Consider the following 65,347-nt stretch of genomic DNA (forward strand, 5'->3'; position numbering starts at 1 on the left):
ATAGCTGCTGCCACTAGGAGGCCGACACTAAGCACAAAAATGTGAACTGCTCCCTTCAGCTATACCCTTCCTACAGGGACTAAGCTAAAACAGTTTTAGCTTAGTGTCCACAGTAGGCAGACCACCCTGCTTTGCGGGTCTGCTGATCTTTTTTGATTATTTCTTTTTTTCTCTTTTCCTTTTTTCTAGCTGGGTTACAGGCAGCCTTAGCTGTCACTCCGGTCATCACATGGTCCGTCACATGATCTTTTACCATTGTGATGGATCATGTGATGACCAGAGTGACGTCACCACAGGTCCTTTTCCTGCACACAGCAAAGAAGAAGACAGAAGAGAAGCCGGGCTGCGCGATCAAGTAGATTAAGGTGAGTTACATTATTATTATTATTTTTTTAACCCCTCCAGCGCTATTGTGCTATGCATTCTGTATTCAGAATGCTATTATTTTCCCTTATAACCATGTAATAAGGGAAAATAATAATGATCGGGTCTACATATGGGGCCTGCGTTGCGTGGAAAACGCACAATATAGAGCATGCTGCGATTTTCACGCAACGCAAAAGTGATGCGTGAAAATCACTGCTCGTGTGCACAGCCCCATAGAAATGAATGGATCCAGATTCAGTGCGGGTGCAATGCGTTCACCTCACGCATTGCACCCGCGCGGAATACTCACCCGTGTTAAAGGGTGCTTTGCCAAAACACCTAGACGTCTTATACCCCTTTCTGGAGGGTTTGACAAAGAATTGGTAGTCCACTCCTATGGTTGACCATCCAGTATCACGCCTGGCTAAACATACCACCTTGACTTTGGCGGATGGGGTTTCTTTTTCCAACCATAGGGATACAAAATTAGAATCTTTTGCAAAGTCATCCTTTGAAGCAGTGGGTACAGCACTGCGTCCAGTTTTTGCCTCTACAACGGTAAGCAAAGCTATGGGTGAGTGGGCAAACAAACTACGTTAGGGCCTCTCCTCTGGGGATCACTTGGAGGAACTTTCTGTTATTGCCCTGCAGTTCTCCTAGGCCAGTTCTTACGTTTGTGAAGCCTCTCTAGACACAGCCAGACTTATGCTTCGTGGCTATTCGCTGTACCCTATGGCTCTCCTGCTGGGCGGCAGATAATGCTTCTAAACAGTCCTTGACGGCCCTCTCCTTCACTGGAAGCAGACTTTTTGACAAACGCCTGGATGAGATCATCTCGGATGTTACAGGTAGTAAGAGCACTCATTTACCACAGAACACAATGCACTTCAACAGGTCAAAAAAGCGTAGGCCTCTTTTTCGCCCCTTTCAAAGTTTTTCCAGCCCTAAGCTGCCAGCCAACAAGGCTATCCCGGATAAGAAGTGCAAGCCTCCCTTCAAAATTCGCCCTTCCTGGTGTCCCCGCCAAAAGGGGCTCTAAGTCTTATACCTCCAAGACCTCCTCTGCATTACATGCGGTTTTCAGCACCCTCCAACGTGTGGGAGGCTTCTTTCATCTGTTCCACTGGCTGGCTCATGTCTCGGATGCCTGGGTGAGAGAGAGGTAATCTCCGAGGGTTAGGCTACTCTTACACTCGCGTTTTGGCTTTCTGGTTGTGAGATCCGTCATGGGCTCTCACAAGCGGTCCAAAACTGATCAGTTTTGCCCTAATGCATTCTGAATTGAAAAGGATCCGCTTAGAATGCATCAGTTTGCCTCCATCAGTCTCCATTCCGCTCTGGAGGTGGACACCAAAACACTGCCTGCAGCGCTTTGCTGTCCACTTGACGATACTGAGCAAAACGGATCCGTCCTGGCACACAATGTAAGTCAATTGGGGGCTGGATCCGTTTTCTCTGACACAATCTGGCACAATAGAAAACGGATCCGTCTCCTATTGACTTTCAATGGAGTTCATGACGGATCCGCCCAAAACTCAAGTGTGAAAGTAGCCTTACAAGCTCGAGTTCAGACCCCCCCCTCAGCCCCGTGTTTTTTCACTCGTCCCCCCCTCACCTCTCCCTCCGCCACACATTCCTTTTTTCAGGCTATTCTCAACCTTCTGCGGCTGGGAGTGATCGTCCCAGTTCCTTTGCAAGTCCGTTTTCACAGGTTCAACTCCAATCCAAAAAGGAGGGTACATTCCTTCCCGTCATTGACCTCTGGATAGAGTCCTTGAGATTGGTCATTGCATCCACGGAACTGGGGGAGTACTTGTTCTCGATAGATATCAAGGACGCTTACCTCCCTATCCCCATTTGCGTCAGTCACCAAAAATTTCTCCGGTTCGCAGTGGGTCCTTTTCACTACCAGTTTGTGGCTCTCCAAACTTCGTTGTACGGTCCAAGGATGCCCTGGCGCACGACACCCTTGTGATTTCGTGGAGTCAGTTCACGTTTCCTTACTTGTTCCTTCCTCTTCCACTTCTTCGGTATCTTCTCCGAAAAATCAGGTCCGAAGGTCTGCCCGTCATTCTCATGGCCATGGATTGGCCACACCAAGCGTGGCACGCATCCCTAGTTGCCCTCCTCACAGACGAACCCTGGCGTCTTCCCCTTTGGGATGACCTCTTGTCGCAGGGACGATCTTCCACCCAAATTTAAGGTCTTCACATTTAACAGCATGGCCGTTGAAGCCACCGTACTAACCATGATTCGTGTCAGGAAACAGTCATCCTCTCGGATCTATCACGGAACCTGGAAGTCCTACTTTAGTTGTTGCGAATCCCATCAGCTGTCTCCCATTCGTTTCTCGTTGCCGCGGCTCTTGTCTTTCTGCAGTTGTGCGTGGACTTAGGGCTGGCTCTCAGTTCTCTCGAAGGGCAAGTTTCGGCTCTTTCCATTCTATTTTAGCGGAACTTGGCTTTGCTTTCTGCAATTTGGCCCTTTCTGCAGGAGGTTGCGCACGCAGCGCCCCTTTACCGCCCTCCAATGAATCCTTGAGACCTTAATCTGGTGCTCAATGCTCTCCAGCCATCACCGTTTGAGCCTTTGCAGCATGTGCCTCTTTGCTTTCTTACCTACAAGGTAGCCAATGGCAATCATTTCCATCCATAGGGTGTCGGAACTCATGGCTCTTTCCTGTCAGTCGCCCTTCCTGATCCTCCGTCAAGACAAAGTAGTCCTTCGCCCTGTTCAGTCCTTCCTTACGAAGGTTGTGTCGGCATTCCATCTCAATGAAGAGATTATTCTACCTTCCTTTTGTCCTGCCCCGTCTCATCCTCGTGAGCAGTTGCTTCACACTCTGGATTTGATATGAGCCGTTCGCATCTACAGTATGTGTCTCAGACTTCCTCTTTCCGACGAACAAATTCCCTGTTCATCATTCCAGAGGGGCCGAGACGAGGGTTGGCTGTGTCCAAAGCTTCCATTCCCCAATGGATTCGTTTGGCCATTGTGGAAGCGACTGGGCTTCACCCTTCCGGGTTACTGCTCATTCTGCTCAGGCTGTAGGGGCCTCTTGGGCATGCAAGGCAGCTACTTGGTTGCACACCTTTTCTGAATTTTACAGAGTGCACACCTTTGCATCTTCTGACGCTTCTATGGGGCATAGAGTTTTGAAGACGACGGTTCTCTGATTGGCCGGGGGGTTTCTTTGTTTATGACCCACCCTTCAACTGCTCTGTAAGATCCCATGGTCCAGCCTGTGTCCCCCAATCATACAGTTGAGAAAACTAGATTTTTTTACTTACCCAAAAATCTGTTTCTCTTCCGTTCATTGGGGGATACAGCTCCCACCTGTTCGTTCTTTCTACAGGCCTCTTTGTCGCCTACTTGGTTCTGGGTTTGTACATTAATCGGTTTTCCTGTTTTTTCTTGCTTCTCCTACTGCTTTTGCACTAACTGTTTTAGCTTAGTCCCTGTAGGAATGGTATAGCTGAAGGGAGGAGCTCACACTTTTGTGCTTAGTGTCCGCCTCCTAGTGGCAGCAGCAATACCCATGGTAAAGCCTGTGTCCCCCCCAATGAACAGAAGAGAAACAGATTTTACGGTAAGTACAAAAATCTAGTTTTTCCACCACACATAGTGATTTGCATTTAAGCCAAAAAGTTCAACTTTGGTCTCATCTGACCAGTACACCGTCTTTCACCTGTTTGCTGTGTCCCCTACATGGCTTTTGGCAAATTGGACTGGATTGGAAATGGCTTTCTTCTTGCCACGCTTCCATAAAGGCCAGATTTGTGAAGTACACGACTAATAGTTGTCCTGTGGACAGATTCTCCCACCTGAGCTGTGGATCTCTGCAGCTCTCCAGAGTGACTATTGCCCTCTTGGATGCGTCTGTAATTAGTGCTCTTCTTGCCTGGGCTGTCAGTTTAGGTGGATGGCCAGGTTTTTGTAGGTTTGCAGTTGTGCCATATTCCTTCCATTTTCAGGTGATGGATTGAACATTGTTTCGTGAGATGTTGAATCTTGGAATATTTTTTTTATAACCTAATCCCACTTCTCTACAACTTTATCTCTGACCTGTCTGATGTGTTCCTTGGTTTCCATGATGCTGTTTGGTCACTAATGTTCGCTAACAAACTGCTGAGGCCTTCACAGAACAGCTGCAGTTATACTAAGAATAAATTGCACACAGGTGGACTCTATTTACTGATTAGGAAACTTCTGAAGTCACCTATCAGAGTACAGGGAGCTGAATACAACTGCACGCTACACTTTTCAGATTTTTATTTAATAAAATTTTTGAAAACCATGTATTTTCTTTTCACTTCACACATACTTGTTACTTTGTGTTGGTCTATCACATAAAATAAATTTAGGTTTGTAGGTGTAACGTGAAAAAAATGTGGAAAAGTTCAAGTGGTAAAAATACTTTTGAAGGCACTGTATGTGCACCCCTGTGGTCCCAGCCACCAGAGAGGTCAGTACCTTTTCCTTTAGCATACAAGCACAGCCACTGCTGCTCGATTACATGGTGGTCATAACCTCTGGATACAAGCAGTGTATAATTTAATGGAAAAATGAATCCAGTCAGTAAAGAATATGGACAATCACAATACATTAATAAGTGCCTTGTATTCATTTGTTCTCCATGGTAAATGCCATTTGCTATAGTGAGACAACCCTTTTAATACAAGAAAGTTTCTGATATGCCTTGGTTATTTATACTTGAAATTAATGGAGCAAACACATTCAGATGCATCTAATATCTGGGTACTTTGTTCATTTTCTACAGCACATAACAGACAAAAAAAAAAATCCAGTGAGGCTGAGCTGCAATACCAAACACCGTCCAAAGAGGTAAGTGAGGTGGATTCTAGCAGAAAAAAAAAATCTTTTTTCCAATCTTAGACACTCTGTTATGTTGGATTAAAGAAAACATTGCTTCACATCACATTTTGAGATTGAATGCTGTCACAAACCTTCCTTGGAACCCCTTTAAACTGTTATTTTTCTTCTTCCTTGTCCATATAAGTATATGATAAAATACTACTTTGGTAGGCCACACATTTTATTTGTGTTTCCATTGTAAAAACATTTAGCAAAAATACAAAACTAGATAATTATAATATAGGGAAATAACACTTGATATGTTTATTAATAAATACACTTGGAAAATACATGTAAATCTGCAGTCTCTGAGGTCCTTAAAAGACAGCTTTCCAGTTCACTAGTCATGATTTTTTTTTTACTGTAGGACAACTGCAGCCATGGCCTACTAAATACTGCAGGTATGAAGACTCTTAATTTTGCAACAATCCAGAAAAGAATAGTCTTGAACATTTGAAATATCAGTTATAGAGTTCATTTCATGTTCGCCTAAGGACTTTCACACTCGCGGTAGCCTTTTCCTGAAGGCTGTTCCGGCGGGGGAACAGACTGCCGGATCCGTGCTACTGCAAGTTCTCCGTGCTGCCAGAAGTTCGCTCCGGCCCCATTCACTATTCAGCATGCTTGCCATGCTGCAGCCGGACCTCCGGCCTGCCCCATTGTAGTAAAAAGGCTACCGCAAGTGTGAAAGTTGCCTTAGTAAAATTAGTTTAAAAAAACTTGACACAATATTAATATTTTGTAGTAGATTCCCCACATACAAGATTAGAAAAAAGTCCCAGTTTTCTTGATAAATTAAACACAATTTTAGGAAAAGAGCAAATCCACCACTTTCTTCAGGTATCCATAGGAGCTATACTGATTTTCTGGACCTCTTCCATCACTTGGGGCCTATTTCCTCCTGAAGACACAGAAAAATATAGTGTATGGAAAAACATCAGGATCTACATTTAATTATTTAAATGAATTTCCAGGCTCCTGATGTTAATGACCTATCTTTTGAATAGCTCATTAATATCAGGTCGGTGAAGTCCGATCAGATGTTCCCTGCAGCCTCTGGCACTGGAACTAGCAGTCGGAAAGGAACAGGAATCATGGCTCCGTTCATAGTGTAGTGGCTCAGTTGGGTTACAGTAGGCTATCTGCCATTGCAGTGAATGGGAGCTGAGCTGTAGAAATCTAGCACAGCCGCTACCCTTTAAAAGGAAGACGTGCTTCCTGTTCCTTTCAAACTGCTAGTTCCAGGGGCTGCAGGGAACAGCGACGGGGGTGCAAGCTGTCAGAGCCTCAACGTTCTGATATTAATGACCTATCCTGGGGAGCTTGGAAAACTCCTTTAATAGAATAAAGAACATATCAAAGTAAGAATAAGCCTTCTAGTGAATATTGGAAATGTTATGACCTACACAACCAAAAACTCTTAGCAAGCATAATCAGTTAATATATTTAGCATGTTTCATTAATTCTAAGTATACATATTCTACAATGACCCACTTGTTTGACTACTAAAAACAAATGCCACCACAGTTTTTAGGTAAGTCAGTAGTCTGTACCATACATATATGAGTTCTTTTGAAACCTTTACTAAATTGTAATCATTCTAGAGATCACATGTTACAGTCTGCTTGTCGTTGAGAGGAAGTGTAACATCTGTGTTTGTTTCAGTGGTATTTCTGGAAAACTTACGAGTTCCTCGCATGCTCTGGATTCGGTCAGATAGGTGCCTCCTGAATTTCTTGGTAAGAAAGCAGTAGATGATTGGGTCAAGCATGCAGTTGGTGCTCATAATGCATAGAGTGATTTGATGGGCATCATTCAAGGCTTGCCGAAATTCACAGTCTCTCTCATGCCACAACCTTAAGACGGTAAGGGTCCAGGGTCCATGAACAATGTGATGTGGGACAAAGCATATCACAAAAACACCTAGAACAGTGGCAACCATGTTCAAAGCACGGCGCTTCATTTCTGCACTCTGCCTGGCTTGCACTGACTGGATGACTAAAGTCTTAAAAATCACTACATTGCAAACTAAAATAAGGAGGAAAACGAGAAAGAAGGCAGCAATTAAAACAAAATGAATGGCTGCCACGGGATCTCTGTTGTCAGTATCGTATCCTTCAAAGCATCTAGTGTAGTTGTGACCAGTGGCCTGCACTTGGTTGGTACCAGGAAAAATAAGAAAATACAACGAGCTAAAAAACACAACTACCCATACACATGTTGAGATACATATTGCTTTACATCTGGCAGAAGACTGGGCAGTCTCTACAGGTCTTGTAACAGCCTGAAATCTGTTGTAACTGATGACTCCAAGAAAGGCGACAGAGCAGTATGTGTTGATAAAAAAGAAACAACCTGCCACGTTGCAGAGAAATTCCGGCATGATCCAGTCCCCTCTATAGTTGTAATATACAATCCACAGAGGCAGTGTCACCAAAAATAGAAGGTCAGCAACCGTTAGATTTATCATGAATATTTTAATTTCGCTCAGCCTCTTAGCTGGATAAACTTTAACAAAAACCCATAAGACATAGCTGTTTGCAAGGAATCCAATGACAAAAATAATGCTATATGACACTGTAAAGAGGGAGTATCTGAATTCTGAATCCACCATGCATGGGTCCTCTCTACTGATGTTTGCTTGTGGAGACATGTTCACTACATGTAGATTCCAAGACGTCTTCAAGAAACTTATGTATGTACCTTAAAGAAATAGAGGATAAATAATGATTATTAACAGGATTATTGTGGTGTATGCAGACATATTAAAATAATTAATAGCAATATATACAGATACATTTGATTGTTGAACATTTTATGTCCCATCTATCTGTACTGATTTCTATTACAGTTAAAGGGGTTGTCCAGACAGAAAAAGTATTCTGAAAACAGCTTATTGTAAAATAACAAAATAAGTCATACTCACCTTACTGATTCCCCTTCACTTCAATTCTGACAATTTCCATGTCCCCCATCGGTCTCTATTTCCTGTTCCCCTTTGAAACGGTCATGTGACCACTGCAGACAATAATTGTATGTTGTTGTTGTTTTACTAAAATGTATATATTTGTACCTGAAAATGTTTTTGGGAATGGGCTTTTCTTAAGAATTTTTGCTTCATTAGGCTTCTGTGACTCCTATTTTTCACAGTAAATAGCAGCTGCAGAATGTCCATTCTGTGATAAATCTGTCAAACCTCCAGTTGTGCTTGATCTCAAGCCCATCTCTCTGCTCTGCTGAATGATCCTCTAAGCTGATTGGCTAAATCAAAGTTCATTTGTAATCACTCAAGAGAGGACAGAGAGGGACCCGAGACAGAGCCATTCTAACATTTATTTATTTTTGTACTGTGAACAGCATTCTCCAGTTTGCTATATACTGGGAAGCACAGAATCCAAACAACGCAAAACTTGGGGGACAAACAATGGGGACAAAACGTAACTGAGCAGAACGGAATTCTCCAAAACGCATTCCGTTCTGTTTGGTTGCGTTCCCATACCGGAGAGCAAACCGCAGCTCCGGGATGCGGAGCAAGACTGATCTGTCATGACCCACAATGCAAGTTAATGGGGATGGATCAGTTTTCTCTGACACAATAGAAAACAGATCCATCCCCCATTGACTTTCAGTGGAGTCCATGACGGATCCGTCTTGGCTATGTTAAAGATAATACAACTGGATCCGATTCATAACGGATGCAGATGGTTGTGTTATCAGTAACGGAAGTGTTTTTTGCTAGTGTGAAAGTAGCCTTAAATGCATGGATTTTAGTAAAGAAAAAATATACTGCTATAGGTGTCCATAGCCTTTATTCTATTCATGACTGAAGTTACTTTAGTTTTTTTTGTACAAACTTTTTGTTTGGTTAATTAAATATTTTTGTGTCTTTTTTTTTGTGATACATGGGTTTTTATCTTATGGCATTTTTATTTTATTTTTTGAAAGTTTTTAAAATATAGAACAACGTGTAACTAAAAAATGAATTTTTAAATGTCCCCTTTCCATTAGTTTTTGTTCATATAGCGAATATATAGTTTAGGGTTCTGGGGGATAGCTGTAAGCCTGCAGTATGGGCATATTTTTATCTTTATTTATTTAATTTTACAGTTCATGCTCCGCACAAGGTCATAAAAGACATATAGAAGTTGCATTTTAATATCCTGTTTTATTGCGGTTTTCACCTGTAATTGGGGCTGACGTGTTAACCTCAGTTACACGGGGACACCATCCTCCTAATATGCACTGTAGAGAAGCAGCTTGCGCAGTTGCTTGGCACCCAACAATCACATGAGGCAGGAGGCAGCATTGCCGCTTCTTAATCTGTACTGTGATGCACTTCTCTTATTGAGCACTGTGTATAAAGCGCAGGGAAGACAACTCTTTGGAGAGCCTGGCTGTCTCTGTATCTGCATGCAACTGCTATCTCTACAAAGAAAGAAATGTGTTTACAGAAATAGATGTGGGCGGCCTGGCCATGTAACTTGGATGGGTGTTTTTTTGAGATTTTGATACTGATGATCTATCCTCTAGATAGGTCATCAGTAGAGATGAGCGAATTTCATATTTTGAAATTCGTTCACACTTTATTTGGTGGTAAAAGGTGAATTGCGTTATGGATTCCGTTACCCCGGACCATAATGCAATTCTATGATGGAATGCCTTTAGAGGCATTCCGTTATTCATTCCATCATAATAGAAGTCTATGGGCTGTAAGAAAGGATCCGTCCTCTGCATAACGGAAATGGGACGGATCCGTTTTGCAGCCTATAAACTTCTATTATGACGGAATGAATAACGGAATGCCTCTAAAGGCATTCCGTTATGCATTGCGTCATAGAATTGCGTTATGGTCTATGGTAACAGAATCCATAACGCAATTCCCCTTTTACCACCAAAGAAGTGTGATCGAATTTCTAAATATGAAATTCGCTCATCTCTAGTCATCAGTATCTGATCTGTGGTGGCCCAATACCCGGGACCCCCGCCGATCAGCTGGTTGAGAAGGCATCGGTGCTCCTGTGAGCACCGCGGCCTTCTCTGCACTTACCAAGTATAGCAGCGTACATTGTATAGTGAATGCAGTGAAGTGAATGGGGCTGAGTGCAATACCAAGCACAGCCGCTATACAATGTATGCCACTATGCTTGGTAAGCTGCAAGAAGGCTGCAGCGCTGACAGGAGCGCCATTGCCTTCTCTAAACAGCTGCTTGGTGGTGTCCTGGGTGTCAGACCCCCACCGATCAGATACTGATGACCTATCCTCAGGATAGGTCTTCAGTATCAAAATCTCAGAAAACCCCTTTAACTGGTAAAGAAAAAACTATTGAAAGTATAAAAAGAAAGACTGCTTCAGACACTAGGGCAGCATAGGGACCCCAGTAGAACTGCTACAGACAGGAAGTAGGGACCAGCAGGGAAGCTTTGTAATTGACCTAACTAGGAATTCAGTAAGGTGCGTATGGCTTCTTTTTGCTATTTTAGAACATCATAAGTTGTTTTCCACATACTTTCTCCTGGCCAGACAACACCCTTAGGGCCTATTCACACAACCATCTTTTTTCTTTTGGCATCGGTTCCACAATTTTGTGGATTGTATGCAGACCCATTAATTTCAATGGGGCAGCAAAAGATACAGACAGCACACCATATGCTGTCTGCATCTGTACTTCTGTTCCGTGGCCCTGCAAAAAACATGTCCTATTCTTGAAAACAATGTTGAGTTTTGGAGTACCGCACACCTGTATAGTTCACTGGTGCCTGCAAGGACTTATTCAGTCACATATAATAGTAAAGAAGTTGCAGCACACAGCTTTTCTTGTTGCTATTAAGGTTTAATTTCACATTTTTTCTTCAAAGAAATTAAACCTTAATAGCAACAAGAAAAGCTGTGTGCTGCAACTTCTTTACTACTATTCTTGAAAACGACAGCAAATCTAGATGCAGAACAGCAATTTGAAGTAAAGTGCAAGCCTTTCCTGCAGCCGCTAACACAAGTGTGATAGCACCCTATGTCAGGGCTGGCCAACCTGAGGCTCTCCAGCTGTTGCGAAACTACAACTCCCAGCATGCCCAGGCTGCCTACAGGTATCAGCCTACAGCAAAGCATGGTGGGAGTTGTAGTTTTACAACAGCTGGAGAGCCACAGGTTGGCCAGCCCTGCCCTATGTGATAGCACCCTAAGAACATATTCTTGTGAAAATATGAGCCCTTCTGTTGATTAGAAGAATCTATTTTTTGCCCCTTCATAGCAGGTTCTCTCTGCCAGGGTAGGTCTGATGAAGACTTTGATATGATCATGTGGATAAGTAACAAAAGGCACAGTGGAACATCTTCAAAAGACTACTTTATTTCAGAAGATCACCCAGGATGTAGACAAGATTATTTTGTGGTAGAATTATATTTTTCCTATATTAAATGTTCAATGTAAAATGTGCTCAAAAGACAAGGGGACACTGCCTCCGACTGAAGAAGAAAAAGTTCAGTCTCCAGAAGCAGTCAAAGCTTCTTTACTGTAAGAACTGTGAATCTGTGTAATAGATTTCCTCAGGCACGTGGTCACAGCAGGAACAGTGGACAGTTTCAAAAAGAGTTTAGACTGAATTCTTAAAAGTAAAAAATATAACTGCTTATGAAAACGAGTAGAAATCTGAGTCTCACTTCCTTCTGTGATTCGCGTCCCCACCTATCCCTTGGTTGAACTTGATGGACGTTTGTCTTTTTTCAACCGTATTAACTATGTAACTATCTATGAAAGCCAGGACAAGAAGTAGTATAAAAGCAGATCTATCAACATATAGGGGAAGTTCTATTTGTAATAGTAGAACAACTCCTATATGGCGTAATATGGAGAGACAAAATTAGATGGGTAAATAGTTGAAGAAAACTCACTTCTCTCAGTCTCAGATTGCTATAATAAATTCTAGAAACATCATAGCAAGCAAAAAAAAATAAAAAGCTATTAGAAGGATTTTGAGCTTTATTCACTATATATATATATATATATATATATATATATATATACACACACATATATACACACATATATACACAGTACAGACCAAAAGTTTGGACACACCTTCTCATTCAAAGAGTTTTCTTTATTTTATGACTATGAAAATTGTAGATTCACACTGAAGGCATCAAAACTATGAATTAACACATGTAGAATTATATACATAACAAAAAAGTGTGAAACAACTGAAAATATGTCATATTCTAGGTTCTTCAAAGTAGCCACCTTTTGCTTTGATTACTGCTTTGCACACTCTTGGCATTCTCTTGATGAGCTTCAAGAGGTAGTCACTTGAAATAGTCTTCCAACAGTCTTGAAGGAGTTCCCAGAGATGCTTAGCACTTGTTGGCCCTTTTGCCTTCACTCTGCGGTTCAGCTCACCCCAAACCATCTCGATTGGGTTCAGGTCCGGTGACTGTGGAGGCCAGGTCATCTGGCGCAGCACTCCATCACTCTCCTTCATGGTCAAATAGCCCTTACACAGCCTGGAGGTGTGTTTGGGGTCATTGTCCTGTTGAAAAATAAATGATGGTCCAACTAAACGCAAACTGGATGGAATAGCATGCCGCTGCAAGATGCTGTGGTAGCCATGCTGGTTCAGTATGCCTTCAATTTTGAATAAATCCCCAACAGTGTCACCAGCAAAGCACCCCCACACCATCACACCTCCTCCTCCATGCTTCACGGTGGGAACTAGGCATGTAGAGTCCATCCGTTCACCTTTTCTGCGTCACAAAAAGACACGGTGGTTGGAACCAAAGATCTCAAATTTGGACTCATCAGACCAAAGCACAGATTTCCACTGGTCTAATGCCCATTCCTTGTGTTCTTTAGCCCAAACAAGTCTCTTCTGCTTGTTGCCTGTCCTTAGCAGTGGTTTCCTGGCAGATATTCTACCATGAAGGCCTGATTCACACAGTCTCCTCTTAACAGTTGTTCTAGAGATGTGTCTGCTGCTAGAACTCTGTGTAGCATTGACCTGGTCTCTAATCTGAGCTGCTGTTAACCTGCGATTTCTGAGGCCGGTGACTCGGATGAACTTATCCTCCGCAGCAGAGGTGACTTATGGTCTTCCTTTCCTGGGGCGGTCCGCATTTGAGCCAGTTTCTTTGTAGCGCTTGATGCTTTTTGTGACTGCACTTGGGGACACTTTCTAAGTTTTCCCAATTTTTCGGACTGACCGACCTTCATTTCTTAAAGTAATGATGTCCACTCGTTTTTCTTTACTTAGCTGCTTTTTTCTTGCCATAATACAAATTCTAGCAGTCTATTCAGTAGGACTATCAGCTGTGTATCCACCTGACTTCTCCACAACTCAACTGATGGTCCCAACCCCATTTATAAGGCAAGAAATCCCACTTATTAAACCTGACAGGGCACACCTATGAAGTGAAAACCATTTCAGGTGACTACCTCTTGAAGCTCATCAAGAGAATGCCAAGAGTGTGCAAAGCAGTAATCAAAGCAAAAGGTGGCTACGTTGAAGAACCTAGAATATGACATATTTTCAGTTGTTTCACACATTTTTGTTATGTATACAATTCCACATGTGTTAATTCATAGTTTTGATGCCTTCAGTGTGAATCTACAATTTTCATTGTCATGAAAATAAAGAAAACTCTTTGAATGAGAAGGTGTGTCCAAACTTTTGGTCTGTACTGTATATATATATATATATATATATATATATATATATAGTGAATAAAGCTCAAAATCATTCTAATAGCTTTCATTTCTATACACACAAATGCATTGGGAACAATACACATTCAATTCCAAATCAAAACATGAAGAAAAATATATCAAATTTGTGTTGTTCTTCTAAAAAAAAATGGAAGAAAAGTGAATATTAGACTGTTCAAAAAGAATAGCAGTGTTTGTATTCTTCTTTACAAACTCAAACATTCACTATATAAACTGAAAAATGTTAAGATTTTGCTTTCCTTTAAATCGCTTAACTAATATTTACTTGTATAACCACTGTTTCTGAGAACTGTTGTACATCTGTGATGCATGGAGTCAACCAACTTCTGGCACCTGTGAACAGGTATTCCAGCCTAGGATGATTGGTCTACATTCCACAGTTCTTCTCTATTTCTTGGTTTTGCCTCAAAAACTGAATTTTTGATGTCACCCCACAAGTTTTCTATTTGATTAAGATCCGGAAATTGAGCTGACAACTCCATAACGTCAATCTTGTTGGTCTGGAATCAATATGTTGCACGTTTACTGGTGTGTTTGGGGTCGTTGTCTTGTTGGAACACCCATTTCAAGGGAATTTCCTCTTCAGCATAAGGCAGCATGACCTCTTCAAGTATTCTGCTCTATTCAAACTGATCCATGATCCCTGGTATGCGATAAATAGGCCCAACACTGTAGTATGAGAAACATCCCCATATCATGATGCTTGCGCCACCATGCTTCACTGTCTTCACAGTGTACTGTGGCTTGAATTCAGTGTTTGAGGGTCATCTGACAAACTGTCTCCGGCCACTAGACCCAAAAAGAACAATCTTACTTTCATCAGTCCACAAAATGTTGCACCATTTCTCTTTAGGCCAGTCAATGTGCTCTTTGGCAAATTGTAACCTCTTCAGCACATGTCTTTTTTTCAACAGTGGGACTTTGCGGGAACTTCCTTGCAGATAGCTTGGCTTCACATAGGCGCCTTCTAATTGTAACAGTACTCACAGGTAACTTTAGACCTTCTTTGATCTTCCTGATTGTTGGCTGAGTCCTTGCCATTTTGGCTATTCTTCTATCCATTTGAATGGTAGTTTTTCACTTTCTTCCACGTCTTTCAGGTTTTTATTGCTATTTTAAAGCATTTGCGATCATTTTAGCTGAGCAGCCTATCATTTTCTGCACTTCTTTATATGTTTTCCCCTCTCCAATCAACTTTTTAATCAAGGTAGCTATTCTTCTGAACAATGTCTGGAACAACCTATTTTCCTCAAAATTTCTGAGAGAAATGCATTGTAACCAGTATGTACAACATTTGCTGCCTTCCTCCAATAATTGCCACCAGTTTTTCAAATAATGAATGACCTCACTAATTTAAGTCCACACTGCTATTATTTTGAACATGCCCCTTTCAATTAGTGATTCAATTACACATAATCAGCAGCATGCATGTCATGACTGTTGGGTCTGTTGGGTTTCTATTACTCTACTACACCTGCTAGTAAATTATTTGCCATGTAGAAATATCATTTCTACCAAAAACAGTGATTGATCAGGTTAGTGATGTCAGGCTGCTATTATTGTGAACACAAGTGTGTATGTATATATATATATATATATATATATATATATATATATATATATATAAAATTTCATACATTTTATCACCAGCATGTAAAATTATAATAATGTATTAATATATTATACGAATAAATGTATTATGTCATAATTTGTAGTACGACAACTACACATATAATCCTATTCTTTCCCAGTCAGATCTAGGAAGGTGCAGTGATGCCAGTGAAAGCATTAACTTACCTGTGTCCTCTCATGTAAAGCTTTTGGCTCCACTGTACTGAAGTGATCTGCGTCTGTTATTCAATTTCTAATCATGCCGCTACTCATTGTCCTCAGGCATCTGAGAATACAATGTTAAATGTATTAGGAAATGGCAGTGAAGAGGAAGCTTGCAATTTCTAGAAAAAAAAAAAACAGAAGTGGAGAGATGAAATAAGTATTTCATAAATGTGGGTTTTCACAGTAGTGAGCTGGAACGAAGCACTCTCACCATGAACAGGTTTATCACATAAATGCCCAGAAGAGTTATATATTCAACCAGTGGAAAATACACTTTTGAAAATGATGGAGCCCCTTGGGGCTTTCTGGGTGAATTCCAGGTCCCATCCCACACTTTTACAGAGGATTTGAACTCGCAGAATGATACCACATCCTCAGGAGTGACCCACGCCCCTAAGGCATTCAACTAGGAACATAGTGAGCGCTTTCAGTCCACATTTTGGTCCAGGAAGTAATGCAAAGCTGATGTGAAAGTGTAAATTTAAAGGGAACTTGTCAGATTGAACATGCAATCCGGTCTGCTCGCAGCATGACCTAAACAGGTTGAGATACAATTTTGTGCAACAAGATTTAGGTATCTCCTGTTCCCCTGTTTCAGTGGTGGGCAACCTTTTTTTTCAACTGAGCCAAATATCGCCAAAACCACGATTGAAATTTATTTCGAGAGCCACATTTTTAAAACCTAAAATATTGCGTCAACAGTACCAGTGAGGACTATTAGGGCTCATGCACACGACCGTGTGCCCGCCGTTGCCATATTGCAGGCCGCATATGGCGGGTCTGCAATACACGGGCACTGGCCGTGTGCAGCCCGCATCAAGGACCCATTCACTTCAATGGGTCCAGGATCCGGGATATGAGTGCTACAGTGCGCTTCCATGGTGCTTCTGGCTGTGCCTACGCCCCGCAAAAAAGTAGCGCATGCACTACTTTTTTGCGGTGCGGAGGCACAGCCAGAAGCACCACGGAAGCACACTGTAGCACTCATATCCCGGATCCTGGACCCATTGAAGTGAATGGGTCCATGATGCGGGCTGCACACGACCGTGTGCAGCCCGCATCATGGACCCATTCACTTCAGCATGCGCTACTTTTTTTGCGGTGCGGGCAGTCGGATGCGGATCGCGAACCCCATTTAAGTGAATGGGTCCGCGATCCTCATGCAGCTGCCCCATGGTCTGTGTCCGTGCATTGCGGACCGCTATTTGCGGTCCGCAGCACAGGCACGGCGCCCTTACATTCGTGGGCATGAGCCCAGAGTGTGTTTTTACATACTTTTATATGTACTTTCTTTTATTTGGATCTTGATTATTATTTCATTTTATCTTTATCATTTTTTTACTTTTATTAAACTTGTCTGCAGATGTGGATGTAATGTGGATGACGCACTTATGGGGGATATCTGTGGATGACGCACTTATGGGGGATATCTGTGGATGACGCACTTATGGGGGATATCTGTGGATGACGCACTTATGGGGGATATCTGTGGATGACGCACTTATGGGGGATATCTGTGGATGACGCACTTATGGGGGATATCTGTGGATGACGCACTTATGGGGGATATCTGTGGATGACGCACTTATGGGGGATATCTGTGGATGACGCACTTATGGGGGATATCTGTGGATGACACATATATAGCATAAGATGCTATATAAGTGCCCTCCACAGATATCCCCCATAAGTGCCCTCCACAGATATCCCCCATAAGTGCCCTCCACAGATATCCCCCATAAGTGCCCTCCACAGATATCCCCCATAAGTGCCCTCCACAGATATCCCCCATAAGTGCCCTCCACAGATATCCCCCATAAGTGCCCTCCAGTAAGTAAAGTAATGTATTAGTGGGGGGTAAGGGAGGAGGCAGGGACACTTGCGGTGGGGCCGGTGCACACACCGGGGGCAGCTCCTACCTTTCTGCTGCAGGACATTTCGCTCCTCCTGGACCTGAGCGGCGGCCTCTTCACCACTCCTCACATGGCCGGTGTTCTGCTGAAAGTCCGCCGCTGCCCGCCCTTCTGCTGCTGTGCGCAGCGTGACATCTCACCCTCCGTCATGCGCCTCCTGCCCCGCATGCCTGCTTCATTCATAAAGTGGAAGGAGCAGACAGACGGGGCAGGAGGCGCATGACGGACATTTTGAAAGCTTGACATTTTGCAAGAAAGGCCGCCCACCCGCCAGCCCGAACCAAAGAGCCGCATCTAAGGATCAAAAGAGCCGCATGTGGCTCGCGAGCCGCGGGTTGCCGACCACTGCCCTGTTTGAATGTCGCAGAGGTCTTACATGTGCAGTATTACTCTTTTTAAAGTCCTCTGGATACGTCATAAGTATCTGATCGGTGGGGGTTTAACACATGGTACCTCGCCAATCAGCTGTTTTAGAAGGCACTGGTGCTCCTGTGCTTACCAAGCACAGCACCGTACATTGTATAGTGGCTGTGCTTGGTATCGCACGCAGCCTCTTTCACTTTTTTGAATGTGCTTAGGCCACGTGACAAATGAACGTGTTGTCACTTGGCCTAGGCAAAGCTGTGAGAAGGCAGCGGCGCTACTGCGAGCGCTGCTGCCTTCTCAAATAACTAACTGATCAGTATTTAAATCTCAGAAAACCCCTATAATATATATTATCAGAATTGTCACTTTTACAAGTGAGGTTGATCACACATATTTACCAATAAATAATTCTGCTGATCAGTATACAGTATATTAATGAATATTCCTAATATTAAAGAAAACTGAGTTTAAAACTAAGAATCTTTCTTAAAGGTGTTGTTTCACTTCAGCAAATGGAATTAATATTATTATAATATCATCCAGACAAAGTTAATACAAGGCATTTACTAATATATTGTGATTGTCCATATTGCCTCCTTTGCTGGCGTAAAAGGTATGTGAGGCTGTATCAGGCACCATTCACACAACCTCATCTGATCCGCATTTTGTTTGGCCCCCTTTCAATGGGTCCGGGGGGAAAAATGCCGGACAGCACACTGTGTGCTATCTGCATCCGTATGTCCGTTCCAAAGCCCTGCAAAAAAGATAGAACATGTCCTATTCTTGTCTGTTTTGTGGACAAGGATAGGCATTGTTACAACGGATCTGCAAAAAAAAAATACAGATGCAACATGGATGTTACATATGGTCCTGTGAATGCACACTTACCCTGTATGTTTTGTAGTGCTGTATGTAATGTTTAACAAGTATGTCCTTAACAGAAGAGCTGGAAGGAAAAGGGTTAAGTAGAGAATTTGGGGTCGGGGGAGGGCGGGGCAGATTTCAATATTCACCTCAGGCTGCAAAAAGGCCAGGTGCACTGCTGCACATGCCTCACCACATATTCTTAAAGGGAACCTGTCACCGGGATTGTGGGTATAGAGCTGAGGACATGGGTTGCTAGATCGCCGCTAGCACATCCGCAATACCCAGTCCCCATAGCTCTGTGTGCTTTTATTGTGTAAAAAAGGCGATTTGATACATATGCAAATTAACCTGAGATGAGTCCTGTATGTGACTCATCTCAGGGACAGGACTCATCTCAGGTTAATTTGCATATGTATCAAATCGGTTTTTTTCCATAATGAAAGCACACAGAGCTATGGGGACTGGGTATTGTGGATGTGCTAGCTGCCATCTAGCAACCCATGCCCTCAGCTCTATACACAAAATCCTGGTGACAGGTTCCCTTTAACTTGAGTTAATGGGGCCTTAGGCTACTTTCACACTGCCGTTTCTGGGTCCGCCTGTGAGATCTGTTTCAAGGCTCTCACAAGCGGCCCCAAACAGATCAGTTCAGCCTCAATGCATTCTGAATGGATAAGGATCCGTTCAGAATGCATCAGTTTGCCTCCGTTTAGCCTCCATTCCGCTCTGGAGGCGGACACCAAAACGCAGCTTGCAGTGTTTTGATGTCCGTCTGACGAAACTGAGCCAAACGGATCCGTCCTGACTTACAATGTAAGTCAATGGGGACGGATCCGTTTTTACTGACACAATATGGTGCAACTGAAAACGGATCTGTCCTCCCATTGACTTTCAATCTAAGTCAAAACGCATTCTTTTTTTTTGTTCATGGTATGCAGACGGATCCGTTTTGAACGGATACAAGCGTTTGCATTATAGATGCGGATCCATCTGTGCAGATACCAGACGGATCCGCACGTAACGCAGGTGTGAAAGTAGCCTTATCAAGGAGTTGAGCATGTTGTCCTAGTCAGCCATCTTATCTCCCTACCTCAAAGAACTTTGTTTATTAGCATATAAATTCTAATGTGTTGTGTTCTTGGTAGAAAAAAGAACTGTCAAGTAGTCAATTGTAGGATATGTCTTTTCAATAGGTGTAGCTAAGTGGTAATGTTAACCTATTGGAAAGGGAGAGACTTGTAGTGGCGTTCCGTGATAGATTGATGTACTCAATTGACCGATTCTAGTAAAGGATGTTCATATATTTATGATTGTGCATAATTTGGGCAAGTGCTAGTGACAACGTTTGTAATAGGTTTCAATGTTTTAGGACCAATTTGTTATTGTTACATGACCCCTAAGAGAAAATAGAAGGTATGCATTTACTGGACGGTCATCGAATCAAGAGTTACTATATCAAGAGGTGTAGCTTCCCTTATGAATATGAATGTATTGATGTTGTCATGTATATGAATGATCATTTATGGATGTCATGTATCTGAAACATTGAATCGAATGTACTGCAGCAGACTATAGCATTTTAAGCTATGATAATGATATTCCTTTGATAATGATATTCTATAGTTTGAGAAAAACATTATCATCCAACCACTCCATTCTACCATTTTACACTTTGTATTCTGTTCTTACATGGAGAAGGTATGATGTACTGATTCACACCTGTTCTGTGGTTTTGACCCGCACCTAGTTTTGGCTCACAATAACTGATGGAAATAACGGACCAAAAAACTGAAGTGTGAACTCAGTTCCACGTCTGAAAATCAGTTCCATTTATCTAAATGGGGCTTGCAGAAATCCAAGTGCTTGCTGCCCCATTTAGGCTACTTTCACACTCACGTTTTGTGCAGATCCGTCATGGACGGATCCGTTCAGATAATACAACCGTCTGCATCCGTTCAGAACGGATCAGTTTGTATTATCTTTAACATAGCCAAGACGGATCAGTCTTGAACACCATTGAAAGTCAATGGAGGACGGATCCGTTTTCTGTTGTGTCAGATTGTGTCAGTGAAAACGTATCCATCCCCATTGATTTACATTGTGTGTCAGGACGGATCCATTTGGCTCAGTTTCATCAGACGGACACACTGCAAGCAGCGTTTTGGTGTCCGTCTCCAAAGCGGAATGGAGACAGAATGGAGGCAAACTGTTGCATTCTGAGCGGATCCTTTTCCATTCAGAATGCAAATTGATCCGTTTTGGACTGCTTGTAAGAACGGATCTTACAAACGGAAAGCAAAAACGCCACTGTGAATTTTAATTTGTGGAATTTTCTATCACTAAATCTGCCACGTTTGAAGGCACCCTTAGGCCTCGTTCACACTTCAGTGTTTGGTCAGTGATTTCCATCAGTGATTTGTGAGCCAAAACCAGGTGCAGCTCTAAACATAGAACAGGAGCAGATCTTTCCCTTCTACCTAATGTCTATGGAGGCTCCACTTCTGGTTTTGGCTCACAAATCACTGATGGAAATCACTGACCAAACACTGAAGTGTGAACGAGGCCTTAGTCATCTGGTATTACCCACAGATCTGTTTGCAAAAATGGTAAGTCTGATTATTTTCTTTATATCACATACAGTTTGTGTTATATGTCCTTCCTGCATTGCTCTGCATTTCAGCTTTGATATTTTTATTATATTTTTTTACATTGGCACACTGTCCAAAAAGGTTGCCTACTCCTGATCTACAAGATGCTAATAGTTTAGCATGCCGTTACAACCAGAATGAATGTGAATGGCTTTTTAATAGAAACAATCCATGAAACATTTTCTTTGAAATAATCTATATTTGCCAATCTTAAAGGGAACCTGTCATGTTTAAGCTGGTATCTGATCCGCAAGCAGTATATTATATTATTAGAGCTGAGCAGATTGGTATATACGAGTAGTTTTGTGGGAAAAGATTTAGTATAATTTGCTATTCATTCATTTAACCCCCTGCAGCTATTTTCCATTTTTGCCTTTTTTTTTTATTTACTGCCTGCCTTCTAAAAGTCATAACTATTTAATTTTATGAAATTTTGCCTTTTTTTTACGTGTTTTGTTTTTGTGGGGTTCAGTGCATGGTAAAACGGATTATTACCTTTATTCTGCGAGTCAGTAGGGTTAGAGTGGTCGCAATTGACCATGGCATCTAAGGGATTAAGGGGGAGATTTACTATGTGTCTGCGCCAGAAAAATGACAGGAAAAAGTTGCAAACCGTGTATTTGTGACTTTTTGAATGCCACTTGCGACAAATGTTGTTGCAAGTGCTGTTTCTGTGCTGCCCTCGCCACTTCCTGAAAATAGGGTAGAAAAGAGGATGATCGCCACATTATTTCCGCCTATTTTCAGGTGCAAATTTCACTCTGGCGCACAACCAGCCGGGGATGCACATAGTTTATGATGAAGCCTCCTCCTTGTCATAAATTAGATGCATCTTCTGGCAGTGCAATAAATCTCAAAGGCTGCATCTGTATGTCCATTCCACAGCCCCACAAAAAGATAGACCATGTCCTATGCATCTGCACTAAACTCCTAACAGAACGTAAATGGCAGGTGCAGTGTATTTGAAGTGTATTCGAGGAGACATTACATGTTACAGATTTGCCTGGTCATATGACCATCCACCAGCAGCCATCTTATGGAGAGGACCTTTTTGTGGACAACACAAAATTCTTTGTAAACAAGAGGGCACATGTTATGAAATACAGAGAATTCTACAGAATTTCAACAAACACTATATTAGTAAGTGCCATATAATCGTCTTGCAAACACCTTTTTCAACAAAAACCAAAAAGTGGCCAACCCATTTAACTCTAGACTGTTAAAGGGGTTTTCCGGGAGTTTTATACTGACTTATTGATGGGGGTTTGGGCCAATCAGCTGTTTGAGAAGGCACTGGTGCTCCTGTGAGCGCCGGTGAACCCCCACCTATCAGATACTGATGACCTCCTGGGAAATTACTGTTGAAGAGCTGCAAGCAGTATCAGCCAGCATAATCCAATGTGCCCAAAGATGTATAGACATAAACAGGGACCATTTTCAGCATTTTTTGGGACTTGTGGGTAATTAAAAAACCAAACAAAAAAAAAAAAACAGTCCACTTGCTTGTTCATCTTTTCATACTATTGCTGGTGGTGGGCTACTTTTTCGTGGGCCACCTTGTACTTCAGTATACCATAGAAACATATGACAAAAAGATTGAAAAACACTAACGCTGGGTTCACACCTCTGTATGCGCGATTGTACCAGCGTTTGCAATCGCGCATACAGAGACAAGTGAACGCCCATTGTCGCGCGTTCCCGAAAGTCTATGTACAGGAACGCGCGACAAGACGCCCCAAAGAAGCTCATGTACTTTTTGGGGCGTCGGGCGTTTTACAGCGCGATCGTACGCGCTGTAAAACGTCCAGGTGAGAACCATGCCGATAGGGAAGCATTGGTTTCTCCTTGTTGAGCGTTTTACAGCAAGTAGGAACGCGCTGTAAAATGCTCAGGTGTGAACCCAGCCTGAAACATCAAACTTTGGGAAAAAACACAAAAACCTTTAGCCATAACTCTACTGAAACAATTTACACCAAACTATAGCTTAACCTGTTTAGCTTCTCCTGCTCTTTAATTTAGTGCTTGCAGCTCAAACACTGTTTGACATGACAGGTTCCCTTTAGCATCTTGGGGAAACAAAACATCATCCAGATATACAGTAAATGTCAAGATCTTTGACATATATAATGCTGGAATATAAGGAACGGAAACCATTGTAGAGTCATGGAATGCATTTCTTTAGAGTAACTGTCAATCATGGAGATTTTCCAAGCAACATTTACCTATTTTTAAAGCAGTTCTCTGGTAAGTATTATTAATGGCTTCAAGCAACACTTCCTAGAATGGGTTGCCTCCAATTGCAGAGCTGCATGAAGGACTGTGAAAAAATAATAATAATTACAGGTTTCCAATAATATTGTTAAGCAGTTGCCCAAGTTCAAGAAAACCTTCGGCAGGCTATGTAAATATGCTAAAACAACGGGGGCGTGGCCGGAAGCTGGCATGAGCAGACGTGGTTAGCGGTAGCTCCGGACCTCATACCCTAACTTTCCGTTTATCCTGAACTTACCGAACGCCAACATTTCCACACCGAGAGGTAGGAGATCGGGTAGATCCCGTGCACCGAAAATGTCCCGAAACAAGGCTCTGACCGCCGCAGAAAAACTCAAAGAGTTTGCCCGTCTGGATAATCAAGATGGCGGCGGAGCGGGAGCACAGTCACGCGCATCATCGGCCTCTGGGGAATCGCTAGTGGAAGCGGAGGAAGCGACTCAGAGTGAGCCCTCACTTAAACAAGTGACAGAACAGCTATTGCTGGCCATCACCTCCTGCCAGTCCTCTCTGTCCGGAAAGATGGAAGAGGTGAAAGTGGACATAGGCCTGTTGAGGGCCGATATGCAGAACATGCGCGAGCGCATTAAGGAGTCGGAGCAGAGAATCTCTGCGGTGGAGGACAGAGTGGATCCGATACCGGCGCAAATTTCAGACCTGGAGAGAAAGGTTGAATTTTGGCAGCAGAAATGCGATGACTATGAGAACCGCACTCGCCGGAATAATCTGCGCATAGTCGGACTTCCAGAAAGAGCAGAAGGTACTGACCCCGGTGCTTTTGTTACATCATGGCTGAAGTCCACCTTTCCTGACGCCGCTTTTTCCAGCGCGTTTATTGTGGAGAGAGCTCATAGAGTTCCCGCCAAGGCACCACCGCCGGGGGCACCTCCACGCCCGTTACTGGCGCGACTACTGAACTCTAATGACCGTGATCACGTTCTTCAACTGGCAAGGCGTAAACAGAATATCTGCTTTGAAAATGCCACGGTCATGATCTTCCCGGATTTTTCCGCAGAGCTACAGAAACGCAGGGCCACATTTGTGGCAGTGAAGAAGCGTCTCCGGGAGTTAGATATACCATACTCTATGGCATACCCAGCCCGCCTGAGGATCACCGACGGAGAGAGGAGCCGTTTCTTTGGTTCACCGACCGAGGTGGTCGCTTGGCTTGAAAGCAGACCCCGTCCTGCCAGGGAACAAAGATAACTCTGTCCATGGGACATGTGTGATGTGCTACAGTGACGGGAGGAGGACGTAATACCGATGGGTTGTATATCTGTAATGCTGGGCTGAAATATCCCTTTACACATGCTTTGTTGCCATGGGTAGTGACCTGTATGGGGGTGGTGTTTATGGTTCGCCCAGTGGGTTCGTTTACTAGTTCATGGGAAAGGTTGGGATGCTGAAAGTGAAGGGTCCTGTTGGGTGTAACGGGAGGCCTCCCTTCTCCAGTTGTTGGAGTTTTATGCTCCTCCGGTATAGGTCCACGCCGTGCCTGATGAAGGGTGCACATGTGGATAGATGGAGTGGGGATGCCTCGACGGGATCTAGAAGTTAATAATGATGACGTGCTCTTATTACTGATATGTAGAATTTAGGTTGCGCGTATATGCATATTATATATACCTGAGGGAAAGTTGGGGTATGTGTTTTCTGTACATGTTGCAGCTACCAACATCAGTGCGATTGGTAAAGTTATACCATTAGTACTCCCCGTTTAAGAGTTGCCAGGGGGTGTTTGACCTTACTCATTTAATCATCACAGGGTTTATAAATGCCTGTTCGGAATGCAACGTATTCCAAGCCCTGTTTTTGGGTACTGTTTTGTGTAGTTTTTTATCTGTTCATTGGTCCGTACTATGTTAATAATGCGTCAACAAGTCCACCAAGACACACCATTGCTAGGATGCTTGATAGGGAGGATGGGATTTGTGGGGATATGTGTTGTATCCGAATCATTATGTTATACGTGCTTGAATGGCGGACATAAGAATAATGTCGTGGAACATCAGAGGTCTAGGGAGCACTAGGAAAAGAGCTATGGTGTTTTCTGAGATAGGCAAATTTAACCCGCACATATTATGTTTGCAGGAAACCCATCTGACAATGGACACGGTCAGGCGGTTGAGGAAACCGTGGCAGCAATGGGCACAGCATTCCTGTTACACGAATATGTCCAGAGGGGTGTCCTTGATGATTCATAAGTCATTAAGGTGGGAACTTGAACAGCTACAGGTCGACCCAGCTGGTCGGTTTGTATTTGTGGCGGCGCATATACAAGGTATTCTATATGTATTGATAGGAGTGTATATACCTCCCCCATCATCCCTGCAGATACTCCATCAGGCTATTAGCTTTGCTGTCTCTTATCCTTCGGCCAGGGTGGTATGTATGGGTGATTATAATATGACTATGTCTACTATTTTGGATAGGTTTCACCCAGGGGGGCCTTCGAGCAGTGATGATGGGTATGACTCTCCTTTGGCTAAATTGATGGCAGAGGTTGGGTGGATAGACATGTGGCGACTTAAACATCCTACTGATACCGTTTACTCTTGTCACTCTGCCAGTCATAATAGTCTGTCGAGAATAGATTATATTATGGGGAATTCTGAAGTGTGTTCAACTGACTACCAGATTGTGTTTGCGGTGAGAGGGGTATCTGACCATTCACCAATACTCTTGACCCTTATGTCCGGACATAGAAGGGTTGGTCGTTCAATGAAGATTCACCCCTTTTGGCTCACCCTCTTTTCATCCAATGACCGTATACCTGATCAATTGGCAGTATTTGCAGAGGTACATGATGACAATGTGGATTCCCTGCTGAAATGGGATACACTAAAAGCGTATTTAAGAGGGTGTTTGAAGTCCTCAATATCTTTTGTGAAAAAAGCCTCGGCTAGGTTAGAAGAAGAGATGGCCTTAGATTGTTCTGCTCTGGAGAGGGAGTATATTGATGATCCCACAGATCAGAACAAACAAAATGGCTTATGAAAGGGAGTCAATATTTGACTCTTCTGAAGGAGAAGGCTCAGCGTAGGTTATTTTTTACCAAGCAATTTTACTTTGAAATGGGGAACCAGTCTAGTAAATTGTTAGCTCATATTATTCGTCAGAGTCAGGCCTCCCCAGCGATTCTTAGGATAAAGAGTGCGGGTGGTGATTTACTAACTGAGCCTGATGCCATTGTCAACAGATTCAGAGAGTACTACCAGCTGCTATATGCCAGGAGGGCAGAATATACAATAGACGAGGTGACAGACTACTTAGCAGACATTGAAATCCCCAAACTATCGCAGGAGTCAAGAAATGTACTGGAAGCTCAGATAACAGCTCAGGAGGTCTCAGATGCTATATCAGCACTTGCAAGAGGGAAGTCCCCTGGCCCGGATGGACTGCCTGTGGAAGTGTACTCCAAGTATGCTGCTTCTATGTCTCAACCTCTGCTGCACATGTTCATTGAATCCTTTAGCCAGGGGCGGTTGCCATCTTCCCTTTATGAGGCATCTATAGTTATCTTGTTGAAACCCGGGAAAGATCCGGTGGAATGTGGCTCTTACAGGCCGATCTCCCTGCTGAATCTGGATTATAAAATTTTAGCAAAGATTTTGGCATCAAGGTTGAGTGGAGTGGTTACTCCGTTGATTCATCCAGATCAGTCGGGATTTATGCCTGGGAGATCCACATCGGATAATATTCGAAGGGTACAGGTGATCACGCAGGTAGGTTTAGCTAAACACCAGAGGTGGGCGATGGCCTCACTTGATGCGGCCAAGGCCTTCGATTCTATTGAGTGGCCATATCTTCTTACCACTTTGGAGCAATTTGGGTTTGGCCCTAATTTCGTTAAATGGATTTCCATATTATATAAAGAGCCGAAGTCCAATATTTTAGTGAATGGATTATCCTCCAGTAGCTTTCAACTAGGTAGAGGCACGCGGCAGGGCTGCCCACTCTCCCCTCTGCTATTCGCATTGGCCATAGAACCTCTGGCTATACGCATTAGAGGGGATGCAGTATTTAAGGGGGTGAGTCTGGGTAGGGGGGAGGACAGGGTAGGCTTGTACGCAGACGACATGGTACTCTTCATGTCTGATGTCGAAACCACTCTCCCTAGAGCGGTAGCGCTGATTGACGGGTTTAGTCGCTTCTCAGGCCTCCTAATTAACTGGTCTAAGTCTATTCTTTTCCCATTGTATGACATGGAGTGTGAACAGATTCTTAATGGTGATCTACCTATAGTGACCAGCTTCAAGTATTTGGGGATCACTATCTCAAAGGATGCGAGATCCTTCCATGTCTCCAATATTGAACCTCTGCTGGAGTTCTGTAAGGAAAAGTTTAGGGTTTGGGGTGCTCTGCCACTGTCAGTGGCTGGCCGCATCAATTGATCAAGTTGGTGGTTCTGCCCAAGCTTTGTATGTTATGGAGCATGCACCATTTATTATTCCAAAAAAGGTTTTTCTCCAGTACAAGTCTATGATGGCACCTTTTTTATGGGGGTCTAACAGACAAACTATCAGTAGATACGTTGTGCCGACAGAGGGGATGTGGGGGTATGTCTTTGCCGGATTTATATCTATATTATCTGGCAGGTCAGCTACGATATCTGAGAGCCTGGTTACATATAGATGTCCAATCGCCCAGATCGGAGTACCTTTTAGCTGAGTTTCTGAATATTAAGTCACTGTGGCCTGTTCTGGAGAAGCCGAGCCTATTTCCTAGACAACTACTGCCAATCCATAGACTAGGAGTTCAGGTGTGGAAAGCATGTAAATCCCTTCATAACTATTCGGATAATATACCAGAAGTCCCTCTTTGGGATAACCCCATGTTCCCGTCTTTGACATCACTTCCCGGAATTCAGTTCTGGAAATCACACAATGTGCAACTGTTGGGGGATGTGTATGAGGGTGGTAATTTTTGTACCTATGACACATTATGTAGTAAACATGATTTACCAAGGAGTTCATTCCATAAGTTCCTACAGATAAGACATGCTTTACAGACACATTTTGGTGCGTCACAGATCCAGATAGCTAAATTTCCTATGATAGGGGTGATTCGATCTCAGGGCCCCAAAGGATTTATTTCAGGGTTATACACTCACCTGCTGAATGCTAAGTGTAAACTAGCCCCATTGCAGATCATACCAAGGTGGCAAACTTTGATACCTGACCTCGCAGATGAGGATATTGAAGATTTATTAGAATCCCCTGTGTTGGTATCTCCGGCCATTAATAATAAGTTCATACAGTTATGTATAATACACCAGGGGTATTTATCTCCTCTACGTCTATGCAAAATGGGAGTACTTCCTCATTCGCGCTGTCATAGGTGTGACTTGGACGGTGCTGATTTTTGGCATCTGATATGGTCGTGCTCACACGTTCAAAGGTTTTGGACGAAGGTCACTGACTTTTTGACTATTATTTTGGGACGTCCTGTACCTTTGGGTCCCAAAGTATGTCTCTTTGGGATTTTGGATGAGGAGGTGTGGGGACATTTGAGAGAATATTTTTGAGGGAAACTTTATTTTTAGCACGGAAAGCTGTAGCGATTCGGTGGATGGGGGAGAGAAGCCCTACATTGAATCAGTGGAAGGATTTAGTAAATGCTGTTATTCCGTATGAAAATATTGTGTATAAAAATAGGGGGTGCACCTCAAAATTTAATAAAGTATGGGAAAGATGGTGCTCCTCGCCGCAATCAATGTATTCTAGACAGGATCTTTCTAATGCTCTAGCTGATGCATCAAGACTACTGTAAACTTCTGTCTTTATCTGAACGCTCTGTCTGTAATCATAATTATGCATATTGCATGGTGTCTATGGTGATATGACTGACCAACTGGATATGTACGGACTATGTTTGTGATGTCTGTATAGTGCATACCGTTGTGTGTACTTTATATGACTTGTGTATTTTTATGCTCAATAAAAAGAATTTAAAAAAAAAATATGCTAAAACAACACACTTAGACCCCTTTCACACGGGCGAGATTTCCACTCGGGTGCAATGCGCGAGGTGAACGCATTGCACCCGCACTGAATCCAGACCCATTGATTTCTATGGGGCTGTGCACATGAGCGGTGATTTTCACGCATCACTTGTGCATTGAGTGAAAATCGCAGCATGTTCTATTTTGTAAGTTTTTCACACAACACAAGCCCCGTAGAAGTGATTTTCACGCATGGTTGTTAGGAGACTATCAGGATAGGGACCCGATCATTATTATTTTCCCTTATAACATGGTTATAAGGGAAAATATTAGCATTCTTAATACAGAATGCAAAGTAAAGCTGGGCTGGAGGGGTTAACAAAAAAATAAAATAATTTAACTCCCCTTAATCCACTTGTTCGCGCAGCCCGGCTTCTCTTCTGTCTTCATCTGTGCTGTGCACAGGAAAAGGACCTGTGGTGACGTCACTACGCTCATCACATGGTCCGTCACATGATCCATCACCATGGTAAAAAGATCATGTTATGGACCATGTGATGAGCGCAGTGACGTCATCAAAGGTCCTATTCCTCAAAGAAGAAGACAGAAGAGAAGCCGGGCTGCGCGATCAAGTGGATAAAGGTGAGTTAAATAATTTTTTCTTTTTTTTAACCCCTCCAGCCCAGATTTTTCTCACGCGCGTGCAAAACGCATTAAAATGTTTTGGACTTGCACTGAAAAATCGCGCATTTTCCCGTGACGCACCCGCATCTAATCCGGGCCAAAAACAGGACGCCTGTGTGAAAGAGATCTTACCCTCTTTTCTCCCCTGCCACTTCCAGTGCTGTGCTCAGGTCCCCCCTGGCGCTGACATCATCTTCCTGGTTGCGTCAGTGATGTTCCGTGCACACAGGTCACTGTGCAGCCAATCACTGCACTCAGCAGTACATGGGACATCACTGCTGAGGCCATTGGTTGGCTGCAGCGGTGACCTGTGTGAACGAAATTCCACTGCTGCAACCAGGAAAAGAAAAAGCGGCTGTCATGCCCGTGTGTGGGAGGGAGACACCACACGGGACAAAGAAGGAGAGGGAAGAAGGCCTGAAAGCAAGGAAAAAAAGAAGGACACCTCCTAGTCACAGTCCTGACTGGCTATCAGTATGAACAGACCCCAAAGGTAGGTGAGTTCATACACAGGAGTACCTAGAGTCCTAACTCACCCTATAAGACTCTGGCGATAGTGACAGGACTGAGACTACCTGTTCCTCCAGAAAGGAAGGACGACCAGAAATCTTTCTTTAGGCCTACAACAAAGGGCAGGGGAAAAACAACACACAGATAAACAAAATGCAAAAGGGAAAGGAAACGCTTAACTTTCCGGTATCTATGGCAGCAACAGGAACTCAGCCAAGAACCAAACACCAGCAGACCACAGATACCACTGAAGCTATAAACCGCACAGCATTGTGGGAGAAGCAACTATAAATAAGGAAAGTTAAATGACCACAATAGCAACACCTGGAGGTTAGAGGTGTGGCCAGTATCAGAAACAACACAGGCGTGTATTAATCCACAAGTAAACCTGTCAGATCAAAGCATTGCCAGTCTAACAGATCTTCTGTCACCCACTTTCGCGGGGACGTCCGTATGTCTCGGTACGTCTGTGACAGCGGCATCGAGTTCTGGAGCTCATTGTTGGAAGGGAGGAAAAGAGCTATATATTCTCTTTTGTTATTTTAGCACATTTACAATAGCCGCCAGATTTTTAATAGAACTCGGACAACCCCTTTAATGTAGTTTTAGCTAGAATTTTTTTAATTTTCACAAGGGTTAACAGGATACCAATGAGCAATAAAACACAAAACCGGAATACGGTTGTACAACACATTTAGAATACAAGTGTCAAAAATGAATAGCTTCTAGATGGGACAAACCCAGGCACTCAGCATATACACAGATATAATACAAAAATATATATCCAAAAATGTATCTTTAATGAAATCGATAAAACAAATACATAGATGCATAAATTGCATCACAACCACATGGAGAGTGCACAAAACACGTCGGACCATCAAGTTATAGCATTGCAAGTAATGGAAAAGGTGGGATGGAAAAACAAGTATAAATAAATACAAAATCAAACCCAGTGGCTCCCCCACCTAGAAAAAAAAACATGATTCACAAAATATACCTAATACAGACACGGCTGGTGGCACCTCCAAGAGACCCCAACACGTTTCGCGTGAGCTTCTTCAGGGGTGAAGGTGCCACCAGCCAGGTCTGTATTAGGTACAAAAAAATCTATACTTTTTTTCTACAGCAGGAATTTTTTAGGAAATAAAAAAAGTGTATTTTACAAATGTTTACCATTTAGTTTTACATAAAGATGCCACTCAGAGTAAAATTATTGATAATGAAAGTGGTAGCGAAACTACAAAAAAGCTTGTTCAGGAATCCTAACAACAGAAAGAATATGGGTCCATTCACATGATCCGCAATACACCAGGCCGGCACCCCCTATAGAACTGCCTATTCTTGTCCGCAATTGCAGACAAGAATAGGATTTGTTCTATTTTTTGCGGAGCCACGGCCAGGAAGTTCGGGGCCGCGGCACGGAAATGCGGATGCGGACAGCACACTGTGTGCTGTCCACATCTTTTCTGTCCCCATAGAGAATGAATGGGTCCGCACCCGTTCCGCAAAATTGCGAAACGGATGCGGACATGTGAATGGAGCCTATATGATTTATCTAGAAGGGTTTTTACAAATGTGGAGGTACCTGTTGCGATCTATGCAATTATGGTTTAACCCCTTAAGGACCCTCGCCGTACATGTACAGCGCTTGTGGACGTGACTCAAGGACCAGCGCCGTACATATACGGCGGGCTGATCAGGCAGGTGCAGGAGCTGCGTCTGCCCGATCAGCGGCACAGACCTGGCAGTCACTGACAGCCGGGCCCCTGCTGCATATGCCGGCATTGGTGAAATCACAGATGCCGGCGTGTTAACCCCTTGTATGCCACGGTCAAAGCTGACCGCAGCATGCAGAGGGTATGGGTGCCCTCAACTTCCCCATCGGGTCCCCGCGCTGCAGTCTCACAGGCAGGCTGTCAGCATAAAAGCTGACAGCCAGTGCATTACAATTTCTTAAAATAAAACACAGAAAATTGAAAAAAAATGAAAATCTGGACAAATTTGGTATTGCCACATCTGTAATGACTGGCTCTACAAAAATATCACATAATCCACCCGCTCACCTGAACGCTGTAGAAAAACTAAAATAAAAACTGTGTTAAAACAATCATTTTTTGTCACCTTACATCACTAAAAGTGCAACACCAAGCAATCAAAAAGGCGTATGCTCCCCAAAATAGTACCAAACAGTCACCTCATCCCGCAAAAAAGAGCCCCTACATTAAATATTTGGGAAAAAAATAAAAAAAGCTGGCTCTGGGAATATGGAGACACAAAAAAAAAATTTTCTTCAAAAATGCTTTATTATGTAGTCATATTTGGTATTCTCACGTCCGTAACAACCCGCTCTATAAAAATAGCACATGATTATGAACCTGTAAAAAACAAAAAATTTAAACTGTGCCAAAGCATTTTTTGTTACCTTGCCTCACAAAAAGTTTAATATAGAGCAACCAAAAATCATATGTACCCTAAAATAGTACCAACAAAACTGCCACCTTATCCCGTAGTTTCCAAAATGGGGTCACTTTTTTGGAGTTTCTACTCTAGGGGTGCAGCAAATGTGACATGGCAATTTAAAATTATCCCAGTGAAATCTGCCTTCCAAAAACTATATGGCGTTCCTTTCCTTCTGCACCCTGCCGTGTGCCCATACAGCAGTTTACGATCACATATGGGGCATTTCTGTAAACTGCAGAATCAGGGTAATAAATATTGACTTTTGTTTGACTCTTAACCCTTGCTTTGTTACTGGAAAATATTGGATTACACTTACCGTATTTTTCACCCCATAAGACGCACTTTTTCTTCCCCCAAAATGGGGGAGAAATGCCCTTGCGTCTTATGGGGCGAATGCTTGCAGTATTACATCGCTGGCAGCAATGTAGGAATGAGCGGGGACGGGGAGGGACTTGGAGGAGGGTCTGGGGGCTGGCAATAGCGGCGGGCGGTGCAGTCAGTGTAGTATAGCACCGCCCCGCCCCTCTGGTATACTAATATACGATGTCATATTCAATGAATAATTATCAAACATGCCCCCTCACTGTCTCCTATTACTACCTTACATCCTAATCGCTGCTGTTGAATTCATGCAGGCCGGGCGGGCGGCAGCGTAACTCTTGTCACGTGCCTGCGCCGCCTACTTTATGAATGAAGCAGGCGGCGCAGGCAAGTGACGTCAGTGAGACGCGCCGGCCGCCCGTCCTGCCTGCCTGAAAACAGCAGCGATTAGGATGTAAGGTAGTAATAGGAGACAGTGAGGGGGCATGTTTGATAATTATTAATTGAATATCACATCTTATATTTGTATGGTGGCGGCGGCGGCGGCGGCAGGCGGGGGGTGCGGGGGCGATCTGTGGATGGCACAGTTATGGGCTGGGGGGTCTGTGGATGGCACTGTTATGGGCTGGGGGTCTGTGGATGGCACATATACAACAGTGCCAGCCACAGACCCCCCCCTGTAACAGTGCCAGCCACAGACCCCCCCCCTGTAACAGTGCTAGCCACAGACCCCCCCCTGTAACAGTGCCAGCCACAGACCCCCCCCTGTAACAGTGCCAGCCACAGATCCCCCCCCGTAACAGTGCCAGCCACAAATCCCCCCCCCTGTAACAGTGCCAGCCACAGCCCCCCCCCCGTAACAGTGCCAACACAGATACCCCCCTGTAACAGTGCAAGCCACAGATCCCCCCCGTAACAGTGACCGTCATCCACAGATCCCCCCCATAACAGTGACCGTCATCCACAGATCCCCCCCATAACAGTGTCCGTCATCCACAGATCCCCCCCATAACAGTGTCCGTCATCCACAGATCCCCCCATAACAGTGTCCGTCATCCACAGATCCCCCCATAACAGTGTCCGTCATCCACAGATCTCCCCCATAACAGTGTCCGTCATCCACAGATCTCCCCCATAACAGTGTCCGTCATCCACAGATCCCCCCCCATAACAGTGTCCGTCATCCACAGATCCCCCCATAACAGTGTCTGTCATCCACAGATCCCCCCATAACAGTGTCCGTCATCCACAGATCTCCCCCATAACAGTGTCAGTCATCCATAGATCCCCAGTAATAGTGCCATCCACAGACCACCATTAGTTCCAAACCTCCAAACCCACCAAACACACAGCACACCTTTTGGTAAAAAATAATTTTTTTTCTTATTTTCCTCCCCAAAAACCTAGGTGCGTCTTATGGGCCGGTGCGTCCTATAGGGCGAAAAATACGGTAATCGTTTTTCTTTGAGCCTATGACAGCTCCCCTGGAGAGACCGCCTCCTCCTCTGGACAGGAAACAGCAACCAGAACGCCTTTTAAAAGAGGAGTCCATCCAATATTTCTCTTTTGCCTATGACAACACCCCTGGAAAATAGGCAAGAATCCTATCTAGGGTGGGACTACATAGTCACAGGGTACCTTCTGTTCTAAAACGTAACTTTTAATGTTAATTACATATAAAATATCAAACTCCCACAGACTAACAAAACACAGAAAAAAGAAAAGAAATGAAAAAAAGACACATCAGGGGTGGATGTATACTGTGTATACTCTGCGGCAGTGTTCCTGTTCCTCAGTTGTGATTTGAGGACACTAGGATGTAGGCAGGGTAGTCGTATGTTGGTTTGGGCCTCTACTACATATGCCCTGCCTAAAAACAGAATGGCTGCCCCGATAGGGGCAATCCTGTTTTCAGGAACCTCCTGAAATGCCCTAGGCTGACCCTATTACAAGATTGTAGGCAGAGCCGTATCGGATACCCAGTTAATGATGGTCTAGTCTAGGTACAAAAAATAACAAAGCTGCCGTACAAGGAGCAGTAGAGCACCACAGCTGTGGATGCCCTGTGTATTGATAAACAATTGCGCTCCACAATGTGTCGTCCTAATGATACAAGAGAATTGTGATATTCAATATATACGATTATCTATGTACATATTCTCCAAAGCTGCTGAGTACATATATTAATTAGATAGCTGTATTAGTAATACAATACAGCTATCTAATGAGATGTCAAACACATTATTGGTATAAATATGATATGTTAAGCACCTGGAATTGCTGCCCTAGAGCAACAACATACAGCTAGGCACCTTGATGCCAACGCGTTTCGCCCACACCAATAACCTGGGCTCACTAATTCAGTGTCCTACTAGGCATCAACACTTGAGTGAAGATAACATATTATTCATTCTCATTGATGACACTCATAAAGTTGTCATACACAACAAACTGTCATTCATCATGACAGTACGTTAAACATTCATGATAGATAACCCTTTTGATATAATATAATAGCTCGTACTGTCAGACACACAAACCAAATGAAACACCTACACACTCGTTTCTAATGGAAATGATACCCATAGAATAGAGACCCGGCAGGGCCAAGATGCTCAAAGAGTGTCACACCATATCAAAGTAGACAGTACTGGTGGCATACCGGTGAATAGCCAAATGGGAATGGTCACATATGATTACTAGTGTGTACCATATCATACATGATAAACAGTGTTACTTGCATGCCCAGACTAAATATGGATGGTCCCATATGATCACTGGGGTTTGTGGCGTGCCCCGGGTGTTCCGATTTGACCCATGATAATCTATGCCGGCGCCTCACTGGTCTCTATGTGAGGTCTATCTAGGGTGGGACTACAGCCTGCAGCACTGTACGACCAAAGGAAAGACCTTCATTAGAGGGTAGCTGTAGTCTATAATGCCTAAAAAAGGTATGAGGAGAACAGTGGCATCGCTACAGGGGGCAATTGCCCCCCCCTTCCCCGGTCATTCCTTGCCCCCCTGTGTGCCCCCCTGGCTGATTTGCTAATCGTTGCTGCGCCGGCCGCCCGCACTACTGACTCAGTGTCAGTGATTAAAATTAAAGTACACACCACTGACAGAGAAGAGAACACACAGATAGATACATACAGTCAGTCCGTCGTCTATGAGAGTCACATGACAGATGGGGTGGTGCCGTGGTGGGGGCGGCGTTCGGACCCAGCGGACTAACGGAGGCAGATGGTGCAGGGAGGGCGCAGGCTGGGAGTGTGGCAGCCGCAGAGACGAGTTGACGACTTGACGTCACGGTCGTCAACACGTAAAGCTGCGCTGCGTGCCTGCCCGCCCGCACAAACAGACTTTGCAAATTGCTGCTGCCTGCCAGTGAGTGCCTTGCCTTGCCTTCATGTTCTGCGTTCTCTCTGCTCCTGCTAAAAAGGTTTTAAAAAAGTATGTACCCCTATACCCCCACTACCTAGTACCTCGCCTCATGGCCTGCCCTCCCTCCTGCTTGGTTTGCGCCCAGCCACTCCTCAACCTGTCCCTGATGATATGGTTACCCCTATAACTTAGGGTATAATTGGTACATTATACAGGGGTAATATAACTAAGGACCCCTGTATAATGTCCCCACTCCCCTGATAGCACCGAGTCCTCCTCAGTTATATTACCCTTGTATAATGTACCCTGATACCCCTTAGTTATAATATTACCCATAATGTCCCCTGATACCCTTTAGTTATATAACTGAGGGTACTCAGGGTACATTATACAGGGGGTAATATAACCAAGGGGTATCAGGGTACATTATACAGGGGGTAATATAACCAAGGGGTATCAGGGTACATTATACAGGGGGTAATATAACTTAAATTACCACCGTATAATGCCTGATAGGCCTCCTGAGTAACTTATATTACCCTTATATAATTATGTACCCGGATACCCCTTAGTTATATGATCCCGGCGGGGTCATATAACTAAGGGGTATCAGGGTACATTATAATACAGGGGTAATATAACTCAGGAGGCCTATAAGGCATTATACGGTGGTAATATAGCTTACATTACCCCTGTATAATGTCCCATGATAGCCCTCCTCAGTTATATTATCCCTGTGTAATGTACCCTGATATCCCTTAGTTATATAATATAACTAAGGGGTATCAGGGTGCATTATACAGGGGTAACATAACTAAGGAGTTCTATCCTATCAGGGACGTAATACAGCGGTAATGTAAGCTATATTACCCCTTTATAATGTCTGATAGCCCTCCTCAGTAATATTACACCCAATGTACCCTGATACCCCTTAATTATATTACCCCGGCGCCAGGGGCGTAGCTGCAGGGGAAGCGGCTGCTTTAGTATTTTTCAGTAGTATGATTAGCTGGTGAAAATTATTAGTGCCCCCCCATTTTTGACTGTGTATCTTCTGTGCCCCCCCCCTATATATTGATCCTAGAGTCGCCACTGGAGGAGAACTTTAGGTAGCTGCTCTACAAATTTGCTCAATTGAAGCTGAAGATCTCTCTGCCCAAGATGTGGAGACTGATCTTGTAGAGTGAGCTCCACATCCCGAAGGCAATGGCCTGTCTGATCCACCTAGCAATGGTCTGAGAAGAGGCAGCAGATCCCTTCTTAGCTCCCTGAAACAAAAGCAGCAGAGGAGGCTCTCCAAGGCTGAGTAACCTTCAGATATATAAAACACATCTCCTAATGTCTTTAGGCAATGGAACTCTGATTCCTTCTCATTCTTAGGGGAGGCACAGAAGGAAGGTAGCGCTATCTCCTGAGAGAGGTGAAAAAGGGAAGAGATTTTTGGTAAAAAAGAAGGCTCAGGAGAAATCACTACCCGATCCTCCAAGATAACCAAATAAGGCCGGTCAGCAGAGAGTGCACTGATCTCACTAACCCTTCTAGCCGAGGTAATGACAAGCAAGAAGGCAAGCTTTAGAGAGAACATCTTAGAGGAGATACTATCATTTGGCTCAAAGAGGTCAGAAGAGAGCGCAGAGAGGACCAAGTTTAAATCCCAAGAAGGGGTCTTGACCTTAGAGACTGGTGATAACTTAGACACAGCTGTAACAAACCTCTTGATCAAGGGATAAACTGCTAGTCTAAACTCAAACAAGGCACTTAATGCCGATATCTGGACTTTTAAAGTACTAGGCCTTAGTTTTTTCTTTCAACCTTCCTGCAAGAATTTTAGCACTAGCGGAATGTCAGGAACCTCTAGCACATCCACTGGCCTATTGGCGAATCTAAAAAAGTCCCTCCAAACTCTATAATAGATCTCAGAAGTAACCTTCTTTCGACTGGCCAACAGAGTGTTAACTACCTCTTCAGAAAGACCTCTTCTTTTTAAAATCTCCCTCTCAAGAGCCAGGCAGTCAGATGTAGATTTTTTACTTCTGGGTGAAGGACTGGACCCTGAGACAGAAGATCCTGACTGTCCGGCAGCACCAACAGGGTTGCTATTGACATCCTGCGGAGCCAGGAGAACCAAACTCTTCTCGGCCAGAAGGGGGCTATAACTATTACAGTGGCCTCCTCCTCTCTGATCTTTTTGAGAACCCTCGGAAACGTTTTTAGGGTGGGAAAGGCATAGAGAAGACTCTGTCTCCAAGATTGAGACAATGTGTTCACCGCTTTCGGATGTTCTCCCGGAGATAGGGAATAGAAAACTTCTACCTTTCTGTTTGATCTGGTGGCAAAAAGATCTATCTCCGGAATCCCCCATAATGCTGATACCTGGTTGAAAACCCTCTGATCTAGGGACCACTCCCCCTGGCTCAGGTGGTGACGACCAGGGGAGCAGCCAGGAATTTTGTCTAGGGGCGGTCCGAAAAGCCAAAAATATGGCATGTGTAGCACGCTGTGCCAATTCTTTTGTCCGCCCATTTTTTTTTGCGGGGTGCATAGCATAAATTTTTAGCCCCGCCCATTGTTAAAAGACCCTCCTACATATAATAGGCCTCTCCCAACAAACACTGTTCAGCTGAAATTCTATTGTTGAGGCCTTTCTCTACACATCATAAGGAGAGGGAAGGGCCTGTCCTGGCTGCACTGCCTGCTTCACATTGTACAATAAACAACAGCAGGCTACAGCCAGGAAGCTCCTCCACTCTCCTCCCTCCCCAGATCCTGCGGCCTGTTGCCCACCTTGGCTGTCCTCACCCAGCTCTGAATCCTCCTTCTGCAAATTGCATCCAGTGATGTCACCTTTGTTGTAGACGTTCTCTTTCCTCATCTTCTCCATTCAGACCAGACCGCCATGATGATTTTTCAGCCATCTCCCGTCTCTGCAGAGATTGACAAACATTAGTTTCCCACATTTCCATCATCTTCACATCTTCTGAACACCCTTTCCTGCCACCCCAATACTATACTGCAGAAACAATCCCCCTGGAAATACTACTACCACACAGATAGTGCCCCCTTCAACAATTATTGGCACACAGTGCTCTAAAAAAATAACCGCCAAGACACTAATAGTATAAAGATAATGTCCCTCCAAAATAATTGTGCTAAGCGGATACTGTGCCCATGCTAGTGATCATGTTCCTCATAGCCTCTCAGTAGTAGTAAAGCACCCCATAATAACCCCTAGTAGTAATAATTCTCCTTATAATATGACAGTACATGAAATACCCCCGCTTAGTGCCCACAGTTGAGCTAATGTCCCCATAATGTATGCCAGTATAAAATACCCCTATATAGTGCCCCAGTAAATGCCCTCATAGTGCTCCTCTCCCCCTTCCCCATAGTGTCCCCCATAATATGCCAGTAAAAAAATGCCCCTTCATAGTGCCCCCAGCAGATGCCCCTATAGTGCTCCTCTCCCCCATAATGTGCCAGTAAAAAATGCCCCTTCTTAGTGCCACCAGATGCCTTAATAGTGCTCCACTCCCCCATAATGCCCCCAAATAATGCCCCATAGCGCCGCTCCCAGTAAAAAATGCCCCCTTAGTGCCACCAGATGCCATAGTGCCCCCCATAATGTGCCAATAAAAAAAGGCCCCTTTAGAGCCCCCAAATCCTCACAGTGCCCTCAAATAATGCCCCTATAGTGCCATCAGATGCTTCATAGTGCCGCTCTCCCCTATAGTTTGGACATAAACTGGACTTTTCTAGATTTATCTCCCATCCTAGCTTTTTGAGAACTTCCTTCAACCAGGCAATCTGTCTCTGAAGGGCCCGATGTGATTGGGACACTAGAAGAGAGTCGTCCAGGTAAGGTATGATGACTATCTCTTTCTATGGGTCATCATTTCTGCCACGATTTTTGTAAACACTCTCGGAGCCTGCGAAAGCCCAAAGGGTAAGGCCTGAAATTGAAGATTAAGTATTTCCTGATTCGATTGGACTGCTACCCTCAGAAACTTCTGATGGCTAGGATGGATAGGGACATGTTAATATGCATCTCTCAGGTACACAGTGGCCATTAAGCAGTTCGGGAAAAGATTGCTTACTGCTGACCTGATAGACTCCATATGAAACCTCTCGTACACCGGATACTGATTTAAGCACTTTAGGTTTATTATAGTCCGAAATGAACCATTTGGTTTCTTGACAAGAAACAGGGGAGAGTAAAGCCCTTTTGTCACTTCCTGCTCTGGGATGTTTATCAATACTTTCTTCTCTATTAGAGAGAGAACCTCTGTAATGATAGCCGACTGCTTTGCTGGATCTGACTAGTAATCTGTGACCACAAACCTCCCATCTGGAATGCTCTGAAAATGTAACCTTAGGCCAGGGCCGGTGCTACCATAAGGCAGACCAAGCGGCCGCCTTAGGGCGCACCCTGGGGGAGGGCGGAAAAATGTGACATGGAGGGGGAGAAATGTGACATGGGGGTCTGATGGCTGACATTAGGGGCTGATGGCTGGGGGATGATGTCTGACATGGAGTTCTGATCTGAGGTCTGATTAACATTGGGGGTCTGATTGGGGCTGTGAGCTGAGGTCTGATTAACATTGGGGGTCTGATTGCTGATCTGACCTGAGGTGTAATGGAAAATATATTTTTCTTATTATCCTCCTCTAAAACCTAGGTGTGTCTTAGAGGGCAAAAAATATGGTACTTAAAAACCAGCCATTGTCTGAAGCCAAGAGAAGATACCTGGACCACAGAGAAGAGAAGCGTGGGGGGGGGGGGGGGGTGCCAAAATGTAGCTTCGCTTGTGTTGGCAAAAATCCTTGCACCGGCCCTGCCTTAGGCTTTCCCTTACCACCGAGTTTATCCCAGCACTGTCGGAAATTTCCTGCCAGCGATCTGCAAACTGGGACAAACTACCTACAGTCATTGGGACTGTTTCTTAGAGGCATCAGACCCGGAAAAAAGAAACCCCTTATTCTTTCTAGTGACACCAGAAAACTGCTTAGCTCTTTCCTTCCCTTTAAACCCTTCTTTATTAAATCTAGGACGGAAAGATCTCTTAGGGGTTTGACTAGCGGAGGGAAGCCTTTTCTAAAAGGTTGTCAAGGACTGGACCAAACAAAAACTCACCCTGACATGGGATAGCACAAAGCTTAGCCTTAGAGGAAGAATCCCCATTCCAGCCCCTTAACCAAATAGCCCTACCGGCAGAGTTGGATAAGGCTGAAGCCCTGGCAGAGAATCTTAAGGAATCTGCAAAGGCATCAGCCAAGAAATCTAGGGTATTTTTTATAATGGGGAAGGAGGTAAGCAACTACATCTTAGCTACGGGAGCATCCAGCTTTGGGGCCATATCCCAGGGCTGGCAGAATGTTCTGTACATCAAAAACCTTCCTCTTTCTAGGACCCAGGCCCTCAAACATAGAGTCCTGCACCGATTGCTGAGGTTGTTGATCATCCAAACCCATAGTAGTTCTGACCGCCTTAACTAGGGTGTTAGTGTTCTCAGTATGAAAAAGAGGTTTCCCAGCGGCCTCGTCCTCAGAAGAATTTTCTGATGACAAACACTCTCCTTCTTCCTCCAACCCAGATAGAATATCGCTGTCACTGGAGGGGGAATCTCTAGATGCAGCAGCAGAAGTATCGGGGTGACATTTAATCAATCCACTAACAGACTCTTTGACTTCATTCCTGATCATCTGCTTAATACTGCTCATCAAGGATGGAGCTTCCTCCTCCATTAACTTGCTGTCACATCCTTGCCAAAGGGGTTTCACCCATGCAGAGGGTAGCTTCTTTTCACAAACCGCACACCCCCTCTCTTTAGCTCTGGAATTCTTCTTGGAAGATTCCTTAGACACCTAGGCACAAACAACCATATCCCCCATAAGCAATACTAAATTAAAATCTGCTGGGGAATGACCCCTCTTACCCCACCGTGGTACCAATGTATCATTGGTGGTGTCAGTGGTCTCAGCGCGCTGAACCTGCTCCATTCTTAACACAGCAACTCAGCCAAAATGGGAAACTGCTGGCTCTTCAGTCCGCATGGCAGTGAGCTGGCTGGGCATTTTCTCCTCGGCGGCGCGCTGCCGACTCCCTTCCCTTCTGGTCCACAGCGTCGGCTTCCTCCCACCGCCGCACCCGAAAGTGCAACCACACACGGGCCGGTGGCCGAAAATGCGAACACGGTCGCAGAGGTTCGCAGAAGATCCAGAAGGTACAAACCCCCACAGGTCCAGGGAAGGGACAGACTCTGTAGCCCAGACTTAGCAGCGGCTCCCCATGGACACTTACGCCACTCGGGGTAACCCTCCTCATGGCATTCATTGTCGGGGTCCCCGCAGCTCTATAGTGTATAGGCGTTCCGATTCCTTCCTGCCTCTTAGGACAGGAAACAGAACTGGAAGTGGAGGGGAGAACCCCTCTCCAGGGGTGCTGTCATAGGCGAAAGAGAAAAATTGAAAATCTGCCAAAAAAGTGAAATTCTGAAATTTTATCTACATTTTCCTTCAATTCTTGTGGAGCACCTAAAGGGTTAACAAAGTTTGTAAAATCAGTTTTGAATGCCTTGAGGGGTGTAGTTTCTAAAATGGGGCCATTTATGGGTGGTTTCTATTATGTAAGCCCCACTGAACTGGTCCTTAAAAATTGGGTTTTGGAAATTTTCATAAACATTTTAAGATTTGCTTCTAAACTTCTAAGCCTTCTAACATCCCAAAAAAAGAAAATGTAATTTACAAAATGATCCAGACATATGGGAAATGTAAAGTAATAACTATTTTAGGATGTATCACTATCTGTTTTAAAAGCAGAGAAATATACATTTAGAAAATTGTGAATTTTTCAAAATGTTTGGTAAATTTGGTATTTTTTATAAATAAAAATGAAATATTTTGACTCAAATTTATCACTGTCGTGAAGTACAATATGTGATGAGAAAACAATCTCAGAATGGCTTGGATAAGTAAAAGCGTTCTAAAGTTATCACCACATAAAGTGATTTGTAAAAAATGGCCTGGTCCTTAAGGTGAAAAATGGCAGGGTCCTGAAGGGGTTAAAAACCAAGGGTTTTTCTGATTATTATAATAATACCTACAATATGCATAGTTTCATCAATTGTGACACTGGCCACGTAATCTACAAGATCAACTGTGTTACATGTAATAAATCATATGTATGTTTCCCAATCAGGAAATTAGAAACCAGAATTGCAGAACATATCATAAGTAGGGTTGAGCAAACCCGAACTGTAAAGTTCAGGTTCGTACCGAACTTTAGGATTTTCGGACCCCGAACCCGAACATTTCAGTAAAAGTTCAGGTTCGGTGTTCGGCGCTTTCTCAGCGCTTTTTGAAAGGCTGCAGAGCAGCCAATCAACAAGCACTTAACTGTCTGACCTTAGAAGCCATCACAGCCCTGCCTACTAATGGCATGGCTGTGATTAGCCAGAGCAACATGTGACCCAGGCTCTATATAAGCTAGAGTCACGTAGCGCTGTATGTCACTCTGCTGTAACAAGTGTAGGGAGAGGATGCTGCTGGACTTGTGATTTCAGGGAGAGACTAGGAGAGAATCGAACTCAGCGATCTACAGAGAAATAGTTGTGTAGGTGCAAGGCACAATCGTTTTACCCTGCCCTGAGGCCATTGATAAAAAACCTTTTATAACTCTGTTAGTTAGGTGGACGGCGGCAGCGGCGATTTTATACAAGCTCAGTGCACCAGAACTGCATCTGAGCTTTCGGGACATTGCAAATCACCATTTTTTGGGCAATCTACAACATCTGGATTAGTCAGTGTGCAATTTAAAGAGGACCTTTCACCGGGAAAAACAATGTGAACTAAGTATGCTGCCATGGAGAGTGGCACCCGGGGATCTCACTGCACTTACTATTATCCCCGGGCGCTGCGCACAGCTCACAGCCTGGGAGTTTTTTTTTCTCCCAGGCTGTGAGCTGTGCGCTGCAATTGGCCAGCGCTGCAGCCTAGGAGAAGGAGACGCCCACAGGACAAGGGCAGACACCGCCTACTATAACTTACAGAGCGAAGATACAGGAGGGCATAACGGGAGAACGGAGCGGCGCCCGGGGATAATAGTAAGTGCAGTGAGATCCCCGGGCGCCGCTTTACATGTCAGCATACTTAGTTCACATTGTTTTTCCAGGTGAAAGGTCCTCTTTAAGGTAGAAATACACCCATCATTCTCTGGGGTTTTAAAAATACACTTTTTTGCCAACAAACTGTATTTTCTTGATCTGCAAGTGTTAAAGGGGTATTCCCAACTTAATGATCACTGTTAAATCTGTTAATGATTTAACAGTGATAATTTTTCTAAATATATTTAATTAACTAATTCCCACCCCTTAGAAGAAAATAAACATATACTTACCTGACTGTTGTCTTCCGTCTCCCCTGGTTACGGCCACCGCTGTTCTCCAGAATCGCGGTGGCCGCGCTTGCGCAGACGACTTCTTCTTTTCTCCCGACCGGCCGCGCGAAGTCCCGAAAGCGCATGTCGAGGCATGCGCTATGGTGATTTCTTCCTGGCCAGTATAGTATACTTATACAAACGCAAAAACACAAAATGCAATCGCACACTGCAACCAGCACTCTGCCCTGCCTTTATGCTGGATGTTGAATAAGGCATTGGTGTACATTTTGGCCAAAGCGTAATAAGCCACTCACCACGTCAAGGTCGTCTTAATGAGTGGTCCCTAACACTAGTTCCTACCTTTTATGGGCCATGACAGCCACACAAAGTCCAGGGAGCGCAGGTACAGCATGCACGCCAAGCACACTCTGCTTTTAACCCCGTCCGGTGCCATTACAGCATTTATCGGATCCAGGGATGCAAGTACCAACATGCATGGTGAGCCCACTATATACTTCTCCTGGAGCCTAATGGCTACTGGTAGGTGCTATATACTCATACTGACTTTAAAACCAGCCTCCAGGGCATACTAACTGGTCAGGTGTGCATGACTGCTTGGAGATCGCCACGCCTCCAATATATACTACAAAGAAAAAATATGGGGTATAGTATACTTGCCAGGAAGAAGTCACCAGAGCGCATGCGCGGCGGCGTGCGCGTTCAGTCCAGCGCGCGGCCTGGCAGGGAGAAGACTTCAATCAAGATAGAGCCCGCCCCCTGTCGAAACCAGGAAGTGGACAGCGCGCCGGGAGCAGGTAAGTATGAAACAGCGTGTTGAGAATACCCCTTTAAATTCAAGTTTAATATATACAGCTTTCATATTCTGTTACCAAAAAAAACACTTTTTTGGCAATCTACAACTTCTTGTTGCATGTTGAAGCTCTACTTGGAACCTGTGTGCAATTTAAGCTAGAAATACACCCATCATTTTCTGGGGTTTTAAAAACACTTTTTGGGCCAAAAAACTGTATTTTCCTGATCTGCAAGTGTTAAATTAAAGTTTAATGTATACAGCTTTCATATTCTGTTACCAAAAAAACACTTTTTTGGCAATCTACAACATCTGGATTAGTCAGTGTACAATTTAAGATAGAAATACACCCATCATTTTCTGGGGTTTTAAAAACACACTTTTTGGACAAAAAACAGTATTTTCCTGATCTGCAAGTGTTAAATTCAAGTTTAATACATACAACTTTCATATTCTGTTACCCAAAAAAAACTTTTTGGGCAATCTACAACATCTGGATTAGTCAGTGTGCAATTTAAGCTAGAAATACACCCATCATTTTCTGGGGGTTTAAAAACACTATTTTCAGGGCTTGCAGCATCAGCACGTGTGAAAATACAGGCTTATATACTGCTGTCAAATTCAGTTGTTAAACAAACACTCGTTTAGTCCCCCAAAAAATTTGTTGGCAGCCTTTGATGCAGATGTCATTGTAAGATACACCCTTTATACATTTGGGTGCACCAATATTGAATTCAGGGCTACACTGGTTCAGGCCGTGTGAGATACACCCTCTACATACAGGAGTTTTATTCAGGCATTTGAAATACAGCCATTTTAGGCAAAGAAATATTTAATTCAGGTCTACACTGGTTCAGACCGTGTGAGATACACCCTCTACATACAGGGGTTTGATTCAGGCATTTGAAATAAAGCCATTTGAAATACAGCCATTTTGGGCAAAGAAATATTTAATTCAGGCCTACACTGGTTCAGACCATGTGAGATACACCCTCTACATACAGGGGTTTGATTCAGGCATTTGAAATACAGCTATTTTGGGCAAAGAAATATTTAATTCAGGCCTACACTGGTTCAGACCATGTGAGATACACCCTCTACATACAGGGGTTTGATTCAGGCATTTTAAATACAGACATTTTGGGCAAATAAATATTTAATTCAGGCCTAGTCTGGTTTAGGCCGTGTGAGATACACCCTTTACATACTGTCGTTCTATTCTACTATTAATTAAACACCCATTTAGGGCAAGATCCTAAATTCAAAAATATGAGGAGAGCGTCAAAAAAGGGACGTGGACCAGGTCGTGGTGCTGCTGGTGGAGCTCCTGTTGCAGGGAGAGTACGTGGTCGATCTGTGCCAGCTTCACACACAAGTGAAACCCTTTCCTCAGGTGCGAGTAGGCAACAAAACCTGCAGCGGTATTTGGTCGGGCCTAATGCTGCTCTACGAATGGTGAGGCCTGAACAAGTACAGGCGATAGTAGATTGGGTTGCTGACTGTGTATCCAGTTCCTTCACATTGTCTCCCACCCAGTCTCCTGCTGAAAGACCACAGTTGCCACCTGCAGCCGATGTCCATCAGTCTTTCACCTCACCCCCTTGCCAATCAGCCAAGCAGTCTGAGCCCCAAGTCATGCAGCAGTCTCTTCTGCTTTTTGATGACTCTGTTAGCAGAGTTTCCCAGGGCCATCCACCTAGCCCTGCCCCAGAAGTGTAAGAGATTAAGTGCACAGATGCCCAACCACTTATCTTTCAAGATGAGTACATGGGAGGACCATCGCAGCACGTCTCGGATGATGATGAAACACAGGTGCCAACTGCTGGGGCTTTCGAAAGTGTGCAGACCGACAAGGAAGGCAGGGGTGAAGACTGGGTTGAAGATGATGTGGAGGACGATGAGGTCCTCGACCCCACATGGAATCAAAGTAATGTGGGTGACCTATGTAGTTTGGAGGAAGAGGCGGTGGTCGCACAGAGCCACCAGCACAGCAGAAGAGGGAGCAGGGTGCAAAAGCGAAGCGGCCATCCTCCCACTGCAGCAAGGGACCAAGCACACCAAAGCCAGCTCTAAGGAATTCCCTGGTGTGGCAGTTCTTCAGACAATGACACGAGTGACAAGACACGAGTGGTTTGCACGCTGTGCAATCAGAGCCTGAAGCGAGGAATAAACGTTCTCAACTTGAGCACAACCTGCATGACCAGGCATTTAAGTGCAAAGCACGAGCTGCAGTGGAGTAGACACCTCAAATAACAAGAAAGGTCTCTGTCTCCTTCTGCTTCCTCTTCTGCTGCAGTCTCGGCCTCTTCAGACACCTCTGGAGTGACAGTGCCACCTGCCACCCCACATACAGAGGATCTGCCAGCAACACCAACACCTGCGTCACCAAGCATCTCCACAATGTCCCAAGGAAGCGTTCAGCTCTCCATCTCCCAAACACTGGAGAGGAAGAGGAAGTACCCCCCTACCCACCCGCGATTCCTAGCCCTGAATGCCAGTATTTCTAGATTACTGGCCTTTGAAATGCTGTCATTCCGTCTGGTGGAGACTGATAGTTTTAAAGGCCTTATGGCGGTGGCCGTCCCACAGTACGTCGTGCCCAGCCGCCACTACTTTTCAAGGCGAGCCACCCCTTCCCTGCACAACCAAGTAGGGGACAAAATCAGGTGTGCACTGCGCAACGCCATCTGTGGCAGTTTGGCGCATGTCCTTCCACCACTGAGGAATGCAGAGCGCTTCAGTTTGCCTCCTGTTGTTTCCTCCTCCTACTCTGCTTCTTCATCCTGTACCAGCTCCTCATCCGGTCAGCGTAACACCAACTTTAGCACAGCCAGGGGTAAACGACAGCAGGCAGTTTTAAAACTTATCTGTTTGGGGGACAAACCCCACACCACGCAGGAGCTGTGGACAGGCCTTGAACAACAGACCAATGAGTGGTTTGTGCCAGTCAGCCTCAAGCCCGGCCTGGTGGTGTGCGATAATGGGCGAATTCTCGTAGCAGTTCTGGGACTAGCCGGTTGACGCACATCCCTTTCCTGGCGCATGTGCTGAATTTGGTGGTGCAGAGATTCCTTAAAAATTACCCCAACACGTCAGAGCTGCTGCATAAAGTGCGGGCCGTCTGTGCGCGCTTTCGACATTCTCACCCTACTGCTGCTCGCCTGTCAGTGCTGCAGCGTAACTTCGGCCTTCCCGCTCACCGCCTCATATGCGACGTGCCCACAAGGTGGAACTCCACCTTGCACATGCTGGCAAGACTGTGCGAGCAGTACCAGGCGATAGTGGAGTTTCAGCTGCAGCACGCTCGGCGGAACAGCACCACTTCACCACCAATGACTGGGCCTCCATGCTGGAGCACCGCTGTCTTCTCAAACAGCTGATCGGCAGGGGTTCCGGGTGTCGGAACCCATGCTGATCAGATGCTGATCAGCGTGGGGTCCGGCGGTAAACAGTGAGAAGGCCGCGGTGCTGCTGGAGCACCGCTGTCTTCTCAAACAGCTGATCGGCAGGGGTCCCGGGTGTCGGACCCCCGCCGATCAGAAGCTGATGATCTATCCAGAGGATAGATCAGTTAAATTAAAGTGCAGAACCCCTTTAACTAAGCCTTGAGACATGACTTGGATATTAAATAAGCCAGCACCTCATCTGCAGACAGCTGTTTTGGGGTGATTGCCCCTCATCAGTGATATTTGCCTTACATCTAGTGACATTAGAGGCAGAGCTTGTAATTAGCTCATTTGCATCCCTTTCCTCCCAGAACTCCAGAGGAGCATGTATGGCCTATAAGTCTCCTCACGCTAATTAAGGCGCTCTCTCCCTAAGGAGAGATAGTACCCCCCTAACAGTGAATGGAGCTGCATGCAGTTCCCTGCACAAAGCGCAGCTGCAATCATTGCTGTGCAGGGGAAAACAGAGAAGGTGCACAGTGCTACACCAGTGCTGTGACCCCTGCCTTCTCAAGATCATTGGGAGGCTCCAGCATGAAACCCCATCATTTAGAAAGTAATGGTACATCTTAGCTATATGGCATAACTCTCTGTGATGAAAAATCCCTTTGAGTGCTTAAGGTAATTGTTTTGTGCTTAGCATAACTGCCTGAAATGCATGACAGAAAAACAGTTTTTATGTATAAGCATCACTATTACAACATTTTATTTAGAATGATGAAGAAACGTTACGTCTATGACAACCTTTATATAATTGGTTATACAGCTAAAAGAGAGATATAGAGGAATTTCAACAACTTCTTTCCTGCACCCTTTCTGGTGTCACTACATACCCCTTCCTAAATGTCACATGTGCTGTCCCTCCAGTCACGGCTACCTGGACTATCAAATCATAGTCCATTAGTAAATGACAAGTGACAAGTATATTATGACCCCCTGGCAATATTGAACTAGTGTTTCTAGATATCATCTTACCTCAAAGAAGAAATCTGTCAACTATGAAAAAAGCAGAGATGAGGGCTATATATGGTATTCATGAGAAGATTAGTGGTATCATTTTGTTGAGTGTCATAAACATGCAGGTGGGGCAGAGGACACCTCACTGACTCATGTACACTACAGGAAATGTAATCACTTTCATACACTTGATTGTTTCCAGAAAGTGTGCCCAGACTGCTGATTCAAAATGTAGACGTGAGTTTCGAAATATTACCTGAAAGTAAAAGATGTACAAAATTATCATTTTTTTCATTGTAGGGTATTACAATTTAAGCAAATGACGTTACTTTGCTTAAAGGGAATGTGTCTTTACAATATTACCTATTGTTTCAATCAAGTTTTTATGTTAGTGCGTAATTTTTTTATTTTTAAATGTATAGGGCAAGTGATTGTGATTATTTTTGCAATATATTTTATATGGTGATGATGTACCTTTTCATTACAAAACTGCCTCTGAAGCGGTCAATGAGCTGCTATGGAAAGTCCTTTGCAGTATTGAACAGTGAAGACGCTCGCTGCTGCTGCTCTTGCAGAGAGAGAGAGAGTACCCTGTCTGCCTGCGATCTGTACACTGTCAGAGCGGGCAGGCAGCACTCGCTACTGACAGTAAGCATAGTGGCAGGGGTACAGAGAGAAGCAGTTTTACAGTATATAGGAACAGTTATATATAATGTATGTATATAACTGTCCCCATATACTGTAGAAATGCTTCTCCCTGCCTTCTATCATTTTTTATCTATTGTAGGAAGGCACAAGGGACCGTCGTTGATGGTAGATATGTGTCACTGAGGTTCCTGGCCTCGGTGAAGTAAGAGCCAGTATTTCAGGTGTTAGCGGCAGTAGGTGGTTGACACTTTGTTATTTAGTATAGCTGTGAATAGCTGATCCGGGATGGCTCTTACTGGGAGTAGTCATAGTTCTGGGTGGGTGACTACTCCCCACGTTCAAGGCCGGGTCTTGATAGCCTACAAAACAGCCAGTAGGGTCAGGTGGTGGGGATTACCTCTCTCTGACAGTGGAGCTCTGGGGAATGCTGTGTTGGATCAGAGTCGGAGTTGGAGTTTCTGTGCCTATAAGACTGAGGACAAAGAGAGGTCCACATACACCCCGTGGGGTTACTGTACTATGCCATACCATACCTGTGTTGTTCTATAGATATGGGACTTTATTGTTTGTTTAGGGCCGGCTGGAGCAAGCCGCTCACTGACGTTTACTGCCTTATTATTTTGTCAAGACTAAAAGACAACCGTTGCTTTGCTTTCACCGCTAAAAGGCTGCTGCTGTTTTTGTATTTGAAGGGTACCATTGGGGCAGATCCCTACACTATATAGGGGGGAGGCAGTGAGCCAGGAACGTGTTCACTGTTCAGTACTAATCTGTGCTGAACTCTGAAGATGGATTAGGGACAACTAATTCTAATAAAAAAGTACAAAATCTACAAATAAAGGGGGTCATTCATCAAACTGCTGTAAAGTAGAACTGGCTTAGTTGCCCATAGCAACCAATCAGAATCCACTTTTCCTTTTTGACGGCTCTTTTGCAAAATTAATGGAGGAATCTGGTTGCTATGGGCAACTAAGCCAGTTCTATCAGAATCACTCCCCCTACACAATAAAAAAAAAATAATGAAATGACAGTTACACTATAAAAAAAATTTAAACTAATTTTGGAGAATTTTCCATGTCACTATTTTAAAAATATCCCCAAATCCTGTGATTTTCACAAGCCTAATGATATGTTGAGACTTCTTCCAGTTCTGTAAAGATTACTTTTCAGAAGTCGTCTCATTATTCACACAGGCAGGATTACAATGGAGGAGGAAGGTATAGATAACACAGGATCCACCTGTCACAATAGGTGATCTTATCTACTCGCTCCCTGAACACTGACCTCTGCACAGGACACACAGCATGCCTAGATGACTCTCCCATAGAAGTCAATGAGGTCCCCTCCTGATTATTGTGTCTATGGCCCATGTGGCTGCTGTAAAGCATATCTCTAAATGTTGACCATTCTAATTATTTGCCAAAAGGTGCTGAAAACAGCATGTAAAGCAACTTACTAACATAATGTACAGTACATAGAAACAGTCGCCTGATTGTATACATAGGTCTCCACATTGTTTTGGTCCCATGATGGCCACTGGAGGATCGTGTGACCCAATCCATCCATCAGTGGCCTCCATTGAACTGCATTGTGCACCAGAAGTAAAACTATTGCATATGTTGTGATGCACTTCGCTATCTCCAGTGCTTCCATAAAAATGAATAGAGCACTGGCATGGTTTTCCATCCAGCCGCCAAGTCCATTTCAGGCGGGCTCCATGTATGGGGCCCCATTCTCATGACTGGTGGGGGTCTCAGTTTGAGGACCCCCACTGATCTGATAGTTATCCCCTATCCTGTGGTATACGGATTGGGACTTAAGGAACAGGGATCTGGAACTGATGCAAATAAACAATAGGATAACTGATCACTGCAGCAGTTCCAGAAATTCTTCTTTTCAGCAGTGGTGGTGCACCACAATTCCCAGCCAGCCAAAACACAGAGCACAGAGGGGCACAGAACCTCTCTGCGCACAGTCAACCACTTGAATGGCTGCCCGTACAGAGCTTATGACTATATCATATGCCCCTGTAGTGCTGCGATTGGCTGGTATGGCATACCAGCTAATCTGAGCACCTACAAGGCACAACAAACCTTGGGGATGATCGGTGCTGTCCTCTATAGCACCAATCACCTCCATTTTCAGCCACTGGCTTTTACAGGCTGCAAAGGTGAGGTACAACCTCCCTCTGCCCTTGACTAACATGGCTGGCTAAAGAATGATGATCAGCCGGCACTCCGTAACGAATGGCGTGGTGCTCGCGTCCGAGATAACGATCCCAGGATAGTAGCAAAGAGAGACCGGCACTCACTGTTTCTTGAAGAAAGAAAATCTTTATTGTCACATATAATCCGTGACGCGTTTCGACTCTCGTCTGGAGCCTCCAGACGAGAGTCGAAACGCGTCACGGATTATATGTGACAATAAAGATTTTCTTTCTTCAAGAAACAGTGAGTGCCGGTCTCTCTTTGCTAACATGGCTGGCTGTCAGGGACATCCGCCATCTTATCCTGATCACCATGCAATTAGGCACAGTAACGGCTTTTCATTGCCTCGAAAATGTATGGCACATTGCGCGAACATTATGTTAGCATGTTGTTATGCGGTTAAGGTAACATTGAGCTCAGCATATGTTCCTACAAACTTGCTTTGGCAGTTTTTTTACTTTTTAACTTTTTCTCAGGATAGGTCATGATTTAATATCAGATCACCCCTGGCAATCAGCTGTTTGAAGAGAAAGCAGTGCTCGTAGGAGAGCTGAGCAGGTGTAATAAAAAACTATGCTGTCCCATTGACTTGAATAGGAGGGAGCCGTCCTATTAAAGTGAATGGGACAGTGGATTTGTTATTACACCTGCTCACTGCTGCAGTTGCGACGGTGAGGAGGTAAACCGTGAAGAGAAGGCAGCGCTCGTACGTAGAGGCATATTTACTGTCTTAATAACAGTATGCATGATACTTGAGAAACAGTGAAGCAGAACTTTAATCACCACTGATAACATCATCAAATGTTCATAAAATAGTCAACCTTTAGCCAACTGATACATCTAAATCTATTACCGGAACATTTCCAGTAAGCTGCTCCTGTTTTTATAAATCTATGACATTTCCAGTAAGTTGCTCCTGTTTTTATAATATTCCCATAAACACTTTCAGTGCAAAAAGTATGCTTAAGGGTCCAGTCACACGTCCGTAGGTGTTTTGCGGTCCGCAAATTGCGTATCCGCAAAACACGGACACCGGCAATGTGCGTTCCGCAATTTGAGAACCGCACATCGCCGGCACTATAATAGAAAATGTATTTTCTTGTCCGCGGATCCAGAAGTGCGGATGCGGACAGCACATAGCATCTGTTCCTGCCCCATTGAAAATGAATGGGTCCGCAAAATCCGGATAAAAATTGCGGATGTGTAAAGGGTACTTTCACACTAGCGTTAAAGTTTTTCGGTATTGAGTTCCATCATAGGGGCTCAATACCAGAAAAAAACGCTTCAGTTCTGTCCTAATGCATTTTGAATGGAAAGCAATCCATTTAGTATGCATCAGGATGTCTTCCGTTCCGTCCCTTTTACGGTATTTGGCCGGAGAAAATACCTCAGCATGCTGCGGTATTTTCTCCGGCCAAAATTCCGGAACACCTGATCCGGCATTCATTTCCATTGAAATGTATTAATGCCGGATCCGGTACCAAGGGTTCAGGAAATTGCTACATCGACGGATCCGGTTTTCCACTCTGCGCATGCGCAGACCTTTAAAAATGTGAAAAAAATAAATACCGGATCAATTTTTCCGGATGATATTTGTCAGACGCATCCGGATCCGGAAACAAATGATCTGTGTTTGCACACGGATTTCCGGATTCGGCAGGCAGTTCCGGCAACGGAACTGCCTACCGGAATCCAGCAACGATGGTGTGAAAGTACCCTAAAGAGGTTGTGCTCATTCTGCCGAACCTGCAAAAGGAAGATGATTTACCTGTTTCCTGGCGCCAGCTCCTCGCTCATTCTCCTGCACTCTAGGCGTGCGATGCTCCGCAGCGATGTCAACATCCGGTTTTGACAAGCCTGGGAACTGTCACAAGGCTCAAGGCTGTAATTGCAACCAACCAGAGCCCCGCGATTTCCCTGTGGAAGCTCTGATTGGAAGTCATAGGGTGCCCCCTCCCTCTGCCTAACCCCACAAATGCTGTGGTTGCTATTGACAGTGGCATCTAAGGGGTTAAATCACTGGGTTCTGTCTCATCATCGATCCTAGTCATTGTGGCCAGGTGCCAGCTGTATTATACAGCCGTTTTTTTTTTTTACGAACCGTATACGGAATCATTCATTTCAATGGGTCCGCAAAAAAACACTCGTGGTGTGCATTTGTTTCTGTATTTCCGTTACACCAAAAAATAGAACATGTCCTATTATTATCCCAATTACAGACAAGGATAGGACTGTTCTATTAGGGCCAGCTGAATGCACACGGATGTCATCCATATTTTTTGCGGATCCGTTTTTTGTAGACAGCAAAATACATATGGTCGTGTGCAAGAGGCCTTAATTTGATAGTGGATCACTGCTAATAGAATGTGAATCCCAAATGTCTATAGGTAGTAAATACTTAACTGACAACTTTTTAGTGCAGTTGTAGGGGGAATGGGCTGGTCCCACCCTCGATTTCAGAGTCTTTGCTAAGAGGCTCCGTCACCAGGATCGACCCTATTCGACCAGGCATATAGGCTGGTAGGGTTGATGTAGCTGAGTAAACGATACCAGTATTTTATTTGTAGGTGCTAGCATGGGGAAAAATTAACAAGTTTATTTTTACGCAAATGAGCCAAGAGGCAAGCTTATGCATTTTGAGCAACGCTCCAGGGACACCCCTGGTGCTTAATACAGAATCCTCCATCGCTTAAAACTCCTCCCCCTCTCCTTAGATTGACAGCCCTAGACTTCACATGTAGAGCTGAGTTCCTGTTCCTGTGCACTCGTACACGAGCACGGTGCATGCGCACCACATCTACTGCTGCTTGCCAAGCATTGAAGATGTTCAGTGCACAGATGTGGATAATGTCATTCCACATTGAAGTGGAGGCACTGTTGGCTGAATCTGCAGTTGCCTCGACTTCCGTGTGCAGAGACGTCAATGGTGCGTTGCATACGAGTGAACAAGTGCCCAGGCACAAGAACTCGGCACTAAACGTGAAGTCTAGCACTGTAAATCTAAGGGGAGGGGTGGTGTTTGAAGAAATGGAGGCATCTGTATTGAGCACCAGGGAGTCACTGGAGTATTGCAAAAACCTCCTCAGCCTGCCTCTTGGCCTTCCAATGGTTCATTTGCATACCTGTGGAGAACACACCTGTGGTTAATTGGGAACATTGTTCTGGGTATCTAGAGAGACTCAGGGAGGACTACTAACATCATTGCCACCTCCTATATACAACCTTTAGGAGCATCTTGCTGCGTCATATAATCATACACCTCAGGACTGTTCCTGTTGATTGCATCTTGTGATACAACTCTCATAATCTGCTCATTAAAGAGAGATCTTATTTATTACTACCAAACAGGCCTGGTCATTGATTCCATCCATCATCCACCACTGACCCCTATGTCTGCCGTCCTTATCCCCACTACCACTACTCCCATTCTCTCCAGCTGCCACCTTTACCTCCCTTGTGTCCCAGAATGCTTCACATGTACGTGATTATTCATTTAGGGAGTTAAAAAAAATCTGTCCCTGCCTCCTGTCGGCAGATCAGGATGTTGCGTCGCAAAACAGTAAAGCAATGGTTGTTTACTGATGTACCGTTGCAGTCCTGTGCTGCCTCGGTACAGGATTGTGCTGGAAGTAGTCCGCAACCACTTGCTGGATACATATCACTTTCTCTTCTGGTCACAAGGCACTCTCTGTTTAGGACAGTGGTCGGCAAAGTGCGGCTCGCGAGCCACAAGCGGCTCTTTAGATCCTTGAATGCGGCTCTTTGGTGCGGGCTGGCAGGTGGGCGGCCGCGCAGCCATATCGCGCTGCTCAAGCTGCTTGCAAAATGTCCGTCATGCGCCTCCTGCCCCATCTGTCTGCTCCTTCCACTTTATGAATGAAGCAGGCAGGCGGGGCAGGAGGCGCATGACGGAGGGTGAGATGTCACACTGCGCACAGCAGCAGAAGGGCGGGCAGCGGTGGACTTTCGGCAGAGGAGTGGTGAAGAGGCCGCTGCTCAGGAGGAGCGAAATGTCCTGCAGCAGAAAGGTAGGAGCTGCCCCCGGTGTGTGCACAGCGCTGGGCACTGCCCCGGCCCCGCAGCAAGTGTCCCTGCCTCCTCCCTTCCCCCCACTAATACATTACTTTACTTACTGGAAGGCACTTATGGGGGATATCTGTGGAGGGCACTTATGGGGGATATCTGTGGAGGGCACTTATGGGGGATATCTGTGGAGGGCACTTATGGGGGATATCGGTGGAGGGCACTTATGGGGGATGTGCCGGCATACATACATAATTCCTCTGGGTAGCCATCTTATATGCTTCTGGCCTATGTAAAAAAACTGTGAACTCTCATCTTCCTGAAGCCTGGTTTACCTATGATATAGATGGACACTTTTATTACCACTACTCTCTGAGGCAGGCTATAAAAGGTAATAAAGGCTATACCAGGCCCAGCTCATCCTGTCCTCTAAGATAAGATCAGCTCGCTGTCAAGCCTGGCTGGAGCGTGACGTCATTAATTTCCAGGTCTGGTTTGAGGAGAGCTAATAGCCCCTTAATTAGCTCTGGGCATAAAACCAGTCTACTTTCATATTTCATTTATGAATCAACTTATGCCCTTTCTGACACCAGATCCAGGCTCTACAGAGTATTGTGGTTAATTGGGTATCAAATATGACTAGAGGATGTGATTCTGTAGCTGACATATGGGTGGTAGAAGAACTACAGGTCCCAGCATTACCGTGTGTGGTCTCATTCTGTAGGTAAATAAATAAGGATCGCAAATATGTATTCTGTATAAAAATATGCTGATGTATCAGGGAGATACGAGCTTAAGTATAATCCTCATTGTAGGAACTGAATTTTGATGGGGTCATAAAACACTTGGGGGCCAATCCCTAGGCTTCACAGTCACTCTGCTGCCATTGGCTGACAGGAGTAAGTCTCCTGCCCATGGGAGAGTTCATAAAAATCTGTGCACAAGGACAGAGGAGAGAGACCCATGGAACATCACCAGACACGTAATTGGACATTGACGGCATATCCCTGTATCAGAAGAACTTTGAGGGTCTCCCCTGATACATACTGAAAAGGGGTTTGCAAGGATTCAAAAAGGACATATGAGCGACCATCTGAAACCCTCCAGAGAAACGAAGTATTCTTTCATCTTTTTCCCTTTCATTTGAACTGTCGTGATTATTTATATTGTTATTATTATTTTGTAGATTTATAGTCATTTTCATTAGACTTGTATGCACTGCTTTTTACCTCTTATTAAAGATCATAAAATCTAAATGGCCAAGTCTTCCATATTCTAAGCTGCTGAACAACTTACCTTGCCTTTGAAGAGACGTTACCAGGTAGTTAGTTAAATTGCATTTAGGAATTGTAGCTGGGGGTGATTGACTGCGGTTGGTCAGTAAGTGATATCCGGTTCATCCACTGATCTGTGTGACAGTGAATGACCTGGATAGTCGGCTCGTGGACCGGGAACCCACGTGGTGGCAGTTACCGAAGTATAGTGGGGGGGGGTGTTAGCCGAGTGGTAATACCCCGGTCACGTGAGGTCTCTGTGTGTGCGCAGACTCCGTCACAGACCACTACGTCACAGCTGTGGGATCCGGAGCGATCGGATCCATAGTTCGTGACATTTTCTGGTGGCAGCTTACGGGATTCTGTATGCTTAGAATATTAGTGCATGAAGTTATGTCCATAACTCTGTACTAAAGGATTGAAAAATTCTGGAACACGAAGCACAGTGCATTAGTTTTGATAGAATAATAATTCACGACAGTACCTTCCCCTCTCTCTTGTTTTCTGTCCTATCTTTTATTTGGCAATAATGTCCGAATCCGTGAATTATGACGTCATGAGCGTGTCTGATATCACAGCTCTGTGTGAGCACAAATGCATCCAAGTATATGGGAAAAATAAGACTGTCCTTATCCAGGAGTTATGTGAACGGAGGAGTCAAGAGTCATCCCTGCAGGATTCAGAGAATGGACGACACTCAGGGGCCCCTGAGCCAGGTGACCCCTTCCAGAATGAGGATGATGAACTGGGAGGAGGACAGCCTGCTGGGGCTTGCAGTCCTCTAGCTGGACATAACTCTGTCTCTATGCCATCCCAAAATGGTCTGGACCAACTAATGCTCAGTAACCCGGACTTATATTTTCGGCTGCTGGAGGCACGTTGGGCAGAGCGCCAGGCTGAGCGCGAGGCTGCAGAACGGGAACGGGAAGCTATCCGCAGGCATGAACTGGACATGGCCCGAGTACAGCTTCAGGGGTCCGACCGGCATGCTACATCCACAGGCCCATCCCTGATGGTCAAGCCAAAACTGCCTGTGATGGAGTCTGAGAACTGTGACATTGATCTTTTCCTGCATGCTTTTGAAACCTCATGCCAGCAGTACCAGGTGCCAGAGCCACAGTGGGCAGGACATCTAATGTCCGCACTGAAGGGCAAAGCTATGGCGGCCCTGGTCGGACTACCATTAGCAGAGCGTACCAGTTACGCGGTCATCAAAAAGGCTATTCTGGTCAAGTACCAGCTGACTCCAGAGACTTACCGTTTACGGTTCCGGTCCCCGCGGAGAGGGCCCGGAGATACTTTTATGGACCATCTGGGCAAGTTGCAGACCACCTTCCAACAGTGGTCTGATCCCCTCACAGAGGACACCAAGCAGTCCCTGGCGGATCTGATGGTCCGAGAACAGTTTGTCTCCAATTGCCCCACGGATGTGCAAAAATATGTATGTGAGCACAAGCCGAAGAGTGCGCGAGAGGCGGCCGAGCTAGCCGATGAATACGTCGCCATGCCCAGCACTCGGGCATTCAAAGACACTCTGTCCCGCCTGGGAGGAACCTCTTCATCTGCTTCTTCCTCCCGGCCAGCTTTGTCGATTCCTGTCCAGCGACCCTTTCACAGGCCTGCACAAAGACCTGAAGGAGTCAAGCCAGCACCGACAGACGTGCGCAAGTGCTATGCGTGCGGCAAGCCAGGACACCTCAGCCACTCGTGCCCGGAGAAGAAGACAGCACCCCCTGGCAAGCTTGCCCGCAACCCATCATCTGTGCTGTTGGTGAATGGAGCTGCAAGACACACCGCAGACAACCTACAGTCGGTTACTGTGGGCAACCGGTGCACCACAGGTTCCGCGATACAGGAGCCGAAGTCACACTAGTTCGGCCTGAACTAGTGGATGACGCAGACCTTATTCTCGGCAAAAGCCTCACCATCACGGGAGTTTGGGGGGGTGAGCCCTAATGTTCCCCTAGCTCGTGTTTTCCTTGATTGGGGGGCTGGGAGTGGAGTAAGGGAGGTGGGAGTCTCTGCGGAGATCCCCACAAATGTTTTATTAGGCACTGACCTAGGACGATTGGTCTCGTGCTACGTGCCCCCTGGAAGTACACAGGACTCACCCGTCCCTATGGAGGTCCCTGGACATACCAAGGTACTGTGCAAGGATGTTTGCGTAACATCAGATAACCTTGGGGATGGACCTCGGGAGGTGGGAGGTGGGGTGTGTGGGAGCAGTTCTCCTATGACAGGAGATGTAGAGGGGATGGCGGATGTATGTACACAGGTAGCGGACATGTGTTTAACTGATTCAAGTTGTGCAAATGTTAAATGTGATGACATTATTGTGCCTGTGTTGCCCGTCACTCGCAGGGCTGCAAAAGCCGCAGCGGAACGCTCCATTGGGGAAGAGCAAGTGGAAGTGTCCCCTTCCACCGGTTCGGACCCCGTGGACTTAACCGCGTCAGAGCCTCAGCCACTGTCCCTGTTCACCACAGGACAGCTGGCTGGGACTTGTAGTGCCGCTTTTGAGCAGGCCCTGCGAGATGACCCTACCTTGGAGCAGCTAAGAGGGTTAGCTGCCAGCCCTCCCACTGAGGGAGACAAATGCCGAGTGTGTTGGGACAATGGGAAACTGTATAAGGAGGACATCTCCCACAGTGACAGTAGGGTGGGGCCACTCAAGAGGCAGCTCATTGTACCTGTGCAGTTCAGGGAACAATTACTGCAAGTGGCTCATGAGATCCCCTTAGCTGGTCACCTGGGAAGAACCAAAACAAAGTCCCGGGTGATGCAGAATTCTTTCTGGCCTGGCCTCGGGGCAGATGTCGCCAAGTACTGCAGGTCCTGCGACACCTGTCAGCGAGTTGGCAAAGCAGGAGACCGTCACCGAGCTCCATTGAATCCCTTACCGATAATTGATGAACCCTTCAGGAGGGTGGCCGTGGACATCATTGGTCCACTGGCCATCCCCAGCAGTTCGGGTAAACGGTTCATATTAACCCTGGTGGATTACGCGACGCGCTACCCGGAAGCAGTGGCGTTATCCTCCATTAGGGCGGACAAGGTTGCGGACGCCCTGCTGGGGATCTTCACGAGAGTGGGGTTCCCAGCTGAGCTTCTCAGCGACCAAGGACCTCAGTTCATGTCTGAACTAATGCAGGGGCTCTGTAGGAAAATACAGGTGAACCATATCGTAGCCAGCCTTTACCACCCACAAACAAACGGCCTCTGTGAGCGCTTCAACGGGACGTTGAAGCAGATGCTGAAGACGTTCGTGGAGGCGCAAGGGAAGGACTGGGAACGATATCTACCTCACCTGCTATTTGCCTACAGAGAGGTTCCCCAGGAGTCAACCGGGTTTTCGCCCTTTGAACTCCTGTATGGTCGACGAGTAAGAGGTCCCCTAGACCTAATCAGAGAGTCTTGGGAAGGCAAGGTTGCCAGAACTGAAGTCTCTGTAGTAGACTATGTCCTCAGGTTCCGAGACAAAATGGAGTCGCTTGTAGGTCTGGTACAGGAGAATATGGTGCAGGCCCAAAGCAAACAGAAGCAGTGGTATAACCGCACTGCCCGAGAGAGAATCTACCAGGAGGGGCAGAAGGTCTATGTCCTGCTGCCAATGCGGCAAAACAAACTGCAAGCTGCATGGGAAGGGCCGTACCCCATTGTCAAATGTCTGAGTAAGGTAAATTATGTGGTGGGCCTTGGAGAGGGAGGTAGGAGACAGAAGACGTTTCACGTCAACATGCTCAAGGAGCATCACGAGAGAACGCCACATGTTATGCCGGTTTGCAGCCTGCCCGAAAGGGAGGAGGCCGACCCCCTACTAGATCTGCTAGCTGACACTCGAGAGTTGGAGGTGGACTTAACCCTCAACCCTCAACTCTCGTCCCAGCAGAGATCTCAGCTCTTAGAAGTGTTGACGGCTCACCGTGACACTTTTACAGGGAAACCCGGGAGAACATCACCTTGCAGTCCATCATGTGGACACAGGTACACATGCTCCCACAAAGCAGTCCGCCTACCGTGTCTCAATGGAGGTCCAGGCAGACCTCAGGAGGGAGATCGAGGAGATGAAGCAGCTCGGGGTCATTCAGAAATCCCACAGCGCTTGGGCCTCACCGGTGGTTCTGGTCCCGAAGAAAGATCAGACAACCAGGTTCTGTGTGGATTATCGGAAACTGAATGCCATCACAACCTCGGATGCTTACCCCATGCCCAGGATTGATGAACTGTTAGATAAGTTGGCAGGAGCCAGCTACCTGACAATCATGGACCTGAGCAGGGGGTATTGGCAGATTCCCCTGACCTCGGAGGCTCAGGAGAAGTCGGCCTTCATCACCCCTTTCGGCTTATACGAATTTACTGTAATGCCGTTTGGGATGAAGAATGCGCCAGCCACCTTTCAAAGGCTTGTGAATGACTTGCTGGAAGGACTAGAAGAATGTGCTGTCGCCTATTTAGACGACATTGCCGTGTATAGCCCCACGTGGAAGGAGCATCTGGTGCACCTGTCGCAAGTACTGGACAAACTTGCTGCGGCTGGACTAACTGTTAAGCCTAGCAAGTGCCAGCTGGGCATGAATGAGGTCACTTACTTAGGCCACAGAGTAGGAGGAGGCACACTGAGGCCTGAAATAGAGAAGGTGAAAGCCATTACGAGATGGCCAACACCTCTCACCAAGAAGCAGGTCATGTCTTTCTTGGGAACGGCCGGGTACTATAGGAAGTTCATCCCGAACTATAGCGCCCTGGCCAAGCCTCTGACAGACTTGACCAAGAAGAAGCTGCCCAGGATGGTGTCATGGACGCCGGAATGCGAGCAAGGCTTCCAGGCCCTGAAGGATGCACTAGCCAGTGCTCCTGTGCTTCAGGCCCCAGATTTCACTCAGAAGTTTGTGGTCCACACGGATGCTTCCGCCTTTGGTCTGGGTGCAGTCCTGAGTCAGGTGAACCAGGCCGGGGAGGAGCATCCTGTACTATACCTGAGCCGTAAGTTACTGGCCAGGGAGACCAGCTACTCCACAATAGAGAAGGAGTGTTTAGCTATTGTGTGGTCCCTGCAAAAGCTACAACACTACCTGTATGGACGCAATTTCACAGTGATCACTGATCACAATCCCCTCAGCTGGTTGGCACGTCTCGCAGGAGACAATGCGAAACTGCTGAGATGGAGCCTGATTTTGCAGCAGTACAACTTCACCGTGCAGCACAGAAAAGGTAGTTTACATGGAAATGCCGACGGGTTGTCGCGGCAGGGAGAATCGGCCGGAGACGGCTGGGTTGCTGTGGAATAGGCTTGTGGCCATTTCCCCAGGCAACCTTTTAAAAGAGGGAGGTGTGCCGGCATACATACATAATTCCTCTGGGTAGCCATCTTATATGCTTCTGGCCTATGTAAAAAAACAGTGAACTCTCATCTTCCTGAAGCCTGGGTCACCTATGATATAGATGGACACTTTTATTACCACTACTCTCCTGAGGCCGGCTATAAAAGGTCATAAAGGCTATACCAGGCCCAGCTCATCCTGTCCTCTAAGATAAGATCAGCTCGCTGTCAAGCCTGGCTGGAGCGTGACGTCATTAATTTCCAGGTCTGGTTTGAGGAGAGCTAATAGCCCCTTAATTAGCTCTGGGCATAAAACCAGTCTACTTTCATATTTCATTTATGAATCAACTTATGCCCTTTCTGACACCAGATCCAGGCTCTACAGAGTATTGTGGTTAATTGGGTATCAAATATGACTAGAGGATGTGATTCTGTAGCTGACCTATGGGTGGTAGAAGAACTACAGGTCCCAGCATTACCGTGTGTGGTCTCATTCTGTAGGTAAATAAATAAGGATCGCAAATATGTATTCTGTATAAAAATATGCTGATGTATCAGGGAGATACGAGCTTAAGTATAATCCTCATTGTAGGAACTGAACTTTGATGGGGTCATAAAACACTTGGGGGCCAATCCCTAGGCTTCACAGTCACTCTGCTGCCATTGGCTGACAGGAGTAAGTCTCCTGCCCATGGGAGAGTTCATAAAAATCTGTGCACAAGGACAGAGGAGAGAGACCCATGGAACATCACCAGACACTTAATTGGACATTGACGGCATATCCCTGTATCAGAAGAACGTTGAGGGTCTCCCCTGATACATACTGAAAAGGGGTTTGCAAGGATTCAAAAAGGACATATGAGCGACCATCTGAAACCCTCCAGAGAAACTAAGTATTCTTTCATCTTTTTCCCTTTCATTTAAACTGTCGTGATTATTTATATTGTTATTATTATTCTGTAGTTTTATAGTCGTTTTCATTAGACTTGTATGCACTGCTTTTTACCGCTTATTAAAGATGATAAAATCTAAATGGCCAAGTCTTCCATATTCTAAGCTGCTGAACAACGTACCTTGCCTTTGAAGAGACGTTACCAGGTAGTTAGTTAAATTGCATTTAGGAATTG

General features: G+C 45.1%; 1 protein-coding gene across 4 annotated transcripts; it reads right to left on the reverse strand.

The window, feature by feature from the left end:
* Positions 1–5,482: 5,482 nt before the first annotated feature.
* On the reverse strand, positions 5,483–39,979 carry PTAFR (platelet activating factor receptor). Of its 4 annotated transcripts, XM_044285060.1 has the most exons (4): positions 16,005–16,171; positions 15,755–15,912; positions 6,928–7,944; positions 5,483–6,142 (listed from the first exon to the last, which is right to left on the reverse strand). In XM_044285060.1, the coding sequence occupies exons 3-4, from the start codon at positions 7,892–7,894 to the stop codon at positions 6,078–6,080; spliced, it is 1,032 nt and encodes a 343-aa protein (XP_044140995.1). In that variant the 5' UTR covers positions 7,895–7,944; positions 15,755–15,912; positions 16,005–16,171; the 3' UTR covers positions 5,483–6,077. The 4 variants fall into 4 exon arrangements, with proteins under 4 accessions (XP_044140995.1, XP_044140994.1, XP_044140993.1 ...); XM_044285059.1 differs by lacking the exon at positions 16,005–16,171 and adding an exon at positions 39,961–39,979 and having other exon boundaries at positions 5,483–7,944; positions 15,755–15,854; XM_044285058.1 differs by having other exon boundaries at positions 5,483–7,944; positions 15,755–15,854; positions 16,005–16,169.
* Positions 39,980–65,347: the final 25,368 nt, after the last annotated feature.

This window comes from Bufo gargarizans, chromosome 3 (assembly GCF_014858855.1).
Source record: "Bufo gargarizans isolate SCDJY-AF-19 chromosome 3, ASM1485885v1, whole genome shotgun sequence".
NCBI classification, from domain to species: Eukaryota; Metazoa; Chordata; class Amphibia; order Anura; family Bufonidae; genus Bufo; species Bufo gargarizans.

What these genes read in the sequence shown, in the direction of transcription:
- PTAFR (XM_044285059.1), bottom strand. Translation starts at nt 7,894, where the DNA reads ATGTCTCCACAAGCAAACATCAGTAGAGAGGACCCATGCATGGTGGAT.